Source organism: Choloepus didactylus, chromosome 5, assembly GCF_015220235.1.
Source record: "Choloepus didactylus isolate mChoDid1 chromosome 5, mChoDid1.pri, whole genome shotgun sequence".
Taxonomy (NCBI): Eukaryota; Metazoa; Chordata; class Mammalia; order Pilosa; family Megalonychidae; genus Choloepus; species Choloepus didactylus.
The window spans coordinates 47,093,125-47,165,213 of NC_051311.1; the positions used below are offsets into that span (position 1 = coordinate 47,093,125).

The following is a 72,089-nucleotide window of genomic DNA, read 5'->3' on the forward strand; positions in this document are numbered from 1 at the left end:
AGATATGCCATCTAGTCTCCTCCCCTTCCCCCAGTCCCTGCCAAGAAATTCACGTGTTTTATCCATTCTGACTCTCACACCCACCTAGTCTCAAAATGGGAAGTTCTGCTACCAGGGGCAATTTACTCCACTGCTTCCTGATAGGATGGGGTCCTTGTAGTGGGTACTGCTCTCCTGTTTGTGAGCAGGGGAGGCCCACAGGAGCTGTTCCCCACATGGCAAATGGGCCATTGCAGCTTTGATTAGCTTTTCTCCTAGAGGTGGCTGGGTACACTCCTGGTCACACTCAGCCCACACTATCTGTAGACAGAACTGATCCCCACTGTCTGTATGAAGAGTCTTCTACCTCTTGCCAGCAGTTGCCCAAACACAGGGACTGAGAATGTATGGAGAGCCTGGTTTCCTATTACCTTATACTGAAAACACAATGGGCTTTGGAATCAGAACAGCAGAGTTCAAATAATTTTTACACTATTTACTAGCAGAGTGTCCTCTGCAAGTTATCAAACTTCTCTGACCCTTGGGATCCTCATTTTTCAAATGAAGGTAATAATAATACTTCACAAAGTTGGAAAGCCTAAGCAATTTAATAGAAGCAAAGCACCTGGAACAGAAGCAACAGAGTCGTCACTCAAATTTATTTCTTTTCTTCCTTTTCCAGTCTCTGGATCATTTCTCCACCTCATCTAACTCTGAAAATATTTGGTTCTGTGTAAAGTGACTATTTGAATGTTGCAAGAAGACTCAAACTGTGCCACCCACATCTCAACTGGGAAGGACATAGCATAGCCTGACTCCCCTCTGGGTTCAAGTAGCCGTTTGTGATATCCAGGCAGAAACATAGCTCCTAACACATAATAGTCATTGGGAAATGTTGGTCAAATGAATGAATGGGTCTGATGTGCAGAGATGATATAACTTGGGAGTGTAGTTTAGGAGGGTGTCCAGTTGTTTTCATAGAAAACACTGTCATCATCAGGGTTAGCAAAGCTGACATCGTAGGTGGGGGGTGGAGTAAGAGGCTCGAGTTTGGGGGGCACCCTCAAACTCTGCAGATCAGGAACAGTGGACATGACCCGTAGTCCCCGAAGCCTAAGGCTGATTGGAGCCCTTCCATGGCTTTCTTTCTGGTTTAGGGACCCCTCTGAGCACACTCGTTTCTCCAGTCTGGCTCTCCTGGGCTCCTCTGGATGGCTAGGCTCTCCCTCCTCAAGTCTTGGAGGGATAACACTGCTGTAGGATGGTGGTTCCTCCGACTCTTGGGGGCAGCACTGTGATTCCAGCACCGCAACCTCTGCATAACTTGGCACCTCAAAAGCTTCGTTGTCCCTGAGGGAGGAAAAATAAGGTCACTGGTGGCTTCCCAATAGGAGCCCTTTTCCACCCGTTCCTGTCTGCTATTGGCAAAAGACCCTCTCTGCTGACTCCTGACCCCTCCTCTCACTGATACTAGTTACACAGGAAAGCAGTAACTCTATGCCTGGGAAACTAGAGGGATTCAGGGAGAATGCTGTCAAGGTGTATTCCTCTCATTCTGCTCACCCCTTAACTCACCGTGCATTGTCCGAGGCTCCTGGGTTCTCTATCTGCCTTGATTGGAGCCCATGTTCCAGAAAACAGGCAAGGATGCAGGTAAACAAGAAAAAGCCACCCAAGGTGAGAAATAAATAAGCAACAGCAGCAATGTCCGGCCGTATACCCAGCAAAACCAGCCCCACGATTAAGGAGGCACAGCACAAAAAGAAAATCGGCTTCTCCAGTCGCCCCCACAACTGTCTGAGCAACATGGCCCCCTCCAAGGCTCCTGCAAAAAGACACATAGTTGTGTCTAAAGTAGCAATTGGCATCATGGCTGTTTCAGATACCTGAGTAATCATATTTTACACATTTGTTTGGGTTTCAGTTCTTCAATCTAAAATCAAATAGATGGCCAAAATTGTAGGGTTCCCTCCAGCTCTGTAATTCTCTCTAAGATCATACTGTTGTCCCATGGTATCGGTTTGGATGGAATAGCCAGGAAACCACCCCAGGAGTTCTGGCTCCCAGACCTCATGAGAATTTATGATGAAATGACTCTGTTTTCTTATCTGTTTTCTTTGCCCCAGGAGTCTCCCTTCCAAGTCTAGCTCTCTACGCCATCCAGGATCCAGTCCTGGGCAGACCCTGTCTCGGGCCTCGCCTCATTACACACTGGCATCTGTGGAATCCAGGTGATTGGGCTGGCCCTGCCCTTTATTGTTGCCCCCACTTCCTCAGTCAGAGGCCTTCATCACACTCTGATAGAGAGAGGTGGGGGAGGGAGCTCCACACCCCCTGTCTGAGCACTTGTCTTCCCATTTCCTCCTCTTAGCCTGTGCTCCAGTGGGAGAGAGAAAGTATACATGGACACAGCTACATGAGAAAGGACCTTACAGAAAAAAGACCCAGATAACTCCTTTTCTCTTCTACACCCTGTAACTGCCAGGGTGCCCCCACTCTCTGCCAGCCCTAACTCAGATTTCAAGTTCCTCACCAGGAGTTACCACAAAGGCTGGGAGGCTGGAGGGGAAAGGAAGGCTTTTCTTTCCTTTGAAACAGAGCAAGAATGCCTAGGCAGCCCATAACCCAAACCTAGTCTGTCAGCAGTTCCCTGACTCTGTATACCAAGGAGTTGTAAACTCTACAAAGGGGCCAGAGCCCTCTTTAACCCCAACTCCAATCAAATGACATTCCCACCCCTGACACCGGCCTTAGAAAATTCTCCCTCACCTGTCTCAGCCAGACTCTCCAGAAAGTACGTTGTGGGGGGAGCGGGAGGAGGAGAGAAGGTGGAGCCCATTAGCTCCACCTTCTTTTCCACCCCAATTCCTTAGTTCCTGCCCAGTCTTTCTCCTCCCCTTTCCTCCCTACTGCAGACTTGTGACTGTCCTATCTTAATTTTTCTGCTTCTACTCACTCCACCCACCTACAGTGTCTTAATGAGTGCTGATTTTTCCTGCCCTCCCGCCTCCCCATAATCTTTGCACTTAGGACCAGAGTTAGAACTAACCTTTCCTCTGCTTTATTCTCAGTGCACATTATATTTTAATTACTAGGCAGTTTAACATGTTGTGTTCTTGTTTTCATTTGCCTTGAAATTCCCTTGCAATTTCTTCTTTGACCCACTGATAATGTTTGAGTGTGCTGTTTAAACTCCATATATTTGTGAATTTTCCTGTTCTCCATCTGTTTTTGATTTCCAGCTTCATTCCGTTATGATCAGAGACAGTGCTTTGTATAATCTCAACATTGTAAAATTTATTGAGACCTGTTTTGTGACCCAACATGTTGTCTGTCCTGGAGAATGATCCATGAGCACTTGAGAAGGATGTATATCCCAAAGGGTGGCAGTATTCAGTATATGTCTGTTAAGTCTAGTTCATTTATAATTTTATTCAAATTCTCTGTTTCCTTATTCATCTTCTGTCTAGATGTTCTATCTTTTGATGAAAGAGGTATATTGAAGTCTCCAACTATTTATTGGAAAGATGTCTGTTTCTCCCTTCAGTTTTGCTGGTATTTGCCTCATGTATTTTGGGGCACCCTTGTTAGGTGCATAAATATTATGATTGTTATTTCTTCTTGGTGGATTGCCCCTTTTATTATAATATATAATATATAATGTCCTTCTTTGTCTCTTATAACAATTTTGCATTTAAAGTCTATTTTGTTCACTATAAGTAAAAACTACTCCAGCTCCTTTCTAGTTACTGTTTGTGTGGAATATTTTTTTTCAGCCTTCTACCTTCAACCTATTTGTATTCTTGGGTCTAAGGTGAGTTTCATATAGATAGAATATAGATGGATCATATTTTTTTAATTCATTCTGCCAAACTGTGTCTTTTGATTGGAGAGTTTAATCCACTGATGTTCAATGTTATTACTGTAAAGGCAGTACAGACCTTAACCATCCTATCTTTTGACTTTTATTTGTCAGATCTTACCTTTGTCTCTCTCTTTTTATCCTTTTAGATGATATTACTGATAATCTTCATTTCTACACTCTACTCCAGGCCTCTGTCCCGTCTTTACCTTTCAACCTGCAGAACTCCCCGTAGTACTTCTTATAGGGCAGGTCTCCGGTTACTGAACTCTCTCAGCTTTTGTTTATCTATGAATATTTTAAACTCTTCCTCATTTCTGAAGGACAGTTTTGCCAGATAAAGAATTTTGGGCTGGCAGTTTTTCTCTTTCAGTATTTTAAATATCGCATACCACTGCCTACCCACCTCTGTGGTTTCCAATGAGATCAGTACTGAGTCTTACTGGGCATCCCTTGTATGTGATTGATCACTTCTCTCTTGTTGGTTTCAGAATTCTCTCTTTATCTTTGGCATTTAACCTTCTGACTTATTAGGATTTATTCTGTTTGAAGTATGCTGAGCTTTTTGGACATGTATATTTGTGTCTTTCTTAAGAGTTGGGAAGGTTTTGGTCATTATTTCCCCAAATATTCTTCCTTCCCTTTTCCTTTCTCCTCCTGGAATACCCATAATGTGTATGTTTGTGCTGTCACTCAATTCCCTGAGACTCTGCTTAAATTTTCCCATTCTTTTCTCTGTTTGATTTCAGATACCCTGTCTTCTAGGTCACTGATCCTTTCTTCTGCATGTTCAAATTTGCTGTTGTATGCCTCTACTATATTTTAAAACTTATCTAGTGTACCTTACATTCCCATACCTTCTGTTATTTTTCTTTGCATGCTTTCAAATTTTTTATGCTCACTTAGTGTTTTCCTAATATCCTTTATCTCTTTAGCCATATATTCCTTCATCTCCTTAAATTGGTTTAGGAGATTTATTTGAACATCTTTGATTAGTTGTTCCAAAGTCTTTATCTCCTCTGACTTTTTAGTTTGTTCCTTCAACTTGGCCATATAGTCTTATTTCCTAGTATGGTTTGTAACTTTTTGCTGGTATCTTGGCATCAGATTATCTTGATGAGTTTATTCTGAAGGTCAGTTTCCCACTCTTGTCTAGGATTTTGTGGTTGATTTGGTTCATATTAAAGATATTCTTTGGAAGTTGGTTCACCAGTATTTCTCAGCTAAAACACAGCCAGAGACCCACACAGGGTGTGCAGACCAGTTTTGAAGGGTCCTGGGGGAAGGGTCAGGAAAGCAGCTTCCTAAGACTGCATTTTCCTAGCCTGTCCAGCAGACAGTGCTTTTAGGCAACCTATTTTCCATAGCCCTACAAAGGTAGGGTGTTTTTAGCCCTCTTTCTGCTTCACTTCTGATGTAGCTCAAAACAGTAGTGCAGTGGGTGCATGTCTGGAAAGGGCCAAGGCTGCGGGACCTGATGGTCCAAATTTGCTGGAGAACAGCTGGATCAGAACTGTGCCACGCCCCACCTCTCTTCCTGAGGAGGATGCTTCCCTGGCAGTCTTGGTCCGCCGCAATCCATTAGGCAAGGACCCAACTGACTAGAAAAGCTCTTTGCCTCAAGGGTAGGGGATAGGAGAAAGTTTCTGCGGCCATGCAAGTCACTCAACCTAGTTTCTGCCTCTTCGTCTCGCTCTTCCCTCGATGCTGCACCATACTCCCTTAGTCTCCAGTACCCCAAAACTGCTGCTTTGGACAGCTTCTGCCTTTCCTCTAGGTGTTTTTGGTGGAAGAGTGAGCCCTGCCACTCCCTATTCTGCCATCTTCCATTAGTCCCTCCAATACCATGATATTTTTGATACGTAACTCCACGTTTTACTTTCTACAGGATCTAAAAGGCAAATACGTAACATGTAATGATAAATCAATGATTTGTGACTCAGAATGTATAAATATGTAATTGGTAACAAGAACTACATAAAGTTGGGGGGACTGAGGTGTATAGGAATATTGTTCACATATGCTATTGAAATCACGTTAGTGCCAAAGCAAGTGAGATTATTATAGATTTAGGATGTTAAATTTAAGCCCCATGGTAACCACAAAGAACATATCAGAGAATATGCAAGCTCATTGTTTTAGTCTGCTTGGCTGCTGAAATGCAATATACCAGAAATGGGTTGGCTTTTACAAGGGTGATTTATTAACTTACAAACTTATAGTTCTGAGGTCATGAAAATGTCCAAATCAAGGCATCAATAGGCAATGCTTTTTCATTGAACACAGGCTACTGGCAATCTTCGACTCCTCTGTCACATAGCAAGGTACATGGAAGTGTCTGCTGGTCTCTCCTGGATTTCTTTGCTTTCAGCTTCTGGCTATTCTGTTTGTGGCTTTCTTTCTCAGCTTCTGTGTGTCTCTCTTCCTGTCTTCTATGTCTTTTTTAGTTTTTATGGATTTCTCTGTCTTTCTCTGAATTTCAACCTCTTATAAAGGACTCCAGAAGATGATTAAGACCCACCTTGGGCATGCCTCAACTGAAAAAACCTAATCAAAAGATACCAACCACAATAAGTTTATACCCACAGGAATGGAATAGCTTTAAAACATGATCTTGTGGGAGCCATAAGCCTCCTAATCATCACACTCAGAGAGATTAGAGTACAGGTTGCCAGGGGCGGAAGGCAAGAGGAATGAAGTGGGAGTTAATGCATAATGGGTGTAGGGTTTCTGTTTGGGGATATGGGAAAGTTTTAGTAATGGAAAGTGGTGACAATACCACAACACTGTGAATGTGATTAATCCCACTGAATGGTATGCTTTAGAGTGGTTGAAATGGGAAACTTTATGTTGCATTCATGTTCCCACAATAAAAAAAAAAGAAAGATCAACTAAAGAGACAATGACAATTAAATACAATCCATGATCCTGGATGGGCTCTATCAAGGAAGGAGAAAAGTCTAAAAAGGACATTTGGGGCATATGAAAAATTTGTAATATAGACTGCGAACTTTATTTCAATGCTAAATTTCTTGAACTTGATTCCTGCATTTTAGCTGGTTATGTAAGTGAATATATTTGTTCTTAGGAAATGTACATGGCATTACTGAGTGTCCAAGGAGAATTAAATACACAACCTACACTCTAGTGTTCAGAAAATGGAGTGATAGATAGACTGACAGATAGATAGATAGATAGATGAATTGATGGGTAGATGGCTAAGTAAATAGAATGATATGGCAAGTGTGGCAAAATATTAAAATTGATCTGGGTATCTGGTGGGAATGGAGATAGGGTTATGTTGGAATTCTCTGTATGGGGTTTTATTATTTTTGTAACTGTCTTGTTAAGTTTGAAATGTTTCAAAACAAAAAGTTAAAAAAAAAAAACAAATCTTAGGCATCATGCCATTTGTACCCTAAATATTTCAGAATGCAATTCCAACTGATGAGAACTTTAACTTTTTTTACACAGTCATTTCACTATTATCACACTTAACAATATTAACATTAATTCCTTAATATCACCAATATCTCATCCATTTATTTTTCTCCAATTGTCTCAAAAATATCTTCTTACAGTTTGTTATATTTGGCTAAAATCTATCATTAAGAATACGGAATCCAGTTAGAAAACCAGAAAAAGAGAAGAATAGATATTTAAGTGAAGAAGATATGCAGATGGCAAGTGAACACATGAAAAGATATTCAATCATAGTAGCCATTAGGGAAATGCAATTGAGAACACAATATGATATCATTTCACATTTATCAGAAGGGTTAAAATAAAAAGTAGTGAAAACACCAAATGCTGGTGAGTATGTGGACAAACTGGACCACTCAAACATTGCTGTTGGGAATGTAAAATGGACTAGTCATCCTGGAACAATAAGGCAGTTTCTTGTAATATTAGACATGCAGTTATTATATGACCCAGCAATTGTACTCTTTAAGTCATTCCTCCCAAAGAAATGAAAATTTATGCACAGACAAAAACCTGTACATAAATATTCATAGCAAATTTATCAGTACTAGCCCCAAACAGAAAACAACACTCTCCCTTGATGGTGAATTGTTAAGCAAATTCTGGTACATCCACATCATGGAATTCTATTCAGTAATAAAAAGGAACAAACTGCTGATACAAACAACAACTTAGATGAAGCTCATGGAATTATAATCAGTGAAACAAACATATCTCAGAAGGTTACATGCTGTAGGATTCCATGTATATATCATAATTAAATGATAAAGTTATAGAGATGAGAACAGATTACTGGTTACCAGGGGCTAGGGAAGTGGGAAGAGAGGGAGATGGCTGTGGCTATAAAAGTGTAGCATGAGGGATCCTTGTGATGGAAATGTTCTGTATGTTGATGGTGATGATGGCTGTCACATGAGTCTATCTATATGACAAAACTTCCTAGAACTAAATACACAATTGAGTGCATTAAAACTGGAGAAATCTGAATAAGGTTGACAATGTTATAATTAGGGGGAAATAGATGAAAGATATATAGGATCTCTCTGTATTATTTTTCACAACTGCATGTGAGCCTATAATTATCCTGAAATAAAAAGTTAAAGAATAAGGAAATTTCCGGAAGGATATACAAGAAACTGGAGAGAAGGAATGGGAGTGAGAAATGGGTGGCTTTTTACTTTTCACTTGATGGCTTGCTGTCATTGTTGGAAGTTCTTTTCTTTTTATCGGAGGGGGACCATATGCAAGTATTATTTGTTTTAAAATTACCACTTGTGTTTTGGCCTTGTAAACAATATTTTACTTCAAGGAATCCTACCTAAGAAAATAAATATATAAAATGTTTTAAGTGTTCTGAAGGCACAAAGCTATCTCAAAAGGTTACATGCTGTATGAATAACAATGTAAGAAACTGGTTCTATATTGAATTTTGAGTACCAACATAATTGCCTGTAAATTTTACATTATATTATCACCAGAAAGCTATTAATCAAAAGGTTAGCAGAGGAAGAAACTAACAGTTTCTTTGTTTAAAAAAATACAGTATTTGGATCCTACAGCTCTTTTTAGATCCTACATGGCAGTTCAGAAATTATAGTCTGAATTATGTGTGTAAGTGAAAATACTGATTACCATCTTTATGATTAGTTTAGAATAGTTCTAGTCTCTCTAGAGAAAATTAAAGTCTTCTATTGGATTAGGAAAAGAAGATGCTAAAGTCTTTGAAGGAAGACCACAGAGCTGGGAAATACACATCCACAATAAGAGATCATTCCCCTTAAACCTGGGATAAGACTCAGAATAAAGTTAATCAGTTGATATGTTTAAAAAATAATGGAGGGGAGGGCAGGGCAAGATGGCAGAGTGGTGAGGTGTGGGTTTTAGTTACTCCTCTGGGGCAGTCGGTACATAGCCAGGAACTGCATGGACAGGACACTGCAGAGGATTTTGAGTTTGGACATACTTCATACAACACTCACGAACACAGGAGCAGCTGAAATCAGTGAAATCTCTAAGTTCTCATGGCCAGGGGGCCTGTGCCCCTCCCTGCCAGGCAAAATCCCAAGGGAGGAGGGGCTGTCAGTGCTGAGAACCAGGAGGGAGAACTGCAGTTGCAGCACTGATTAACAAACTCAGACTGCTGAACAAAAACTCCAACCATAGATAATCTGAGACCAGACACCAGAGAATCTGGCAGCAGTCATCCTGGCAGAGAGGAGACAGGGCTAGCAAAAAGATCAAATAAATAAAAAAAATAAATAAACAGATTTTTGGAGTTGGGAGTTAACATAATACAGAGAAGGGCCTGGCTCAAACAGAATCAGGCACATATGCAAACCCAGGGGGCCAGGGCCCTTCTCTGAAAAGCCAGTTTTTCTGGTTTCTTGATTGTTCCTTAATCTCCCTCAAATCCTTGTCTTTTTGCATCTCAGTATATCCCATCAAAACTACAAGGACTGTAAATAGACTATACTGGGTCCTTCTTTTTCTTTTTCTTTTCTTTCTTTCTTTCTTTTTTTTTTTTTTATCTTTCTCTCTTTTTTTTAAAAAAATAACTATTCTAAGAAGCCCATTATAGAAAGCCTCAAAGACTTGCAATTTGGGCCCAGGCAAGAGCAGAGCTAAGATAGCTCTGAGAGACAAAGCAATAAGTCTAGTGGTGGAGAAAATTTGCTAAAGACCATAACTTCCCAAGAAAAGGGGTATGTGGCCCAGGTCCAAGTGGCAGCCCTCCTTTGGGGAACTCAGATCCCAGGGGTTAGAATTCAGAAACCAGCTTCAGTCAGCCATGCCCCTGACAGGGTCAGGGTCACCAGGAGAAGTAAAAGCTCCACACCTCCTTACACTGGTGAGGGAATTGTGGGCTGGCAAGTGCCACCCGCTGGACAGGATAGGAAAAGCACAGAGTCTAAAGGCCTCACAGGACAGTCTCATTATCAAGGAAACTCCATAGCCTCCTCCTGAAACCTGGGCCTCTCTGGACTGGGAAAAGCTGGCTGGGGTTGCTCATATCTGAGGAGACCCTCACAAAAAAAAGGCTACATAGAGGCAGGGCAAGAAAAGGACAAACAAGAGGTGAAAAACTCCAATCAACTAAATAGATCCTAAGTTAGAAGCTTAGAATAAGCTGAACTAAACACCAAAGGTTAGAGAACAAAGCTAAACAATAAGAAAACCCCAGGTAAAAGAGTGAAAATGGGCCCCAGAATAAATTAATCAAGAAAGTCAGATGCCTAGAGAGCTCAAGATAATGAACCATACGAGGACACACAAAAAAATGGACCAGAAAAAGGAACAAACTAATAGTTCAACTGAGATACATGAGTTGAGGCAACTAATGCTAAATCAATTCAATGAACTGAAGGAAGAATTAATTAAACACATTCAAACAAATCTCCTAAATGAATTAAAAAATCAAGTTAATGAACGGAGGGAAGATACAGCAAAAAAAGTTAAGGATACAAGGAAGACACTGGATGACCATAAAGAAGAAGTCATAAACTTGAAAAAACAAATGGCAGAACTTATGAGAATGAAGGGTATAATGGAGGAGACGAAAAAGAAAATGGAGGGATACAACAATAGATTTGAACAGGCAGAAGAAAGGATCAGTGAATTGAAAGAACAGATATTTGAATTCATACACACAAAAGAACAGATGGTGAAAAGAGTGGAAAAATATGAGCAGGGTCTTAGGGAGCTGAGTGACAACATGAAGTGCACAAATATACATGTTATGTGTGTCCCAGAGGAAGAAGAGAGGGGAAAGGGGGCCGAAAGAATAATAGAAGAAATAATCACTGAAAATTTCCCAACTCTTATGAAAAACAGAAAATTAGAGATTCAAGAAGTTCAGCACACCCCAAACAGAATAGACCTCAATAGACCTAATCCAAGACACTTGCTGATCAGATTGTCCAATGTCAAAGACAGAGAGAATTCTGAAAGCAGCAAGAGAAAAACAATCCATCACATATAAGGGAAGCATGATAAGATGATGTACAGATTTCTCTGCAGAAACCAGGGAGGTGAGAAGACAGTGGTATGATATATTTAAGATACTGAAAGAGAAAAACTGCCAACCAAGAATTCTATATCTGGCAAAACTGTCCTTTAAAAATGAGAGAGAGATTATTTTCAGACAAACAGACACTGAGAAAGTTTGTAAATAAGAGACCAGCACTACAAGAAATACTAAAGGGAGTGCTACAGGCAGATAGGGAAAGACAGAAGAAAGAGGTTTGCAGAAGAGTGTAGAAATGAAGATTATCAGGAAGGGTAAAAAGAGAGAGAGGAAAAAATAAGACATGCCATATAAAATCCAAAAGACAAAATGGTAGAAGGAAGTTCTGCCCTTACAGTAATAAAACTAAATGTTAATGGATTAAATTCCCTAATAAAAAGACATAGACTGGCAGAATGGCTTAAAAAACAAGACCTATCTATATGCTGTCTACAAGAAACTCAATTTAGACACAAGGACAGAAATAGGATGAAAGTGAAAGATTGGAAAAAGTTATATCACACAAAAAACTACCAGAAAAAAGCAAAAGTAGCTATTTTAATATCAGACAAATTAGATTTCAATTGCAAAACAATTAATAGAAACAAAGAAGGACACTATATATTAATAAAAGGAACACAGACTGGCAGAATGGATTAAAAAACAGGACCCATCTATATGCTGTCCACAAGAAACTCACTTTAGACACAAGGACAAAAATAGGCTGAAAGTGAAAGGCAGAAAAAAGATATTTCATGCAAACAGCAAACAGAAAAAAGCAGGAGTAGCTATATTAAGATCAGACAAAGTAGACTTCAAAAGTAAAACAATTAAAAGAGACAAAGAAGGACACCATATATTAATAAAAGGATCAATTAATCAAGAAAACATACCAATCATAAATATTTATGTACCAAGCCAGAGTGCCGCAAAATTCATGAGGCAAATACTGAAAACACTGAAAGAAGAAGTAGATACCTCTATAATAATAGTTGGAGGGTTCAATACACCACTCTCATCAATGGATAGTCCATCTAGACAGGGGATCAATAAGGAAACAGAGATGTTGAATTGTATGATAAATGAACTAGACTTGACATTTATAGAATACTACACCTCACAACAACTGGATACATGTTTTTCTTAAGTGCTCATGGAAAATTCTCTAGGATAGGCCACATGTTGGGTCACAAAGCAAGTCTCAACAAATTTAAAAATATTGATATTACAAAAAACACTTTCTCATATCATAACAGAATGCAGTTGGAAATAAATAACAAACAGAGGACTGTAAAATTCACAGATATATGGAGGTTAAACAACACACTCTTAGAAAATCAGTGGGTAAAGGAAGAAATTACAAGAGAAATTAGTAAATACCTTGAGGCAAATGACAATGAAAACACAACATATCAAAACTTATGGGATGCAGCAAAAGTGGTGCTGAGAGGGAAATTTATTGTCTTAAATGCCTATATTAAAAGAGAAGAGAGCGTGAAAATTGAGGAATAACTGTCCACCTGAAGAAACTAGAGAAAAAACAGCAAGCTAACCCCAAAGCAAACAGAAGGAAAAAAAATAACAAGGATTAGAGCAGAAACAAATGAAACTGAGAACAGGAAAACAATAGAATCAACAAAACCAGAAGCTGGCGGCTCTTCAAGAAAATCAACAAAATTGATGGACCCCTAGCTAGGCTAGCAAAGAAAAAAAAAAAAGAGTGGAAGCAAATAAATGCAATCAGAAATGCAAAAAGAAAATAACTACTGACCATGCAGAAATTAAGGAGATAATGAGGAGATACTATGAGCAACTATATGCTAATAAACTAGACAACTTACATGAAATGGACAACTTCCTATAAAAGCATAAACAACCAACAATGACTCCAGAAGAAACAGATGACTTCAACAAACCAATCACAAGTAAAGAGATTGAGTCAGTCATCAAAAACCTTCCCAAAAAGAATACTCTAGGACGAGATGGCTTCACAAGTGAATTCTACCAAGCATTTAAGAAAGAATTAATACCAATCCTGCCCAAAATCTTAAAAAAAAAATTGAAGAGGAGAGAAAGCTACCCAAGTCATTCTATGAAGCCAACATCACCCTAATACAAAAATCACACAAAGATACTACAAAAAAGAAAATTATAGACCAATCCCTTTAATGAATATAGATGCAAAAATTCTCAAAAAACTCATGAATTGAATCCAGCAGCACATTAAAAGAATTATATATCATGACCAGGCGAGTTTATTCCAGGTATGTGAGGCTGGTTGAACACAAGAAAAGCAATTAATGTAATACTCCACATCAATAAATCAAAGCAGAAGAACCACATGATCATCTCGATCAATGCAGAAAAGGCATTTGACAAAATTCAACATCCTTTCTTGATGAAAACACTTCAAAGGATAGGAATAGAAGGAATTTTCTCAATATGGTAAAGGAAATATATGAAAAACCCACAGCTAAGATTGGACTCAATAGGGAGAGAATGAAAGCTTTCCCTCTAAAATCAGGAAAAAGACAGGGATGACCTCTGTCACCATTGTTATTCAACATTGTGCTGGAAGTTCTAGCTGGAGAAATTAGGCAAGAAAAAGAAATAAAAGGCATCCAAATTGGAAAGGAAGTAGTAAACCTTTCACTCTTTGCAGATGACATGATTGTATATGTAGAAAACCCAGAAAAATCTACAGCAAAGCCATTAGAGCTAATCAATGAATAAAGCAAAGTGGCAGACTACAAGTTCAACATGCAAAAATCTGTAGTGTTCTTATACACAAGTAATGTGTGAGAAGAGGAAGAAAGAAATAAAAAAATTCCATTTACAATAGCAACCAAAAGAATCAAGAATAAACTTAACGAAGGCCACAAAAGACCTGTACAAAGAAAACTACAAGAAACTGCTAAAAGAAATCAAACAGGACCTAAAAAAATGGAAGAACATAAAGTGTTCATGGATTTGAAGACTAAATATAATTAAAGATGTCAACTCTACCTAAACGGATTTATAGATTCAAGGCAATACCAATTAAAATCCCAAGTTACTTTGCAGAAATAGAAAAACCAATAACCAAATTTATTTGGAAGGGCAAGGTGCCCCGAATAGCCAAAAATATCTTGAGAAAGAGGAACAAAGTGGGAAGTCTTACACTACCTGACTTTGAAGCATATTACAAAGCCACAGTTCTCAAAACAGCATGGTACTGGCATAAGGACAGAGATACCGACCAATGGAATTGAATTGAGTGTTCAGAAACAGACTCTCACATCTACAAACAATTGATCTTTGACAAGGCAGTCAAGCCAAAGCAACTGGGACAGAGCAGCCTCTTCAATAAATGGTGTTTGGACAACTGGATATCCATTTCCAAAAGAATGAAAGAGGACTCCTACCTTACACCCTATACAAAAATTAACTCCAAGTGCATCAAAGACCTAAACATAAGTGCTAAGACCATAAGACTCTTAGAAGAAAACATACGGCAATTATCTTAAAGATTTTGCTATAGGAATTGGTTTCCTAGACCTTACACCCAAAGCGAGAGCAACCAAAGAACAAATAGACAAATGGGATCTCCTCAAAATCAAACTTTTTTTTTAAATCTTCATTTTATTGAGATATATTCACATACCACGCAATCATACAAAACAAATCGTACATTCGATTGTTCACAGTACCATTACATAGTTGTACATTCATCACCTAAATCAATCCCTGACACCTTCTTTAGCACACACACAAAAATAACAAGAATAATAAAGTGAAAAAGAGCAGTTAAAGTAAAACAGAACATTGGGTATCTTTGTCTGTTTGTTTGTTTGTTTGTTTCCTTTCCCTATTTTTCTACTCATCCATCCATAAACTAGACAAAGGGAGTGTGGTCCTTATGGCTTTCCCAATCCCATTTCAAACACTTTTGTACATCAAAGGACTTTGTTAAAAAAGTAAAAAGCCAGTCTACACAATGGGAGGCAATACTTGGAAACCACATATCAGATAAGGATTTAATATCCCAAATATATAAAGCATTCATACAACTCAACAACAGAAAGAAAAACAGCCCATTTTTAAAAAATGGGCGAAAGACATGGACAGACAATTTTCTGAAGAGGAAATACAAATGGCTCAAAAACATTTGAAAAAATGCTCAACTTCACTGGCTATTAGGGAAATGCAAATCAAAACACAATGAGATATCATTTCACACCTACCAGAATGGCCATTATCCAAAAAAACAAAAAATTACAAGCACTGGAGAGGATGTGGAGAAAGAGACACACTTATTCATTGTTGGTGGGAATGTAGAATGGGGCAACCACTCTGGAAGACAGTGTGGAGGTTCTTCAGTAAGCTAAGTATAGATTTATCATATGACCCAGCTGTTTCATTGCTAGGTATATACTCAAAGGAAATGAAAGTTAAGACACAAATGGGCATCTGTAAGCCAATGTTTACTGTGGCATTATTCATGATTGCCAAGAGACAGAAAGAGGGTAGAGATCAGGCATTTGATGCTGAAGGACTAGAGAATGTTCAGCAGGATTGATTGTACAGATCCAGAAATAGATAGCATAATACTGTGTGATAGTAGCACAATATTGTAAGTACACTGAACAAAGATGTCTCTGAGTAAAGCCGAAAGAGGTGAGGTACAGGAATGTATGACACCTGAGGTAAAGATAGATGATAAAGACTGGGACTGTATAACTTGACAAAATCTGGAGTGGTCAATGACTGTCACTAAATGTGCAAATATAAAAATGTTTTTACATGTGGGAGAACAAACAAATATCAACCATGCAGAGTGTTGAAAAAGGGATGGTATTTGGAAAAAAACATAATCATTCATAATAATCATTATGTTAAAGTGCTGACTATGGTGATAAATGTACAACTATATGATGATACCATGAACAACTGACTGTACACTGTGGGAAACTGTATGGTATTTAAATATATATCTATAAAATTATAGGAAAAAAAATAAAAGTAGGGGTGAGAGATCTAAGATGGCAGCATAGAGAGGTGTGGAAGCCAAGCAGTCCCCCTGGAACAACTGAAAAACCAGAAACATCTAGTAAATAATCTGGAATAACTGCAGGGGAACAAACGTGACCATCCATTCATCATACACCAACCTGAATTGGGAGGAATGCCCAAGATCACAGAATAAATTCTGTAAGTAAAAACTGTGGATCCAGACCTCCAGAAGATGGCAGTTAGGAGAGACAGGGCAAAAAAGCACTTCCAAGAAAAATACTAGATAAAAACCAGAAAGTCACCCAGAACACCAGTTCCAGCTATGCACCAGCTAGACAAGTTCTGCTAAATCCACAGGGACCATGCACTTGGTGAAACCGTGAGTCTGCATTCTGAAATGAGTGAGTAAGCCTCTTAAATATCCAGCAGCCACACTGTGTTGGGGAAACCATGGGTTGGTGTTTGGAGTCAGACTAGTTCTTTTTAAAAACCCAAAAGCGGCTACAGGTACAGCAGCAAGAACCGCACAGGGAAGTGCGGCAGGAACAGTGTCTCCACAACCTGTGAGTACTCCTCAATATCTGGCATGGATGATAGCCTTTTGTGCACCCACTGCTAATTGTCTCAGAGCTAGGAAGGCAGAGGTTAGCCAAGAGGGGAAAAAAACCATGCCCCTTACAGCCATCTTCCCAGCAGGCTGGGAACAATCTGTGGCAAGACTGAAGTGAAGGTTTAGACTCTCGGAATAGCCTTAAATCTCCAGGAACACCTGGGAGGTTTGATTGTTAAAGCCGCTCTCACTCCCTAACCACTCAGACACACACCGCACATTCAGGGTGGACAGCACCAACTACACATGCAAAACTGGTGCACCAATTGGACCTCACAAGAATCAGACCCCCACACACCACAAAGACAAAGTTGGGAAGAACTGGCTTGAGGGGAATAGGTGGCTTGCAGATGCCACCTGCTGGTTAGTTAGAGAATGTGTACACCACCAAGTTGTAGATCTGACAAATTAGAGTCATCTTTGAATTAGCATACATACCCTAAAAGAATCCTATCAAGTTAAGCAAATGCCAAGAGGCCAAAAACAACAGAAAATTTTAAAGCATATGAAAAAAACAGATGATATGGATAACCCAAACCCAAACACCCAAATCAAAAGATCAGAAGAGACGCAGTACTTGGAGCAATTAATCAAAGAGCTAAAGACAAACAATGAGACCATGGCACAGGATATAAAGGACATGAAGAAGAGCATGGCACAGGATATAAAAGACATGAAGAAGAACCTAGAAGAGCATAAAGAAGAAACTGCAAGAGTAAATAAAAAAAAAATAGATGATCTTACAGAAATAAAAGAAACTGTCAACAAAATTAGAAAGATTCTGGATACTCATAGTACAAGACTAGAGGAAGCTGAACAATGAATCAGTGCCCGGGAGTATGACAAAATGGAAAATGAAAGAACAAAAGAAAGAATGGGGAAAAAAATTGAAAAAATCGAAATGAACCTCAGGGATATGATAGATAATATAAAATGTCCAAATATAAGACTCATTGGTGTCCCAGAAGGGGAAGAGAAGGGTAAAGGTCTAGAAAGACTATTCAAAGAAATTGTTGGGGAAAATTTCCTAAACCTTCTATGTAACATAAATACACAAAGATAAATGCCCAGTGAACTCCAAATAGAATAATCCAAATAAACCCAATCCAAAAGATATTCTGATCAGACTGTCAAATACTGAAGAGAAGGAGAAAGTTCTGAAAGCAGGAAGAGAAAAGCAATTTACCACACACAAAGGAAACAACATAAGACTAAGTAGTGACTACTCTGCAGCCACCATGGAGGTGAGAAGGCAGTGGCCTGACATATTTAAAATTCTGAGAAAGAAAAATTACCAACCAAGAATTCTTTATCCAGCAAAGCTCTCCTTAAAATTTGAGGGGGAGCTTAAATTTTTCACAGACAAACAAATGCTGAGAGATTTTGCTAATAAAAGGCCTGCCCTAGTTGAGATACTAAAGGGAGCCCTACTGACAGAGAAACAAAGAAAGGACAGAGAGAGAGAGATGGAGAAAGGTTCTGTAATATTAGATCAAGAAGCATTTTTTTACACCATATAGTGACCACTGAATGTAAGTTTGGCTTTATTATCATCATAGCCATCATAAGACACAACCCTATATTAAACTTTTTAATTCCATATTTCAGAGATGAATAAACAGACATTGCAGAATGGTGACATTATGAAGGAGAAAACATACTTGGTATCACATCCTATTCCATACTACCATTTCTGTCACTCTATTTCAAATAGATAACTCAGGTTTATGGTATGGCATTCTTTCTGAAACACTGGAAGTCAGAAGATGAAGATACTTGCCTCACTTTTCTGACTTGCTGATTGTAAATGTGGTCATCTCACTTAACTTATAAGATGACTCTTAGTTTCCTAATTGATAAAACAGGAATTAGACTAAGAATAATTAAAAACTATTAAGTCTTAAAATATAAACTTCTTTTGAAAATCCAAAGGAATACTCTTATACTTTTTGAGAGCATTGAAAAATGTGTATTCTCAATTACGTTTTATTGGTTGGTGTAGATTACATGCCATTGTCTAGAGATAGGCATGGGATATATAGAGCAAAGACATATAGGGAGCAGTGTTGGTGAAAATGTCTATTTATATATGGAGAGACATCTGTTATTGTAGTCACCGAGCCACTAAATTTAAGTGGCAATTATTAACTTCTATTTCATACACTGAAACAAAAGAACATTAATCGTGGACCCAAGATTTGTTATTTATTGCATAGTTAATGGAAAATATGGAACCATTTTAGCTTCTGAGTTCAGATAGAGGGTTTGGCAAAAAAAAAAAAAAAAAAAAAAAAATCCATTTACTCTCTGATCCCTAAGCTTGTATAGTTTACAGTGAGAATTCCTATAAACAAAACAAAATTATCTCAATGCATTTAGTTCCTTGGTTCAGATAAGAGTAATTTGAATAGCAAGGGTTATGTGTAGACATGTCTACAAAAATACAAAGGAGAAAGAAGGGGAAGTATTGATCTGTATCAGATTTATTCTGCAACCTATGTATGGTGAGAATAGCGGAACAATATCCTCATCTGTAAAATTTATAACACGGCCACTATTTTGTGATATCAAATAAGATGACTATAAATATCTGAAAATTAAATACCATCCTGAAACTTAAAAAAAAAAATAAAGGGGCATATAGGGAAAAATATGCCTATTGGAAACTATTTACAGTTAGCAGTATTTTAATGCTCTTTCATCAACAGTAACAAATGTACTATACCAATACTATGAGTCAACAATGAAGGGGGTTAGTTAGGGGTATAGGAAGATTTTAGTTTCCTTTTTTTTGTCTGTATTTCTTTTCTGGAGTAATGAAAATATTCTAAAAATTGAAAAAAAAATTGTGGTGATGGATGCACAGCTGTATGATGGTACCGGAGGCAACTGATTGTACACTTTGGATCTTTGGGTAATTGTATGGTATGTGAAAAATCTCAATAAATAAAAAATTAAAAAAAAAGCAGGGGTAAAAGTGCTGAAGAAAACATGGAGAGAGGGATGTACCTAGTTACTGTTGATGAGGAGGCAGAATGGTGTAGCTTTTTTGTAGGTCAGTGTGGTGGTTCCACAAGAAGCTAAGTTTGTGGGGGCCATAAGGTCCTGCAACCTCATGATGGGGTATGTACTTGGAAGATCCAGAGAGCAGAGACATGAATGGACATTTGCACACTGCTGTTTATGGAGGTAGTATTCATGATTTGCAATGGGTGGAGGTGGCCTAAGGGTACATTGACTGAGGAACAAAATGGTGAACTGTGGTGTATGCATACAATGTAATAGAGCAACAATGAGAAGGAATGAAGCTGTGAGACACCCAACAAAGTGAATGGATCCTGTAGACAGCATTTTGAGTGATGTATGTCAGAAACCAAGGCAAACACTATAATGTCTCAGCAATACGGACTAACTACAATGTGTAAACTCAGAAATGAATCTTAGAGCACAGCGTAATAGGGAAATGATTATTGCAATGGTCCCTGTATTGTAAGCTCTTATAGCAGTCAAATCTATTCCTGAATTGTAATGGCTGTCTCCAAACTCTGAGATGCTGATCCCTTTGTGTATAACCTTATTGATCTCTAGAACACTGGGTATCTCTGTGACATCTGAAACTCAGAACTAGAGCTCAGAAGATATGAATGTCAGTATTAACACATATAGCAACTGTTTAAAAAAAAAAAAAAAAGCTGAAAAAGAGCCCAGACTTAAATTAGAGATATGAATGAAGCAAATCTGGTTAAGACTAAGGCAAATAGGGCCAAAGGGTAAAGGTTGAAACTGACTGTGTTAAAATTTCAACTTCCATGTGAGACCAAGTGAAGAGAGATTTATTTGGTGCAGGATCTATATTTTCTAAACAATGTAACTTCTATAGTCAGTTTGTTCAAACACCATAATTACATGGAACTTTGAATAGGAAGTGAGATATGGTAGGTTTGTATAGATTACAGTGAAATAGCAACACATCCCAAAGTAATTTGGGCAGGGAATAAAATATATATGCAGGACCCCCCTAAGGAGCTGGGGGGAAATGCAGAAGTGGTGAACTTCCTCACCTGGATTGTTGCTGGTGTTCTCACAAACACTGAGGCACGACGGCTTGGTATGCAGAGCCCTCTATCTTGGGGCCTGCATTTATGAAGCTCATTACTGCAAAGGAGAGGCTAAAGCTGCTTATTATTTTGACTAAGTGTCTCCCCCTGAGTGCCTCTTTGTTGCTCAGATGTGGCCCTCTCTTTCTCTCTAGCTAAGCCACCTTGGCAGGTGAACACACGGCCCTCCCCCCTACTTGGGACCTGCCTCCCAGGGGTGTAAATCTCCCTGGCAATGCATGACATGATTTGCAGGGATGAGTCTGAATCCAACATCATGGGATTGAGAACATCTTCTTGACCAAATGGGGGATGCAAGATGAAATGAAGTGAAGCTTCAGTGGCTGAGAGATTTCAAATGGAGTCGAGAAGTCACACTGGTGGACATTCTTACACACTATATAGATAACCCTCTTTAGGTTTTAATGTATTGGAATAGCTAGAAGTAAATACCTGAAACTATCAAACTCCAACCCCGTAGCCTTGACTCTTGAAGATGATTGTATTATGATGTAGTTTACAAGGGATGACAGTGTGATTGAGAAAACCTTGTGGATCACACTCTTTATCCAGCATATAGATGGATGAGTAGAGAAATGGGACAAAAACTAACTGAAAAATAGGGTGGGATGGGGGGATGATTTGGGTGTTCTTTTTTACTTTTATTTTTTATTCTTATTCAGATTCTTTCTGGTGTAAGGAAAATGTTCAAAAAATAGATTGGGGTGATGCACAACAATATAATGGTACTGTGAACAGTTGATTGTACACCATGGATTATTGTATGGTATGTGACTATATCTCAATAAAATTGAATTTAACTAAGAAAAAAAAAATAATGGGAAGGTTGTTCAATTGTACCCAAATGTGAATCTTTAAAATCCTGTTGTATCTTTGCATTTTTTTTCTGTTCAACAGAATAATTATTTTAAAAATGGAAATCAGAAAGGTGTACAAGTGTTCCAGTTTTCTAAAGCTGCTGAAATGCAATATAGCAGAAATGGATGGCTTTTTCAGTAGAGGTCTGTTTATGTATGTATGTATATGTGTATGTATGTATGTATTTAGGCATTGCAAATACTGTTTATTCTTTGCCCAAATTACTCTGGGATGTATCGGGGCTTCACACTAACCCATACAAACCAACCGATCTCATTCCCTATTCAAGGTTCTATGTAATTATGGTGTTTGTGTAAACTGACCAAGCAAGTTAAATTATATAGTGTGCTACAGAAAATACAGATTTTGCAACAAATAAACATCTCTTCCTTTGGACCCACACAGGAGCTGAAGTTTTAAAACACAGTTAATATTATTCTCTACCATTTAGTCTGACCTTCCCCATTCTCAACCAAGTACATTTCATTCATATCTCTAATCAAAGTCTGATCTCCTTTTCACCCTCTTTAACAGTTGTTGTATGGGGCAATGCCAACACTTGCAGTTGCCAAACTCTGGCTCTGAGACCCAGGTGCCACAGAGACACCAAAAGCTCCAGAGACTGACCAGGTCACACAGAAACAGCTCAGCATCTCAGAATTTAGAAATAACTATTAGAACTCATGAATAGATGTAACTGCTGTTCTTACAATCCCAGATTCAATTTTCAGAGTTTGCACATTATTGTTAGCCCATATTAGTGTGGTGTTATGTTTGTCTCTTCATTTCTGGCTTATTTCACTCAACATACTCTCCTTAAGGTCCATTCACCTAGTTGCATACCTCAACTTCATTCCCTCTTGCTGCCACTCAATGTTCCATTATATGTATACACCAGAGTTCACAATTTGGTTTTTCAGTCAATGTACCCTTAGGCCACCTCCATCCATTGCAAATCATAAACACTGCCAATACAAATACCAGTGTGCAAATGTCTACTCAAGTCCCACTCTCAGTTCTTCCCAGTATATAACCAATAACAGGGTTGCAGGACCATATGGCAACCCCATACTTAGCTTCCTGTGGAACCACCACACTGCCCTTCAGATTGGCTGCACCATTCTACTTTCCTACCAACAGTGAATAGGTACATCCCTCTCTCCACATTTTCTTCAGCACTTGTAACTCTCTATTTTTTAAGCAGTTTTATTCACACCTCATACAATCCATCTTAAGCAGTCAATGATTCCCAGTATAATCACATATGCATTTACCACCACAATCTAGATGAGGACATTTCCATTTCTTCCAAAATGAAAGAGGAAAAAGAGAAAAAAAATGAATAAAATAGAAGAAAAAAATAAAATAAAATACAATGAAAAAGTCATAGAACACCACCACCACCAAGAATCCCATGCCACTCCCTTACATCCCCCTCTTATAGACCTTCAGCTTTGGCATATTGCCTTTGTTACAATTAATGGAAGCTAATTACAATGTTACTGTTAACTATAGATTCTAGTTTGCATTGACTGTATTTTTTTCCCTATATAATCCAGTTTTCAACACCTTGCAATGTTAACATTCATTTGTTCTTCCTCCTGTAAAAACATGCTTATGTTAGTACACTTAATCACCATCACTGACCACCCTAGACTTCCCTAAATTATACAATCCCAGTCTTTATCTTCTTTCTTTCTGGTGTCATACATGCCCCTAGCCTTATTCTGTCACCCATACTCACACTCATCTTTGTTCAGGTATTTACAATATTGTGCTACCATCACACAGTATTGCACTATTTCTGGATATATATAATCAATTATTTTGAACATTCTGTACTCCTTCAGTATCAGATACCTGATCTCTTCCCTCTTTCTATCTCCTGATAACCTGTGTTCTCAAGCTAAACTTTCAAGGTATAGTCATTAATTTTATTTCATATTAGTGAGACCATACAGTATTTGTCCTTTTGTTTCTGGCTAATTGCACTCAATGTGATGTGAATTGTCTAGCATTTTCTTTTGGATTTTATATGTCATATCTTTTTAAAAAATTTTTTTTCTATCTTTTTATCCTTTACCATAAGACTTACTGATAGTCTTCATTTCTACACTCTACTCTAAACCTCTCTCTCCTGGCTTTTCCTATCTGCCCATAGTGCTCCCTCTAGTATTTCTTGCAGAGCAGGCATCTTCTTCACAAACTCTCTCAGTGTCTGTTTTTCTGAGAATATTTAAAACTATTGCTCATTTTTGAAGGACAGTTTTGCCAGATACAGAATTCTTGGTTGGCAGTTTTTCTCTTTCAGTATCTTAAATGTATCATGCCACTGCCTTCTCACTGCCATGATTTCTACTGAGAAATCTGCACATAGTCTTATTGAGCTTCCCTTATATGTGATGGATCGCTTTTCTCTTACTGCTTTCAGAATGCTCTCTTCGTCTTTGACATTTGATAATTTGATTATTAAGTGTCTTCGCACAGGTCTATTAGGATCTATTCTGTTTGGGATAATGCTGCACTTCTTGGATCTGTAATTTTATGTGTTTCATAAGAGATGGGAAATTTTTAGTGATTATTTCCTCTATTATTGTTTCTGCCCCCTTTCCCTTCTTTTCTCCTTCTGGGACACCAATGACATCTATATTCATGTGCTTCGTGTTGTCATTCAATTCCCTAAGATGGTGCTCATATTTTTCCATTCTTTTCCCTATCTATTCTTTTGTGTGTAGGATTTCAGATGTCCTGTCCTCCAGTTCATGAATCCTTTCTTCTGCTTCTTCAAACCTGCTGTTGTTTGTCTCCACTGTGTTTTTCATCTCTTCTATTGTGCTTTTCATTCTTATAAGTTCTGCCATTTGTTTTTTCAAACTTATGAATTCTTTTTTATGGTCACCCAATGTTTTCTTTATATTCTTCATCTCTTTTGCCAGATTTTCCTTCACCTCATTGATTTGATTTAGAAGATTTGCTTGAATATCTTTAATTAGTTGTTTCAGCTCCTGTATCTTACTTTCTTTCTCCTTTAATCATATCTTATCATAGAATATAACATATATCTATATAAGTAATAACTTTTCAACTGCAATTTCACAAGTAGTTAGCAAACTGCAAAGAATATTATGGATTACAGTTCCACAGTTTCAGTTATTTCCTTATTGTGAAATATAACGTATATACAAAAAGATATTTTTCTAAGTTATTACTGAACAAGCAGTAATAGAGAGAATTTCCAAAGTTGTTATGAGTTACAATTCCATAGTAGCAATTATTTCCTTATTGTGGAATATAACATATATACAAAAAGGTGATAGCTTTCAAATTACAATTTAACAAGTAGCTATAGAACAAATTTCAAAGGATGCTATGGGTTAATGTTCCACCATTTCACTTCTATCGTTTTAGCTACTCCAATACGCTGGCATCTAAAAAAAAGAAAATTATATAGAGATTCAGCATTCATAATCCTTTGTTGAGTATTATGTATCTCATTCGAAGTGTAAGTTTGTTCCTTTGGGCCATATCTTGGTTTTTCCTAATGTGACTTGTAATTTTTTGTTGTCTAGGCATCTGGTTTCCTTGATTATCCCAATTAGATTTTCCCAGGCCAGACAGGCCCGGGTCTCAGGAGGAAGGTGTAATCAGTATCAAGTTTCCCTGAGGATGAGACCCAGTAGGCTGTCCGACTTTCCTGTGAGGCCTCTAGAGTCTGTGCTTTTCCTATCCTGTCCAGCAGGTGGCACTTGTCAGCCCACAGCTCCCTGCTAGTGTAAAGATTCCCTGTCCTGGCCAGGGACTGAGCATGTCAGAAGTCAAGCTTAAGTTGTTCCTGTTTTGTTTTGTTTTTTTCCCACCCCCATGCCCCGGGATCTGAAAACTCTGAGGGAGGGCAGCCACTTGAGATGGGCCCCACCCCTCTCTTCTTAAGGAAAAATACACACTTTAGGGAAATATCTCCTACACTTTCTTTAGCTCATAGCTACTTAGAATGGGAGAGAAAAACAAGGAAAAAGAAAGCCCTTTTACAGAGCCAGTCCCCAGCTCCCACGTTTGCTGGTTCACCGGAGTTGGTACCCAGTTCTCTGTGCCCCTTTTCTTGGGACACAGCCATTTTCCAGTATTCTGAGCTCAGCTGTCTCCAAAAGCCTCTGTTTTTATCCATTTTTTTTTCTGTCAGCTCCACCTCCTCTCTGCTGGGTGAGACCTCAGGGTTCCTTTCCTGCTTGCTCTGGGTTTATCTGCAGTTGTAACTTGTATTCATAGTCCAAATTTGTTAATTAAAACCACAATTGGAACTTGGTTACTTTCCCTTGCTCCTAGTAGTCTGCTTCTTTTTTCCACAGGGAAGTGTTCCAGCTCAGAGTTATGTGCCAGTGGGGGAGGGATGCCAGCTCCACAGTTTCAGGTGCTTTATTTACAATTCTATGTTGTGTTTCAGCCTTTCCACCTATTCCAGGTTGGTGTATGATATGTCTAGTCATCGACGTAACCCGACAGTTGTTCCAGACTATTCACTAGTAGTTCTTGGCTATTTACTAGTTACTCTAGAGGACTAACTAAATTCCACACCTCTTTATGCCACCGTCTTCTACAATGAGGGTTTACTCAAAAATTTACAGTTCTAAGCTAAGGCCATGAAAATGTCCTAATTAAGGTGCCAACAGGATGTTACCTTCTCTGAAGAAAGGCCAATGGCATCTGGGGTTCCTCTGTCACATGGGAAGGCACATGGCTGGCCCTGCCAATCCTTCTCTCCTGGGTTTATCTTCTGGTTTCAGAGGGTTTCTCCAAAATATTCCTGGGCTTTTGTCTCTTAGCTTCTCCAGGGGGCAAATTCTGGATTACACATCTTAGCTTCTCTCAGCTCTCTCCAAAATGTGTCTGCCTTTTATTTCCCCATAGAGGCCTCCAGCAAGGTGATTAAGACTCACCTTAAATGGGTGGGGTCACAGCTCCATGGAAACAACCTAATCAAAAGATCCCACCCACAACAGGTCTGCCCCCACAAGATTGGATTAAAACAACATAGCCTTTTCTAGGGTACATACAAATTCAACAGCACAAGTAAAAGTGAAAATATTTTGAAATATTGTATTCCAGGATCAACATAATACTGTAATGAAATCTAATTTTATATACCATGATAAAGACATAATTGCAATCATATTTGTGGTGTGCTAAATAATGGCCCTTCAAAGATGCCCATGTCCTAATCTCCAGAACCTACAAATACTACCTTATAAGGCAAAAGGAACCTTCTAGATGTGATTAAAGTTAAGATCTTGAGATGGAAAGATTATCCTGTATTATCTAGGAGCAAACCTTGTAATCATAAGGTTACTTAAAAGAGGGAGGCAGGAGATCACAGTGGATAGTAGGAGGTATGAGGACAAACAAGAAGACTGACGCAAGGAAGGGGCCAAGCCAAGGAATGCAGGTAGCCTCTACATGCTGGAAAAGGCAAGAAAAATGGATTCTTCCTGTGGTAGAGACATGTTCGAGTCCTAACTCCTGGTCCTGTGTGTGTGAACCCATTTGTAGATGGGATCTTTGAAGATCCTATTAAGATGAGGCCACACTGAAGCAGGGTGGGCCTTAACCTAATATGACTGGAGTCCTGATAAGCAAAGGAATTTTGGATGTGGAAACAAAAGCCACAGGAGGAGATTAAAAGAGGCAGGGATTAATTGTCAGGAAGCCAATACCTGAATGCCACAGAATTTGGAGAAGGCATTGCCTGCTGATATCTTGATTTTAGACTTCTAGCCTCCAAACTCTGAGCCAATAAACTCCTGTTGATTAAGCTGATCTGTCTGTGGTGTTTCTCATAGCAGCTCTGACAAACCCTCCCCTAGAGCCTCTAGAAAGAAACCAACAGACACCTTGATTTTGGCCTACTGAGATTAGCTTTAGACTTTTGATCACCAGTGCTGTAAGAGAATAAATTTGTGTTGGTTTCAGCCACTACATTTTTGACAACTTCTTATAGTGGCAATAAGAAATTAATACAATACTATACAGTTTCATCTTTTTTTTTCCAATCAATAGTTTGTGGTGGTTTAGAGCTATGCACCCCAGAAAAACATGTTCTTAAACTTAACCCATTCCTGTGGGTGTGAACCCACTACAAATAAGATCTTTTCATGATGTTACTTTAAAGTGTGGCCCAGATGAAATCAGTTTGGGCTTTAATCTGGGTAACTGGAGTCCTTTTTTAGCAGAGTGAAAATCAGACAGAAAAAAAGCCATAGGAAGCAGCCAGAAACTGATTCAGTGAGACCAGGGAAAGACAGGAGAAACCAGGAGACGTCACCAGGTGTACTGCCATGTGATAGTAAAGCCAAGGACCAAGGATCATGGGCAGCCAGACCCAGAATTCTACAGTCTTCTAGGAGAAACCACCACCTTGATGGTACCATGATTTTAGATTTCTCCTAGCCTCAAAATTGTGAGCCAATAAATTCCCATGTTTAAAGCGACCTATCGCATGGTATTTGATTTAGAAGCCAGGAAACTAAAACAATTAAATCCTAAGAATTTCCGATGTTTTTAAAAATTCTTCACAAATACTATGTTTGATGGCTATGAAACATTATACCCTGGATGTGCCATAATTTATTTAAGGATCCCCCTGGTGTTAGATATTCAAGTTGTTGACAATTTTTTATATCACAAATATCACTAAGCCAAGCATCTTTTACTCATAAAATATTGTCTCCATCTCACCATGTGTTCTGGTTTGCCAATGCTGCCGTTTGCAAAACATCAGAGAAGGGTTGGCTTTTATAAAAGGGGGTTTATTTGGTTACACAGTTACAGTCTTAAGGCCATAAAGTGTCCAAGGTAAGTCATCAACAATTGGGTACCTTCACTGGAGAATGGCCAATGGTGTCCGGAAAACCTCTATTAGCTGGGAAGGCCTGTGGCTGGCGTCTGCTCCAGAGTTCTAGTTTCAAAATGGCTTCCTCCCAGGATATTCCTCTGTAGGCTGCAGCTCCTCAAAATGTCACTCTTGGTTGCTCTTGGGGCATTTCTCCTATCTTAGCTTGTCCAGAGCAAAAGTCTGCTTTCAAAACCTGTCTCCAAAATGTCTCTGTAAGCTGCAGCTCCTCTCTAAGCTCCTGTGCACTCTTCAAAGTCTCCCTCTTGGCTTAGCAAGCTGGTTCCTTCTGTCTGAGCTTACATACTGCTCTAGTAAACCAATCAAGGCCCATACTGAATGAGCAGGGCCACAACTCCATGGAAATTATCTAATCAGAGTTATCACCTACAGTTGGGTGGGTCACATCTCCACAGAAACACTCAAAAGAATTACAATCTAATCAACACCAATACTCTGCCCACACAAGATTGCATCAAAGATAATGGCGTTTTGGGGGACATAATACATTAAAACTGGCACACCATGCTTTCAGCAGCTTGGATATACAGGCATACCTCATTTTATTATGCTTTGCTTTTCTGTGACTTGCAGATAGTGAGTTTTTTACAAACTGATGGTTTCTGGCAAACCTGTGTTGAGCAAGTCTATAGGTGCTATTTTTCCAAGAGCATGTGTTCACTTCGTGTCTCTGTCACGTTTTAATTAAGGTATGTATATGGATTTCATTCTAAGACATAATGCTACTGCAGAGTTAACAGACTACAGTATAAAGATAACTTTTCTATGCACAGGGAAACCTACAAATTTGTGGGACTTGCTTTATTGCGATGGGTCTGAAACAGAACCTGCAATATTTCCAAGGTATGCCTGTACAGCAAGTTATATTTTGTTTTAATTTACCTTTATGTTTTTAAAGACTGGGCATTTTCCTATATTTTCAGTTATAGTATATTAGCTATGAATATCAAGAAATCTTATCTCAATGAAGGAATATTCATTTGGAGACGTACTTCCCAGACAAGCTTGGTAAAGATGATTTTAAATCTTGCAGTATTTTGGAATAATGGAAAAGGAGAGAGAGGAAGAAGATAGAAAGCGATGGGAGATAAAAAGGATAATGGGATACTAGATGAGAAAGCACCAGAAGAAGAGAGTAAGGGGAAAATGCTATAGCTCCGCAAGCCCCTCAGGCTTGCACCTGGTTCTCTGCACTTGGTTCTCAATAAGCATCCAAACATGAGGTTAGCTTCTGAGTAAAGCATTCTCAAAAAATAAAAATATTTAAACATAAGGTATTCTGACTAACGCACAGTGGGCTCAGGTAGAGGAAGGGGCTTTGGATAAATAATCAGGTGAACGGAAAAGTGGGGGTTATTTATCACATGAGGCCAGGGAGAGAAGCAGAGAGGTTTCCTTATGATCTGCATTGTAGGCGAGGTAGGGAACTATGAAAGATAAGCCACTTCTCCAAGCCGTGGTAACTCCAGCTGTAACAGTAACTTTTTTTTTTAAAATTCAGTTTTATTGAGATATATTCACAAACCATACAATCATCCATGGTGTACAATCAACTGTTCACAGTATCATCATATAGTTGTGCATTCATCAACCCAATCTATTTTTGAAGATCTTCCTTATACCAGAAAGAATCAGAATAAAAATAAAAAATAAAAATAAAAAAGAACACCCAAACCATCACCCTCATCCCACCCTATTTTTCAGTTAGTTTTTGTCCCCATTTATCTACTCATCCATCCGTACACTGGATAAAGGGAGTATGATCCACAAGGTTTTCACAATCACACTGTCACCCCTTGTAATCTACATTGTTATACAATTATCTTCAAGAGTCAAGGTTACTGAGTTGGAGTTTGGTAGTTTCAGGTATTTACTTCTAGCTATTCCAATACATTAAAACCTAAAAAGTATTATCTATATAGTGTGTAAGAATGTCCACCAGAGTGACCTCTCAACTCCATCTGAAATCTCCCAGCCACTGAAGCTTTATTTCATGTAACAGTAACTTGTAAAATATAATCTTAAAACTGCAAGCAAGCAGGAAATTGTAATGTAACCTTCAAAGCTGGAAAGTGGCTACAATGGAAGTTCTTACTCTCACAAAGAAGCAATCTGTAAATGTAAAGTCTGAAGCAGTATATAAATGTGAAGTCTGCACCCAGATATGAAAAAAGCCTTTTCATCTATTTCCCTAAACACCTGGAGACACCTTTCCTAGATGTCACCTAGAAAACAGGAAATAACAAATTACTGAAGTTCTCCAAACCTGTTACATGTTAACTAAAATGATTAACTCTCTTTGTCTCTAATGGGTTTAGCCAATTAAAGAATCACTGGGAGATTGCCCCAAACCTCCCAGATACAGATACCCTTTATCTATATATGTAAATGTAAAGTTTGCACCTTTCACAGATGTCACCTAGCTCCTGAAGAAAACAGGAAAAGAGGAAATAACTAAATTAATTGACTCCCTCTGTCTCAAATGGGTTTAGCTAATTAAAGAATCACTGGGAGGTTGCCCCAAACCTCCCAGATATAGATGGGCCTTTTGTCTATCACTCTTGTTGCATGTTGATTAAATGATTATCTCTCTTTGTCTCTGAACCTGGGAATAAAACCCAACTGGAGAAATACGTCAGAAAGGCAGATTTGGGAAAGCTTCCCCTTCCTTCTGCTGGCATAATAAACCCTTTTTTCCTCTTCAGCCTGGTTCGGTGTGACTTTTACTGGCTGCGCGGAGCAACGAACCCACATTTGGGAAGTGCTCCTTCTTCACAGCCAGTTTCCCTGTACTTCCCGGCCCTAGTTCTTGCTGTCATTGTAGCTGGACTCAGGTTTTAAATACCTGGGTACCGTTAGATCCCAGAAAGAAAGGAACAAACATGTAGAAGGAGTTTCTAACCCAGAGGCCCCCACAGCTTATCTTACAGAAAACAGGCGCCTCATAAACTAAAGAATGACGGCTGTTTAAGGCTGTCTCAGCCACTGTGGCGCCCCAACCCCAAAAGGTGGGTAAAAACAAGATCAGATATGCCCAAAAGACAAATAACCGAAAAGGCCTGCTCTCCCTAGATAGATAACGCAGCTGCTTTTCTGATAAGAATAATGGGCTACAATCCTAACAACCTATCAGCCTAGAAATTGATAGACCCTCACCCAATCGAAGCACAGGATGCACTCAGCGGACACCCTTCTCCCCGACACTCCCCTCAACCCAACGTGGGTTTTTTCCTTTAAAAACTGCTGCTCTTAGCTAGAGAGGGAGCCATTTTCTTTCTTTCCCTCTCGCCGGCTCCCACCCGCTTTCTTTCTCTAAATGAACTCTGTACTTTGACTCGCTGCCTTGTGTGGATTCCTGAACGGCTCCGGACCTAACAGGTACAAGCTCAGCCATACTCTGGCTCCCTATACTGTTCAAGCCCACTGAGTCCTGGGTACCACAGTCACTGTGCCGGTCAGAAGACACTAATTGCCAAATTGGTTAGTTGCAAAGTCCACCTGGCTTAGTTTTCTGTCTCTGACAGAAAGAACAAGGGAGTTTCATATAAGGGAAGCAGGAACTGCTTCCTGCTCCGTCCACACAACTTCCCCTGAGGCAAGACTGGGTGGCTAGGCTGGCTAGGAGTACTGAAAGATCTTCTTCATGAAACCCTGAAGTAGACAGGATGTGACCTGAGAAACAAGACCACACCAACAATACCAGGACAGACACAGACCAGGAAACACTCTGCCTAATGGCATGAGGTTTATTTTATGGGAAATTAGAGTTTGGGGCTCTGAAAAGGCACTTCTGAGGCCCGGAAGTAAAGGCAGAGAGAAGACTAATGGTAAGTCCCCTCCCTGGCACCTCTGAGGATTAGGAGGAAGGGAGACAGACCCCAGAGTCACAGAGGATACCTCAAATCAGACAGGGAAATCAGAGTCCCAGGGCCTGTTGGTGGAAGACGAATGGAGCAGAAAGTCTTGCTTTTTTTTCTAGTTTTGCTTCCTCTGGACATTCTTAAAGTCTGGCATTCACTGCTGGTGGTGTAGGCCCCATCCACTTCTCTCCTGGATGAAGACAATCACATCCCATCTACACTTTGTCCTCAAGCATGTATGTTAGGAGCAGAGGCTGGCCGCTCAAGGGCCCCAGGGGTTTTCTAGGAAGAGCTCTGTTTGACTTCAAGGTACAAAAAGTTTCCTTCTCTCCCATAGGGGTGAGAGCTGCCTCTCCCCATTCAACCAGGAGCAGCACCATGTCTACAAGACTTGTTGCTGGAGTGCTAAGAACATTTTTTTGCTTTGAAACCCTAAATGATGCACTGGGGGTGGGGCTGGGGATAGGGTCAAGGGCAGCTGGGTGTTGAGCATTTAACTTACCCAGCAGGTGTGCCAGCAGCTCCATCCGGTCAGAGCCAAATATCATGTGGGTTTGACCATCCACATGGGCCACTGTGATGGGCAGCCCAAAGGCCTAGAGGAAGCAGTTTCAGTGCAGAGAGGATGATGATGGAACAGGTGTTCATTAGAGTAGGGTTGAAGGCCTGGAGTCAATACTTGTTTGGGTTCAGAGAAGCAAAGAAGCTAAAGCAGCTTAGAGGTATTTGGTAAGAGGCTCCATGGCTCCAAAGCAACTTTTCTGTTTCTAACTTTCAGATGTCCAATCTTTTCTCTCACCATCTACCTTCTACCCTTCCTTTTCTTGGGCTTAGGTAAAGGAAGGGAGAGGATGAGGTTTGGCTGGGGAAGCTGGGAGGAATCACATGGGGAGTGGGCTCTGGGACAGAAGCATGGGAACCCAGCAGAGATTCTGTCTCTATTTTTGGATGGGGTCTGGAAACAAACCTAAAACATTCCTCACCCCATATTTGCAGGCTTTCTCCGTGGTTTCCCTGAGCAGGTTCTTCACTGTTGGTGTTGAGATCTTTCCTAGAAGCTCCTGTGCTTGTTCTGCAGACATCCCAGCCTTTACTGCAGCCTAGGTGATGGGGTAAGGGACACAATTAGGTATGTGTTTGTGTGTGAATCTTAGGAGGAAACTCTAGCCTTTTTAGTTTCTGTCCCTAAGTTTTCCTTGCAATGTCTTCACTCATCCGTGATGTGGAGGTCTATCCTTGAGACTGGTGGAGAGAGCAAGTGGCACATGAGTCACAGTCAGAGAAATTTAGTGTCAGAAGGCATCTAAAAGGTCAACTAGCCCAACTCCTACATCTTTTTATAAGGAGACTCAAGGTCAGAGGTGATACATTACTTGCTCAGAGTTAAAGAGCTCATTAGTAGCCGAGTTAACACTAGAATCCAAGTCCTGTGAATTCAAGTCCAGGGCTCTTTCCTTTATATTTCTCAGAATGCTTGACTATCCCATGCTTTTTTAAAAACAAGAGCCAGACTCAAATCCCTGCGGAATTTCCTAAGGATTTCCAAGGAGGGAATGTGGCTGCAACCACCTGCCTTGCTTCAAAAGAATGATTAACAGGTCTGTTGTAGTTTGGGATCTTACTCTTTCAATTAAGTCAATGGTTCTCAACCGTGGCAGTACATTAGAATCTCCCAGGGAGCTTTTAAAAATCCCAAATGCCCACGTCATACAATACAACAATCACATCAGAATTTCCGGAGAGGGCACCCAGTTGCTTTGGGTGATTTTAATGTATAGCCAAGGTTGAAAACCACTGCAACCTGACATCCCAAACCTGGATGGGGACAAGAGAAGTTATGTGGTCAATTTTAATGGGACAATGTCTTTGACTTGATTAAATCAGAGAACTGTTTCCCAGATCAGATGTTCAACAGTAGGGGAAAGATTAAGTAAGGGAAAAAAGTCCACTGAATGGAATGCTACATAGTAACTGTGAATTATGTGTTCAAAGGTATTAACATATAAAATGGCATGGAAAATGACTGTCAAGTATTAAGAGAAAAGGAAAGCTAAAATTAAAAAAAAAAACCCAACAACCTCTGACATATATATTGGTTAGTCTTTAATTTACAAATCTAACTTTTGTGTAATTTGCCATTTTATATTTCACTTGAATATGTCTCTTCTGTAAACTGAAGAAAAAATAGCTTTGAATTTTGTGATTTTATTCCTAAGAAAAACTTTTACTTCTCATATCCCCATCTGTGACTGGCACAAATTTCAATGTTATGAGCTATTTCCATTTGTTCTCACTCAGGCTTCTGAATAATTCTGGCTTTGGTCAGTACTGACTTTTTGTTTTTTTAAAGCCTCCTTCCTGCCGTCTCCTGCTTTCTACTCTGGATGTGTCAGTGAGGTTTGTGTTGGAGTCTCTGGAGCCAAGATTTGTTAAAACTTCATCCCTTCCTTCTGGGGGTTCTAACATTTATCATCTCTCTCCAAATGACTTATTTCATCAAATAAATTCTGTTTACTTCTTCCTTTTGTACTCTCCCTTTCAACTATCAGATATTCTTTTGATAGTCCTTTTAGTTCCAACTTTTCATTAATTTGTACTCTCAATCATAGACATCGTTTCTCCCCAAATAACTTTGACTTAGTCTAACCAATAATAATAATAAAACAACCAAATTGTCCTCGCTCCCAAATGCCAACTGCTCTCGAGAGAGGAGTGGGGTCAGACCTGGGATACTCACAGACATGATGCTCTGGGGCTCTGTGATGTCTTCATCCTGGGAAGGAGAGAACACGCAGCAGGAAGGGAAGACAAGGAAAGTGGTGTGGGTGGAGGACTGAAGGTTAGTGACCCACATGGGTAGGGCCAGATTATGACTCTGGAAATGGGCCCACAATAGGTTGAGAAAGTCGTCGAGGGTGACCCAAGCCAGGCCATTGCCTAGGCAGGGAAACAAGTAGGTTCCCAGAGCCCTGCCCTCACCCGTGACCAGACACGCATCCATAGCTCCCTTGACACTTTCTCCAGCATCTCTGGGTGCTCCAAATTCACAGCCGTGAGGAATCGCATGGCAGACAGACTTCCTGTGGGGCAGAGGCACTCAGAGATAGGGCCCCCCACCCACACCTCATTTCCTTGTGTCAAATCAGCTCTTTCCTGCGCCTGACATTGCCCAGAGTTCATTCACCCTTAACCTCTCACCAAGTTTTGTACAACAAATTTGTACTGCCCTCCTACTCCTTTATTTCCACACAATCTTCTGCTCACTCAACTCTGATCCTGAGGTTTCCCAGATTTATGTGTCAGATAATTTTGTCTCCCCGGCACCTTCTTCCTGGCCCTGCATCCTTAGACTTTTCCACTCTCCACCAGATAATCCTATGCACATCCTACTCTTTTCACCTTTGTCAAGGAGCACAGAGAAGAAATCCTTAGGTAAACAGATGGGGACCCCAACATGCTGTCTCAGAAGTTGAATGTCATTATTCATGTATTTGGCTTTCCGGGGAAGCAGAGCTGGTGGCTTGTTTCCTGCAAGTGGAACAGTGGCACACTGGTGAGAAAAGACTTAAGAAGGGTTGGGGGACCCTACCTGGGTTTCAAGCAAAAGACAAATTACTAGGTACTGATGCATAAAGAACCAGTTGAGAGCAGCTCCCTTGAGCCTCTGAAGCCACTCTTCCTCCACCTGTCCCCTGACCCAAATGCAGCTCTCTTCATACCACTGTCTTTCATGATCCCTGCAATGAGGCTGGGGCGCAATTGCAGGTTGATGTTCCAGATGTTCTGATATCGGCACAGGATCTGCAGAAGAGGTGAAGAATGAGCAAGTGTGTCTGTGTCTGAGAAGTCAAATGGCCAAGGGAAGGAGCAGAGGTGTTTCAGGACAATGGGTTACCTGGAGGCTCTAAAACCCAAGTACGGATTATGAGGACGCTCTAAATTGTTTGGTTTGAAATGACAAAACTCCCTCCGCTCCTAGAAATATATTTCAGGGTAGGGACAAGTCTCTTTGCTCCTGTGGGCTGTTTCTATGCTGTCGTGAACCCCATTTTCAAAAATTCACATTGGAGAACTAAGACGGGTGGCCGTGTCATGCATTTCTCCTTGATTCTTAGGAACTGCCTCTCTTCTTCCAAAGAGCTGTGAGAAAGCTGCTGCCTAGGATATAAGGTCTCGGCCTGAGACCAGCTACTCTATCCCATTTAAAAACACAAAGCGACCTACAGCCGTCTCTGCTTGTCTTAACCCGGGGTTGCAAGAATGTCGGCAAAGGGGCAGTGCCAAGAGTTTCACGAGATCTCTGTCCCTGCGCCCTTCCTCTGCTCTTGCCCCCCAAATCCCAGCCAACACGGCTCCCCTGGCCTTACCTCGAAACCTAGCCAGGAGTAGGGGGACAGCACATCGTAGAAGAGCTCCAGAGTTCGCGGCACGGGCCCCATACCGCAGCCTCGGAGACAAGCAACAGCGGCCCGAGCGCAGGTCCGGAAGCGCCGAGGCGCGAGTCTCTTTCCTCGGGAACGCGCAGGGACCAGCCCGCTTCCAGGCTTGCCCTGCTGGAGGCGCGGCCTCGGCGAAGAAGACCCGCCCCGGGGCAGGAGGTACCAGACGGAAGGTCGGGCCAGAGAGGCCGGGCGGGACGGGGCGGGGCGCGGGAGGACGGGGGCTGCTCGTGGGAGGGCTCCGGTGTGGGAGCGTGGGGCGCCGCCGGGGTGGCTTCGTGCGTCTTTTGGTCACTGCCCTGAGCTGGGTTTGGTGGATTGAGATGCTTGCTGTGCCTCTTAGCTGTGTGCCTTCGGCAAGTCACTTGACCGCTCTGAACTTCAGTTTCCTCGTCCCTCGAAAAAATGGGGGATAAATAGTGATAACACCTACCTCATGGAATAGTTGTCGGGATTAAATGTGATATCGAATGAAAGGATTTCAGTAAATGTTAGTTATTCTCCACGTTTAGCCCAATGTCTGGAACGTATTAGACGCGCAATACATATTTTTAGAGCAAGTGAAAAAGAGAAGAGCTGGGAGGAAATGGGGAGGCCTCGCTGCAACATGTTGGAGGGATAAGGGGGCACGGTCTGCCTTATTTATATTTGAAAGTATGTCATATTGTTTTATATGAGGATTACAGTAAGAATCACAGAATGAAAAAAAAACCACTTAAATTTTGTTAAAATTATTTTTAATATTAATTTTATAAATTCGAAAACACATCGTAAAGATTCCACTTCTCACTTTTATTTCTTAGAAAAACGAATCCATGCTATCAGAATACAAAGACACAATGTAAAGCTCTACATAGAGTAGAACATACCATATGTTACCGTTACCTACTTGCAGATTAAGCTAACTGGTTGACAATCCTGAAACTGAAAAATTACACTTTGTTTTTCTCTAGTAATATTAATTTTTAAGTACCCAAGAGCTAATTCTATGTGATAGTATACAATTTTATTTTAAAGTGGATTACATTTGTAAAACTGTTATATTTGGAAATAATTTTAGACTTGAAGAAGAGTTTTAAAGATAGTGCAAAGAATTTCCCTATACCCTTCACCAATCTTCCCCTAATGTTAATGCCTTACATAACCATGGTACAATGATCAAAACTAACATTCGTACATTAATGTTAATTAAATTACAGATTTTATTCGGTTTTCTCTAGTTTTTCGACTAATGTCATTTTTCTGTTTTGAGATCCAGTCCAGGACACCACATTAAATTTAGTATGCTCTAACCTATGAAAGTTTCCTGGCCTCCTTTTGTCTTTCAAGTCCTTAATAACACTTTTGAATAGTGTTGGTCAGGTATTTGGTAGAGTGTCCCTCAATTTGGGTTTATCTGATGTTTTCTCATAATTACACTGGGATTATGGACTTGGGGGAAGTTAACACAGTAGGACATACCCCTCTCCTCAAAACATGTCAGGGGGTACATGATATCAACATGACCTATTGATGATGTTAACCTTGATGGCTTGGTTAAAGTGGTGTCTGTCAGGTTTTTCCTCTGTAAAGTCACTATATCCCCTTTACATACTCTGTTGTTTGGAAGGGATTCACTAAGTGCAGCCCACACTGGAGGTAGGGGTGGGGTGAGGAGAGTAGAACTGGTCCACCTCCTGGGGGGATGAATGTCAAAGAATTTGTGGACATATGTTAACACTGCCATGGTAATTAATAAATATTTTTGGAGAGACTTTGAGTTTATACAATATTCTGTTGCTCCTTAAACATTCACTCACCAATTTTATCATTCATCAGTGGCTCTTACCTTCAGCAACTATTACTGTGGGGTTCTAATGGTGATTTTCCATTTCCCTCATTTTTTCTACATTTTTTTATGGGAATTTTTCTGAAAGGAGAATTGTCCCTTCTCCCCACTTATTTATTTATTCAGTCATTTAATTATATCATTATGAACTCATGGGTATTTATTTTAAGAATCACAGGATTGTAAAACACAGATTTGAGTCTCTGTACCCTGCCTCCGTACACTTTGTCATCACTTTCATCATTATTATTATTTGCTGGGTTCTGTTGTGGATAATATGTAGTGGGGACAACAATAAAAAAAAGATAAACACTTCTATGTGCTATTTTTTTTTAATTTTGAAATAAATTCAAAGTTACATGAATAGTTGCAAAAACAATACTAGCCCCATACACAGAATTCCATCATACTCTGACCCCCCTCCCCGGATAGCTCAATCCACCAACTTTAACATGCTGTCACATCACTATTTCTTTCCCTCCCTCCCTCCCTATCATCCATCATATATTTCTCTGTCTTCTGAATATATGAGTTAGCTGCACACAACCTTGAACATACACTATAATTCACGTATGTACTTCCCATGAACAAGAACATTCTTTTATGTAATTCCATTAAGCACAGCTAAGAAGTATAAGAGATTCAACAATGATACAATGCTTACATTCTATATTTCCTTTTCCTTATGTCTCAACTGTGTCCCTTCGAGCCACCTGTCCTCCACCCTCCAATCCCATCCAAGTTCATCCTTAGCATTCAATTGTCGTCTAGTTAGACTGTCTTTTTTTGTTGTTGTTGTTCTTTTTTCAATTGTGGAAACATATATACAGCCTAAATCTTCCCATTCCACCCCTTTCCTAGCCTTCCATTAGTGGGATTAATCACATTTAGAATGATGTTATGCTCTTTCCCACCATCCATTACTAGAAATTTCCCTTCGCCTCTAACAACAACCCTACACTCCTATCTTAACTTCCCATTGCCCCTTCCCCCATTTCTCTTAACCCAAACTCTACTTTTCATCTCTATGGTTATATTCTCTGATAATTTCTTTGTGTTTACTGTGGGGCTTAAAATTAACCTCTTAAATACCTATCAATCTTGTTTTTCTTTGATACCACCTTCACTTCAATAGGGCACATAAACTATGTTCCTATACTCCTTCATTCCCCCGCCTTTATATAGTTGTCTAAAATTACATATTTTACATTGAGTTCAAAACGATTGATTTGTCCTTAGAGTTTGTGTATTTTTTATCATGTAGGAAGTAAATAGTGGAGTTATAGTTCAAAAATTATTGACTTCTATTTGTATTCCATTGTGTTTGGAGAATGTTCTTTGAGTATATTCAATTTTTTCTTTTTTTAATTTCTTGAGGCTTGTTTTATGTCCCAGTTTATGGTCCCTTCTGGGGAAAGATCTGTGATCACTAGAGAAAAATGGGTGTCCTGGTGATTTGGGAAGTAAGGTACTATATATGCCTGTTAAAATTCTCTATATCTCTTTCTCCTTTCTTTGTCTTTCTGTTGGTAGGGCTTCCTTTAGAATCTGAGGTAGGGCAGGTCTTTTATTGGCAAAGTCTCTCAGCATTTGTTTGTCTGTGAAAAATTTAAGTTCTCCCTCAGATTTGAAGGAGAGTTTTGCTGGATAAAGTAGTCTTGGCTGGAAATTTTTCTCTGTCAGAATTTTAAATATGTCATGCCACTGCCTTCTCGCCTCCACAGTGGCCACTGAGTAGTCACTACTTAGTCTTATATTGTTTCCTTTGTATGTGGTGAATTGCTTTTCTCTTGCTGCTTTCAGAACTTGCTCCTTCTCTTCAGTATTTGAGAGTCTGATCAGAATATGTCTTGGGGTGGGTTTATTTGGATTTATTCTATTTGGAGTTCGCTGGGCATTTATGCTTTGTGTCTTTATATTGTGTAGAAGGTTGGGGAAGTTTTCCCCAACAATTTCTTTGAATACTCTTTCTAGACCTTTACCCTTCTCTTCCCCTTCTGGGACACCAATGAGTCTTAAGTTTGGACGTTTTATTTTATCTATCGTATCCCTGAGATCCATTTCGATTTTTTCAATTTTTTTCTCCATTCTTTCTTTTGTTCTTTCATTTTCTGTTCTGTGGATTTCTAGGACACTGAGATGTTGTTCAGCTTCCTCTAGTCTTGTATTGTGAATATCCAGAGTCTTTTTAATTTGGCCAACAGTTTCTTTGATTTCCATAAGATCTTCTAATTTTTTATTTACTCTTGCAATGTCTTCTTTATGCTCTTCCAGGGTCTTTTTTATGGCGCTTATATCCTGGGCCATAGTCCTCTTGATGTCCTTTAAATCCTTTGCCATGTTTTCGTTCTTTGATTATAGTTCTTTAATTAATTTTGCGATGTATAATGTTTCTTCCAAAATCTTGATTTGTGTGTTTGGAGCTGGATTCTCCATATCATCTGATTTTATTATATGCATTAAGATTTTCTGTTGTTTTTGGCCTCTTGGCATTTGTTTTGCTTGGTAGGGTTCTTTCAAGTTGTATCAAAAAAAAAAAGGGATATCGATCTAATTTTTCAGAGACACAGTTTGGTGACGTACACTTTCTCTAAGTAACCAGCAGATGGTGTCTGTGAACCACCTATATCCCTCCAGTCAGTTCTCAACCTTTTTTCTTGCGTAGTGTGGGGAAATGATTCTTGTGTGTTCAGCTGGAGGGCTCAGCCTGGGCGCACTGCTGGAGTCGCCCGCCCTGAATGTGGGGCGTGCGCACGGGTGGCCAGGGAGGAAGGGCAGCTCTCTCTCAGTGTCCCATAAACCACTGGACTTGGCGTAGTGCCCCTGGATTCTCTGAGCGGATCCCCTCTCCCAGCCGCGATCCTCCCTCAGCCAGGGGGGATGCCATGCTATGTCATCAGTGTGCGCCATCCCTCTAGGAAGCCCTGGGCCGCTTGGCTGTGCTGTGGGGCTCTCAGCTCATTTCAGAATGCAGAATGTGTGAGGCTGTCTTTACTGCAACGCCTTGTGGGCTGAGAGCAGCTGAGGTTTTCTCCACAGAGAGCGAGCGAGAGACAGAATATTTCCCCCGATTCTCCCAAGGTCAGTTGTCACCAAAAGCCTCTGTCTGCTTGTTGAGGATTCGCTGTCTGTATTGAGCAGTTAATATTAAAACTTCACTTGGAGCTAGTCTGAGACAGTGCACGGCGCGGCTTCCGTGAGGGAGGGGCTCCCGGCTCTAGTTTCTCGGCTCTCAGCGTGGGTCCGCAATTTTACTTACGGATTTTATGCTGTGATCTCAGGCATTCCTCCCAATTCATGTCGGTGGATGTTGAGTGTACTGTCACGTTTGTCTCCTTGCTACCATTCCAGGTTATTTACTGGTTTTTTGTTCATTTATGAATTGTTCTGGGGGAGACTAAGTCTTCCACTTCTTTCTATGCCGCCATCTTCCCAGAATCCTTCTATGTGCTATTATCTTCATATTGCCAAGGAGTTATCTAGATACTGATTAGAGTTTTAAGAACAAGAAATAGTGATGTAAATAATTTATTTGGAGTGGCAAGAGTAAGCAATAGAGAAATTAAACATAATATAATTACAGTGGAGGGAGATAAGGGGTGTTGTAAGTCAGCCAACTTTTCATCTTAGAAGACAGTCTATGGATATTGTCTGTATTTGAAATATCAACAAATAGAGCTGTAATCATATAACTTGGAATTAAAGAATTAAAACCAGAAATGCTTTAAATTTGTTGCCTTTTCAAATTTGTAAAAGATGGATTATTCACTAGATGGAATTGGGACAACTGGGTAGTTTTAAAAAAATGTAGTTGAACCCATACCTCAAACCTTACCCCAGGAGCATCTCCAGGTGGATCAAATATTTAACTTTTACAAAAAAGAAACCAATAAAGTACCCAAAGAAATTATGGAAAAGACTTTAAAAAAATGTGGTAGTGTAGACAACCTTGCTAACTGAAACACCAAATGCAGAAGCCTCAAAAGAAAAGATTGATACATTCAGTTACATAAACTGAAACAAAAATGTTTGACAAAATCTAATAAACCAAAAAACAATAACTGGGAAAAATATTTGTAGCTATGTCACAGTCAAAAAGCTAATTATACTAATGTGAAAAGAGCTAAAACTCAATGAGGAAAAAGAACATATGCCCTATGGAAAAATATGCAAATGATATGAATAAAACAGTTCACAGAAATGGCCATGTAGATGGGTCTCAAACATCAAAAACTGCTTGTCCACATATATGAAAATTATGAGTTAAAACTAGACTATGTCTGTCAAGTTGACAAAGATCGGAAGGTTTGATGACTCATTGTGTTGGCAGGGATATGTGGAAAGTCATTCTTTTATGTAACTGATGAGAGTGCAACTCTCTGGAGGGTGATTTAGCAATAGCTTTCTGCTTTCCAAGTGCATATACCCTTTAACCCAGATATTCCATTTTTAAGATATACTCTAAATATACTTATCCACAAACAATATAAGAGGTTATACATTACAGCACTATTTTAAACTCCAAAAGATTGGAAACTACTTAAATGTTCATTCATAGGGGACTAATTCAACACATCAATATTTGAAATATTCTGTAACTTTAAAAAGAATTTAGAAGTTCTTTAGAAATTAATATTGAATGATATCTTATATATTAAGTGAAAAAAGTAAGGGGTAAAAGAGTATATATTGTTTGCTATCTGTTTTTTTTTTTTTTAAATTGAAACACTCTGTAAGTGTTTGTGTCTACACATACACAGATATGCTTGTTGGTATTGCTGGATGGAGAGAGAAAAAAATATGATAAAATTGGTTGCTTTTAAGGAAGGGAGTTAGGTGATTGGGGAACAGGGTGGGAGGGATAGTTTTCATTATATATATATTCCTTATTGTACTTTAAAAAAAATTCTTGAAAGGTTGAAAATGAGAAAGAGAAAAATGGAAGAAAGGGAAAGAAAGAAAAAGGAAGAAAGACAGGATGGAAGGAAGAAGGAAAGAAGGAAGAAGGGAGGAAAGGAAGAGAGGGAGGAAAGGAGGGAGGAAGAAATAAAGACGAAAGTAAGGAAGAAAGAAAATTGCCTTTAGGAACTTGTACTGGAAGAAGGGGATGTGGATTTCAAGAAGACTGTTATTATTTATATGATTTATTACCATCTGTATATTTTACTTTGACTTAGTGAAAAATGTCAGTGATGAGGCCATGTAGCAACTTGTGTCACAATGTTAAGATATAATATTTGCCAAGACACAACAGTGCATTTACATCACTGGTTCTCAAGGCTTGAAATTTTCCTAAGGATTTACCAAGGATTCTGTGAAATTCTTAGTGTGCTAGCTTTCTCAGTTAAGAAACCATACTAAAATGTACAAACTGAAATCGACATTATTATAGTTTTAATTTTGAAGATGTAATATATTAAAAGAGGTAAACCTTTGCAAACTGAGATACTTTAAAAATGATTAATAACAAATTTAATTGGAATATCTCACATTTCATGAGGACATACAAATGTGATAAGACATGGCAGCTGAAAATAGCTAATATATGCTGTAATTATACTTTTATAAAGTACGTATGCATATGGACAAAAACAAAAGAAGATGGAAAAATGAAAATAGCCATATTAGGGATTATGTACAAATTTTCTGAATTTCTCAGACTCTCTTTAAGACTTTAATAATGTCTTTCTTTTCTTTTTTTATAAAACAGCTTTATTGATGTATAATTGACCTACAATACTACTTATATTTAAAGAATATACAATGACAAGTTTTAGCATATGTATAACTTGTGAAACCATTGCCACAGTCAATATAGTGAACCCATCCATCACTCCAAAGTTTCCTCATTACCCTTGGCAATCTCTGTCTCCCACACCTCCCTGCACTCATCTCCAATCATTTATTTGTATTCTGTCACTGTACATTAATTTGTAGATGATATCTTGAAGAAACATTAAAATCTTCATGTTTTACAATAAATTTTAGAAGGCAGAGTCATCGTTTCAGACTGCCCAGTTGGGAAGCAGACTTGGAGGTTAGGGCGGGAGTGCAGGGAGTGTTTTTATGATCACCACCTGTTATGGTTTGCTAAGGCTGCCATTATGCAAAATATCAGAAATGGATTGGCTTTTATAAAGGGGATTGAGTAGGTTACAAATTTACAGTTCTAAGGCCATGTAAGTGTCCAAACTAAGGCATCAACAAGAGGATACCTTCACTGAAGAAAGGCTGATGGTGTCTGGAACACCTCTGTTAGCTGGGAAGGCATGTGGCTGGCATGTGCCGGCCCTTTGCTCCTGGGTTCTGGTTTCAAAATGGCTTTCTCTAAAATATCTCTGGTCTTCTGTCTCTCTTTGCTTCTCTCTCTCAGCTCCTGTGCATCCTTGCTTGTTCTCCCAGGGCATTTCTGTCTAAGCATCTGGGAGTCCTCTCTTAGCTTCTCTGGGGCAAACTCTGGGCTTCATCTCTTAGTTTAGCATCTCCAAATGTCTTTCTTTCTGCATCTCCAAGTGTTTGTGTCTGTGTCGACTCTGAGCTCTCTCTCTCCCCTGAGTTCTCATAAGGACTCCAGTAAACTAATCAAGATCCATCTTGAATGAGTGGGGTCATATCTCCATGGAAATAATCTAATCAAAAAGTCTCACCCACAGTTGGGTGGTTTACATCTCCATGGAAACTACCTAATCCAAAGATCCCACCCATGATAAGTCTGCTCCCACAAGACTGCATTAAAGAATATAGTCTTTCCTGGGGTACATAAGAGTTTCAAACCAACACACCACCTGTGGAAGGAAAGGGAAGGAGGGAGGGGAGAGAAGAGGATGGGGAAGAGGGGAAGGGAAGGACAGGGAGGGGAGGGGAGGGAAGAACAGGATCAGGCTGAGGGGGAAGTTGGGCTGTGATGCTGTCTTAACAAAGGCCTCAGCTGACCCTGCCAGGAATTCTGAAAGAGGCATGACTTTTACATCCCTTCCTAAGTTAGTCATAGAATGTGGGCTGCCTGACCTTGGTTGAGATGCCTCTTCAGCTGAGTGCTGACAGCTGAGGACTGCCTTCTGGAAGCACTTCACCAGCTGGGCGCTATGTTTAGGGGGATCTCTGCAGAGCACCCGTTTCCTGATACAATAATCATCCAGCTGATATTTCTCCCATCCTGGGGAGTTCTTTGAAAATAATATTATTAGAGAAACAAAGTTCAAGCTGTGGGAAAGGAAGGGATTTTAAAATATTTTTAGAGACTTTGTAGTGAGAATAATCCCCTTTAATTCAGGTCTAAAAAAGGATTCATTTGTTCATTAAGTCACACTTTGATTCCACTAGCCCAGGGTTTCTTACCCTTTGTACTGTTACTCAACTGGATGATTCTTTGTTATGAGGAGCTTTTCTGTGTATTGAGGGATGTTTAGCAGTATCCCCAGCCTCTGCCCATTGGATGCCAATGACACGCCTCCTCTCCCCAGTTGTGACAGACAAATACTATGCGAAGTGAAGAAAGCAGACACAAAGGACTATACACTGTATGATTCCATTTATAGGAAATTTCCAGAGGAGACAGAAAGCAGATCAGTGGTTTCTCCTGAGGCAGGGATTGATTGAAAGTTGACCTGAGGGAACTTTTTTGAGGTGATGGAATTGCCTAACGTCTTCTGGAGGGTTAAAATCAACCCTGGTTGATTGATTTATTAGTGTTTATTGAGTGCTTCTTATGTCCACCTTACTGTTCTTAGTGTCTGGGGACACAAATGCTCGGTTTACCCTCTGATTATGGAATCAAAAAGCAAAAAGTTGGTTGGCAGATTCAATATATAATATGCAGGTATGTGTGTGTATGTGTGTGTGTGCACATGTGATGGGGGTGGATGCAATAAAAAGGAATCAGAGAAAGCTTCTCAGGGGAAGTGACCCTAAATGAGGACCTGAAGGATATGTAGGAGTTAGGCCCTTGCAAGGGGGAGCGGGCAGATACTTCACACAGAGCCAGCAACATGTGTGAAAGCCCATTGCATGGGTTCTCTAGGAATTGCAAGAAGTTCTCTTTATTTGGAAGATTTGGGAAGAGGGAAATGGAAAAAGATGAAGCTGAAGAGGTGGCAGGTAGAGGCCAGGTCCTGTGACAAGTTCCACTGGAAGCTCTGCTTGATTGACCTCAAGCTTAATATGATCTTAGAGAAATATTTTATGGAAGATAATTAGTTCCATTGCTTAAGTAACTCAAAAGTACCTCCTGTAGTACAGACAAACAGACAGGAACTGTTAGAAATGTACTCATGTGATGAATGACGTAGCCACAAATATTTATTTTTATTCCCCAACAAACACACAGAGAACTTACTACAGGTCAGACACTGTTCTAAGTGCTTTATAGCTATTAACTCATGTGATCACCATTACTAACCTACAAGGTAGGTACGGTTTTTTTTTTTTTTAAACTTTGTTGTTACATCCCATAAAATTCATCTATTGTAAGAATACCATTCAGTAATTTTTTATTAATTTACAGAGTTGTATGATAGCTATACATCATCACAATCCAGGCTTAGAATGTTTCTGTTACCTCAAAAAATTTCCTCATGTCCATTTGCATCAATCCATTCCTAACCCCAGCCCTAGGATACTACTGATCTCCATAGATTTGCCTTTTTTTTTTTTTTTGAAAATTTCATATGAATGGAATCATACAATTTGTAGTCCTTTTCATCTAGCTTCTTTCACTTAGCATAGTATTTTTAAGGTTCATCCATGTTGTAGCATATGTTTTTATTTCTGAATAGTATTCCATTGTATGGATGTACCACATTCTGTTTATCCATTCCCTAGTTGATGGACATTTGTATTGTTTCCAGTTTGGGCTATTATGAACAATGCTGCTATGAATATTTCCATACTGGTTTTGGTGTGGACATATGTTTTTATTTCTCTTGGGTGGATACGTAGGAGTGGAATTGCTGGCTCTGTGGTAAGTTTATTTTAACTTTTTAGGGAACTGGCAAATTGTTCTCCAAAGTAGCTGTTCGATAAGTACGATTATCATCATCATCATCCCCATTTTATTAATGGGGAAATTGAATCATGGAGAGATTAGGAAATTTGCGCAAGGTCATAAAGTGATGGAGGTGGAAATTGAACCCTTTCAATCTGGTGCTGGCATCTGTGGATTTAGCACTAAACGTCACTTCCTTTGTCTCAATTCCAGAGTGAAACTTGTCTACTTTCCCTTACATAATTTTAGTTTCAAAACTGCTGAAAATGTTTGATTTAGTTCTGGTCATGGGAATTGTGCTTTAAGGAATTTCTGTGATATTCTTTTCCTTCTTTATTTGTAAGGTCACTCCCTAAGCAAATTTCAGGTCACTCAAGTATTTTTATCTTCATGCTCCTTCCGTGAGAAAAATGGACAAACCTAGTGAGTGCTTTGCAGCTGGGATATGTGAACTGGGATTTGTGAACTCTCCTATGACCAAGTTCCCTTTCTTGCGTCAAGAACGTTGCCTTAGGATAAAATAACATTCTAGCTACTAATTTAATGTGTGTAGCTAGAGGATTTCTTTTAACACAACAGTTGGTAGCCTACAGTGCACGTACTAATGAGAACATGTGGGATGGCTTTCAGGAGTTCATCAACCAATTGCTCAAAAGACCCTTTGCTTCAGACTGGTGATTACTTCTTCCTGATTTTAAAAGTTAGCACAGTCAACACCCCCTTCCGCTTTCCACTTTTGGTATGATCACCATCCTCTGCATCCTTACCTTGCCCAGGATTGGAAGAGAAAGGGACAACTCATCTCCAATATGTTCTAAACAAGCAAACCAGTAAGAAGATGTATTTCTAGACGTTTAGGTTAACAACATATAAATGACTGGTGATATTCAGGGGGGATTTTTCTTGAAGAGATATGATAGCGAGATTCTGCTAGGTCCTTGAGTTCTACAAATATCCATAGGGAATGGATGTTTTCTAGGTGCTGTTACTCTTGGAGGCATAACATGTCGAAAATCACAGACTAGTAAGAGGCAGAACTATTACCCTAGCCCAGATCCCAAATCTTAGGCCCTAAACCATACTGTTCCCAAACACTGCTATTCTCCAGAATCCCTTTGTGGATCTCCAGGTTAGGTTAATTGTCCCTCTTCTTGCTCTTGTATGTGCATTCCTTCATCACATTATATTGTTATTATCGGTGTCTTCCACCATATTGTAAACTTCTGCAGAGAGCAGGCTCTGAGTGTACATGTGTGTGTATGTGTGTGTTTTAACAACAGATACAGAGTTAATCATTCCCTTCAATTCATAGCTCATCATTATCAAACATACAAGCCCTCTCCCTTCTTTTCTTTTTAAATCTTATTTTTCTTTTCCAACTTTGATCCTCCCACCTGTATTATTATTGATCTGCCATATATTATGATTAGCAATAAAAACAACTTACTAAGTGCCAAGCACTGCTTTAAGTACTTTAAGTACGTTAACTCAAGTAATCCTCACAGCAACCCCTTTACTACTTCTCATTTAAATGATCATTATCCATTAATAGTTAATATAACCATTCATTAACAATTATTAATAAAAGATTAAATACCACATTAAACATTATAACAGATACACTATATAATATATTATAGTAAATAATAACAAGTAATAATTAACGTAATGGTCAGCTCCCATTTTTCAGATGAAGAAACTGATTTACAGAGAGGTTAAGTGACGGGACCAAGGTGACAAAGCAAGTAAGTGGCAGAGGTAGGATTTGAACTCAAATGGACTGGCTCCAGAAGCCATGCTCTTAATTGCCATGTTATATGCCTCTCCTAGACACTAGCACTACTGTGGTTGTTCATGTCCCTGTACATAAATGTCACCTCCTAAAATGCATGGTGTTGTTTTGTGTGTTTTTGAGGTTCTTTTTATATATAGAAATGGCATTTGGCTACAGATCTAATTCTGTTTCTTAAACTTTTCATTCAACATTCTCTCCATGTTGCTATTTGTAATCCAGTTCACTGCTTCTGACTGCCATATAATATTCTGTACTGTGCATCCACATTTTACTGCTCCATTCTCCTAGTTTGAGGTGACTTCAACTCCTACTGCCACAAATAATGCTGTAAGGAATATCCTTATTAAGGTCCTCTTTTGAATGTGTGCTTGAGCTCTCTTTGGAGATGTACCCAGGGTGGCTCTCTGAGTTGCAGGGTATGTGAATATTTTATTTCACCAGGTACTGACAGATTGCTCTCCAGAATGACGGTATGCTTCTACACTTCTGCCAGCAACACCAAGGTCCTTGTTTCTTCACATCTTTGCCAGTACTTGGTAATTTTTGGCTATTCTGATGAGCATGAAATAGTATCTTGTTGTTTTAATCTGCGTATTTCTAATTACAAGTGAGGATGAGCACCTCTTCTTCTGTTTTTTGGCCATATGAGTTTTCTCCGTTTATTTGTGTGTGTGTGTGTGTGTGTGTGTGTACACACACACACACACATACATATATATATCTATATATAGATATATATATGTTTTGCTCATTTTCCTTGTATAGTCTAGATAGTGGTCTTTTGTAGCTTTTAGAAGTAAATGTTTTCTCCCTGTCACCTGAACCTTTCATTGAACAGAAATCCAATTTTTGTCTTATGATTTGAACTTTTGGGGTCTTAATATTTAATAAGCCATTCCCCATCCTTTGGTCACAAAGTTATTCTACATTTTCATTGACTAGTTTTATAACTTCACCTTCTACATTTAGATCTTTTACCCATTTGGATTTGCCTTTGTATAAAGTAAAAGGAAAGGATGCTACTTTGTTTTTCTCCAAACAGTGAACCTTTTCCCCAGTGTCATTTAATAAAAAAATCTATGCTTTGCCTACTTATATATGGTTTATTTTGATCATATTTTAATTTTTCATAGATAATTGAGTACATTTTTATGCTTGTTTTCCTGTTATATCAGTATATTAATATATTAAGTAATATACTATTGTTATAATAATTATAATAAAATTATGTAATAGTTAAAATATTAAGAGAACAAAGATATTAGCTATTTGAGAACTATTATTAGTCTATATAAATTTTAGAATAAGTTGTTCAATTCATAAAAAATTAATATTTTATGTCTAGAAAGACTAGTGGATTTGTTGATAGGAAAATTCCTTTCTTCTATATGATTTTTTTTAGCCTTTATATCCTTATTACCTAGAAAAATATCTGACATATATACAGCTGCTCAATAAATGTTTATTGAACTGAACTGTTGTTGAACTGATTTATGATTTCCTATCAGTGACTGGGCAGGAAAGCAAGTTATATGATAATGGTAAGACTTGAAACCATCTTTTCTTCTTTTGAGCAAGAGGAGACAGATTTGGAGAGCAAAGATCAGAGAGATAAACATTCCATAATAGGGACAATGTGGCTTTGGTTTTAATTTTTATAATAACAAAATAAGATAGGCAACTCTTAATTGAAAATAGCTTCTGCATAGAACTTTAGACATGGCTACCAACAAGGATCACTAGCTAAGTTCCCAAAGGAATCTCAAAGGAAACTATGTATCTTAAATTGGGGGATGAAAGAGCAGTTTCAGTTAATTCGTATAGGGAAATTAGAGATTTGCTGGAAATGGAGTTGCAAATACCCCTGCAGAAAAGGTTTGCACTACAAACACCAGGATGTAATCTAGTGGCAATAAATCCAAAGAACACAATCTGATTTTCAGTCCTAAGTGCTTACTACATTTCAGGCACCACTCTTAATAATTTTGCAGATTTCAACAATGATCCCTTGAGGCAGAGATTATTATTATCCCTGTTTTATAGAATAGGAGATTGAGGCTCAGAGAAGTTAAGCAAATTGCCCGAGGTCGCAAAGCTAATACTTGGATTGGCCCGTTTTGCAATCTAGGCTGTCTGACTCTAGAATCATATAAGTATTATCACTACCAACCTATATTTATATTATAATTTGTAAGAAGAACACCTCTGAGATTTATTCTTCACAGAATTTGTGGTAGGAAAGATATGTTTGGAATCCCAGCCCATGTTCCATTTTATTGAAATGCCTCCACAGCCCCTTCTGAAGGAACAGATGCAACAGGTTACATGAGCCGGCCTCCTAGTTATATAATTCCTTAGCCCAGGGGCAAACCCCTAATTTAAGATGGACTAGTTAGATTATCTTCTGAGAATTTCAACTAAAAGACACAGAAACCGTAGGCAATATTGCACACTGGAGTTGTAAAATCACTTAGCTTTGGGACCATGGCAACCTCAAACTACAAGCCAGTTGGAATTATAAGGGAACATGGAATGAATGACTAATATCATGGTTGTAGATGAAAGGTAATATAGCCTTAATCATTTGGGCTGTGCTCTAGTGACCAACTGCCCTGGTTTGTCCAGGACTGAGAGGTTTTGTGGGTTGCTGTGGGTTGCAGGACTTTCAATTTTAAAACCTGGATGATTGGTTACCTTAAAGGTGGCAGCTAATAAAATGTACAAATTATGACTGACCACTATGTTTGAAGGGTGTTTGATGGATTAGCTGTCAAAGAAATAGGAGAGAAACTAGGCAGATGAACTCCCCACACACTAAAAGAATGTAGAGAAAATGCTTCCCTCCATTTCCATTTCCTGATCCCATTGCTTGTTAGGACACTCTTCAAGTGGAACGGGGAATAGAAGCCAAGAGTGGAGTGTTTCAAGGCAGAAGGTTTTATCGAGGGCCCCAGGCCACAAAGGGTAGACAGGATGATGACTCAGGCCATAGGATTTGACTTTTTCAAATAACCTCCTCATATAAGGATTTGCCAGACATAGTCTTCATTTACTGTGCCTTCAGAAAACAAAAGCAAAAACAAAAGCTTCTGTCAGCGAGTAGAATTAATATGATCAGTGCACAAAATGATCATATTAGTATTCTTAGCTAATACAGACACAGGAATTAATTCATTAAATAACTCATATAAAGGTAAAAAGGCAAAGGCATTTAAAATCATTTAACAATTTTATTTGTTAACAAAAAAGTTAAAGCAATCTCCAACTTAGTATTTTATAATATTTAATTTTTATTATATTAAGATACATAAAGTTGAACACAGGCTCAAATTGTTAATGAGAAATGACAAAGTGAGTTGAAAATAGAAATATAAAATATAAACATATAGGTAACAATAAACTCCAACACTAATAATTTGTCCCTACTTGCTCATCTTGCTTTTTTAAATTAATTGATTGACAGATTCAACTTGGCATTTGTTCCATTGCACTATGGATGAGGTCCTGGCTAAGGATTTCAGGGGAATAGAAAGATGAGTTAGAGTCTTCCACTGTGATAATGAATATTTTTCTTTTGTGAAATGCAGGCAAAGGCGACTTAGAGAGCAGATCCCAGTGTGTATATTGCCTTTCTCTCAGGTTTGCACTTTGGACTTCGGGGCTTATTCACTGAGTCGTCTGGGCACTGATTAGCTGTAGCTGTGCCCTGACTGCTCAAAAACACCTAAATCAGAGCTCTGCAAAGTCATGTGGCCTTTCCTTTCTCACACCTTAATCATTTTAAGGCCCATGCTTACCCTTGCTTTTATCTATTCCTTGTTGAACTCTCCACCCACTAAAAGAATGCAGAGAAAATGCTTCCCTCCATTTCTATTTCCTGACCCCATTGCTTGTTAGGACACTCCTCAAGTGGAACGGGGAATCTAGGATAGGCCTACTGCTGGAGCAGGGAATCTGGGAATTTATGTCATAGCTCCTCCTATCTCCAAATTCAGCATATTAAAAATCCAGCTTTCTCATCTCCTTCCCATAGAACAATTCCAGCAGATACTTCATTTTGCCTTGTGGAGCCAGATTATGGCTATGATGAAATATGGGAGTGTGACTGCAGGGCCCTGTATAGGCAAGGCATCCAAGGGGGCTAGTTTGAGTTTTCCAAGGCATTTTCTCAGAATCCAAAGGCAAACAAATTTTTCTCACTGACTTTATAAATAGGGTGTAAATATGTGGTCATATTCCACTGAGAATAGAGGTAAGAGAAGAAACCAGACTGGGGTCCTTTGAGGTCTCCTCTCGTCCTGAGAGTCAGGAGACTCTCTGCTAAGCTTTTCTATCACTCATGGTCCCACTGCACTCAGGGCTGCCAGCCATAATCTGTTATCCAGCATCTGGTTTGAATAAGCCATGGATTTGTTTGCAGTCTCTGAGGGTTCTAGGCAGGAGATGCAAACAGCAGATTTCCCTGGTGAGGGCTGAATGTAATGGAACCCTTTTCTGTTTTGCATCCTCAGGTTCTGGTTGGGATCTCTTAAGGATGCTCAGTGGAAAACCTCTCTTTCTCAGTCCTGGTTTTTCATAACTAGTTCAGTCAGACTAACCCTCAGAGAGAGTTTTTGCTTTTGTTTTTGTTTTCCCAGAGGAGATAAAGGAGGAAGATCAAATTTCATTTTTGAGGGGAGGAGTTTTAATTGTGAAAATTTGCATAATACACAGACTTCACTGAAGTGTTTCCCACATTGTAATTTTAATAAGTTGTTCCTTCTGAGTGTACAAGTTCTGAAGGGTGAAAATTTTATTGCTTTAATATTTGAGTTCTCAGTTCTTAACACCTGGTTCAGTGCTTAGTTACCCTCAATAAATTTTTGCTGAATGAATAAATGCACTAATATTTCTATGGTGTGTTTATAGTTTATTACAGATGTACATTTTATTTCCAATAAACCTCATAATGACACTGTGAAGTAGACATTATGATTATCTCTGTTTTTCAGATAGAGAAACCCAGGCTGATCTTTCCCAAGATCACCCAGAGTAGGGACTCAAATCTATATCTTTGACACCAAAGCTTAGGTTCTTTCCATGTGTCATATAGACTCTAGGCCTTTTCCATCACCATACAATAAAACAGCCTGTTACTTCATCATTTAAAAAGAACACAGAAATATAAATATTCCCATGCCAGATCAGATCCACGAGGAGAACCCACAGCCTCGTGTTTTGCTTCTGCCAGTCATGGTTTACGGGGGCATGATTATTTCCAAGCCAGAGACGTAGCTTTCAAAACATTCCTAAGGACCCTAGAGGAATCTGTTTACCACTTTTTACTCATTGCTATTTTGAATAGCTTCAGAGTAGGACCTTTCAAGAGTTTAGATAAAAACAAATTTTGGGCCCTGTGTCTGTCCTTGTCCTTGGCATCATGGTGGTGGTGGATGGGGCACTAGGGCATTAGTTTTTTGTTGTTACAAAGAACTAAAGGATTGTGCTTTAGGGATTGCAAGGGGATGAGGGAAGCTGGGGGAAACTGATTAAAAGTGAAATACTGGGAAAGAAATATTTCCCAGAAATATTGGGCAAGTTGCAATATTCAAACATGTGAAATGTCCTCGTAAGTATTCCTCATCCACAGTGAAATGTAACTGGGGTTTGGTGGCATAGTCTGCCTAGGATTGAAGAGCGTATGGATTGCAGTCAGTACATTGCAGTTTGTGGGCCAAATCTGGCCTGTCATTTGTTTTTTGTTTTTTTTTTTTTCTTTCTCATTTCAAGTTTATTAAAACTTTAGCAGTACAAATTATTCAGGTTGCAGATTATCAAAAGATCAACTCAGTGAAGTCCACGTTAAAAAAAAAAAAAAAAAAAAAAAAAGACAAACATTAAACAACCCAAAACAACAAAAAGAGGAAACAATATAAAGGAGATTCATCAGCAAGTATCTAAAACTTAAAATTTGAGACAGAATGGAAATAAGTTTATATAACTCACTCATCCACTTTTGTCTTCATCTGTGCCAGGGCTTGATTCATGATCAAATTTTTTTATTTTTATCATGTACATGGTCATTTTCTTGACTCTTTGATATTCAGTTTATTTCTTTTTCCACTGAGGATCTAGTCTTCTCATCCTCCTTATTTTTCAATGTGTCACTGTCCTTACTGCTTTGTTTTATTTTTGAGAATGGACTTTGATCTCTATCAGCCTATTTTTCCCTGTTATTACTTGAGCTATTATGATCACGATTTTTAGAGTACATTCTTTTCTCACCCTCAGAATTTTCTTTTCTGTGTGAACTCTTACTTTCTTGGTTTCTATATTTTTCTTTGTTTCTGCCTTGACTTTCTTCTCTCTCTGAGCTCCGTGAATCTCTCCTCCTTCTCCTCCGATCTTTACTTCTTGATCTTCCTGGTGTTGCTCTTCTCTCTCTGCTCCGTGACCTTCCTCTTCTCCTGTACTCCCGGTTTCTGTACCTGTGGTACTCTTTGCTTCAGCTGTGATCCCGGTCTTGGCTTCTAGATCGCACTCTTCTGCTCCTGTCCCTACTTCTGCTTCGTTCCCTTGTTCTACTGTTGTAACTGTGTTTGCCTTTAGTAATAGCACGTTCTCTACTCCTAGACTGTGCATGTCTATCCTTATCCTTACTTTTATTATGATCATGCTCATTACTTTTTGATTCAACCTGTTTAGATTTCTCTTTACTCCTACTCCTTTCCTGATCTTTCCCTTTAGAATCAGACTGCTTTTCTTTTTCTTTAACATTCTCATGATCTCTTTCTTTACTTCTTGACCTCATCCTCTTTTCTTCATGTCTACTATGCTTTGAATCTCTTTCCTTACTCTTTGATTTCTCTTTGCTCTTACTCCTACTTTTAGATTTGGTCCTTTTCTTCACTTTGTTTTTATTATATTTATCATCTTTATCTGAATTTCTGCTGATCTCTGTCTTTGCTGTTAGATTTATGGTCTTTAACTTTCTTTTCCTTTTCGCTTTTTCTGTTGGGACTTTCTGATACATGCCTGTGATCAGTTATTTTTCTCTCTTTTACTCTAACTGGGCTTCTTTCATTTTCTGTTATTTCATTTAACTCACTCTTATCCCCTTTGATCCATCTTTCACCACTTGATACCCTCATTCTTTGAGCTCTCTGCATCTCTTGCCTCCAATGTGGAGGAGTCTCACTACGCCTGAAACGATCCCTTGATGTGGATCTGGAAGGAGTTCGATATCGCCTTGGTCCTCTTCCTTTAATTTTCCTGCCAGACCTGGTAACCAAAAGTCACCTCTGGTATGAAGCAGGCTGGGAGTTAGGTGGATTACACTCTCTTTCTCTCTCTCTCTGTTTTTCCTTTCTTTTTCATCAGGTTTAGGAGGACTTTTTCTCATTAGGAACCTATTTTCAGGTATAGGAGGGATCTCTTCTGGACGGACTGTAGACTGGGGTTGTGCGTCAAGATTTTCAGCCTCACTTTCACTAGATGCGCTTTTCTTGCTTTTCTTTCGCTTCTTCTTTTCTTTCTTGTGTTTTCGGGAGTTCTTTCTGTGTTTCTTTTTTCTTTTTTTTTTGATTTTTCTTCAGAAGCACTTTCAGAATCAGAAGAATCAGAAGAGGACTGAGAATCGCTTGAAGTTTCTGAGTCACTGGATGATGATGATGAGGATGATGATGACTTATGCCTTTTCTTTTCTTCTTTCTTGGCAAGACCATATACAGGTGGGCCCAGACAGTCAGATTTCTTCAGAAGTCTTTTTGTGTTCTTTCGATTTGGGAATTAGCTCTCCACAACTGAGTATCCGTACCTCAGCAAATGGTTTGCTAGCTGCATCAGTTTTCTGATTTTCTATCTCTCTCACAACTTCTTGACCAGAGATCACTTGCCCAAAAACAACATGATGCCCATCTAAATGAGGCATTGGTTTAATTGTTATGAAGAACTGTGAACTGTTTGTATCTTTCCCTCTGTTGGCCATTGACAAGAGAAATTCTTTATTGTGTTTAACAGCAAAACTCTCATCTTCAAAAAACCCTCCATAAATAGATTCTCCTCCTCGTCCATTTCCTTCACTGAAGTCACCACCTTGAACCATAAAATCCTTGACAACTCTGTGAAAGAGACAACTTTTGTAATGTAACGGCTTCTGAGTTGATTTCCCTGTACCTTTTTCACCTGTACAAAGACAATGAAAGTTCTCGCATGTTTTGGGGCACACATCAGAAAATAATTCAAAGACTACTCTTCCAGCAGGTTGATTGTTAATGGCAATGTCAAAAAAACATCGAGGACGCTGAACCTTTATTCCCATGACTCCAATCTATTCAATCTTTAAGTAGAAAAAGACAAAAATTGAGAACTGATCCAATCCTTTAGATCCTGCACCGGTACAGTTTCTTCTTCCCAGGGTCCAGTCCTTTAAAGCGCTTCAAATCTACCGCTGCCAGAAAAGGTGCTAAAGCCCTCTAACCGCCTCCCTCCCCCCCGTCATTTGTTTTTGTATGTCCAAAAGCTAAGAATGATTTCTATGTTTTTAAATGGTTGAAAAAAATCAAGAGAATGATATTTCATGACACATGAAAATGATATGAAATTGAAATTTCGGTGCCCATGAATAAAATTTTATTGGAACAACAGCCATGCCCACTCATTTACATATTGTGTATGGCAACTTCTGCCCTACAACAGAAGAGTTGAGAACTTGCCATGGAGACAACTTATGATCTGCTATGCCTAAAAATACCTACTCCTTGACCCTTTACAGAAAAAGTTTGCTCACTCCTGGCATAGTGCCCTGCTTTGTTCAAACTAGATACTTAATTGCCAGCGGTTAAACTGTGGAATACTAGATGTCTTTCTGACACTGCCAGGAGTGGGTGCAGGAGCCAAATGCTGCAGGGCACCTCTACTTTCCCCTGCCACTCACATTACTGAACTGCTACTGAACCGGAAGCCGTGTTCTGCCCCTGAGTCAACTGGACTGTAAAGGCTTAGCCTTCTGGATGCTTCTAACTCAATCTGGCCTCTGGCATTTTCACACCTGGCCGACTTTGGATATCCTTATCCCAGATACCCACCTCTCAGCTTCCTTTCCATTACTTTTTTTTTTTTTTAATGTTTAGTGAATTATTTATTTATCAGAGAGATAGTACATACACAGTTTTTAAAACTAAAATAATACAAAGGAGTAAAATATAGGCTTTTCTCACATTGCTGTTCTCCAGCTGATTTCCTTTCCACAATCAACCTGTTACCAGTTTTGTTTTGTTTTTTTAACTTTTTATTGTTAAATAATTTCAAACTTACAGGACAGTTGCAAAAAATAATAAAAAAAAACCCATACAGGGAATTCCAACATGCCCCCACCCAGATACCCAGATCCACCAACTTTTAACATTTTGCCACATTTGCCATATCATTCTACTGTTTGTTTATCTATCTATCTATCTATCTATCTATCCATCTATTATCTATTTATTTATTTTCTAAACCTTTGGGAGTAAGTCCATTACCTTTTGAATCCTACGAGCTAACATTTATTGAGAAATTACTCTGTGCCAGACACTGATCTGAATAGTTTATCTCACTTATTTCCTAAAACAAGATAATCCTGGGAGACAGGTAATATTATTATTATTCCCATGTTACAGATACAGAAATTAACCTTGAGAGAGTCAGTAAAATGCTCATGTGCCATAACCAACCAGTAAGTAGCAGAGCCAGAGTCCAAAGCCTAGTCTCTCTTTCTTTTTAATAATAGTTTTATTGAGGTATAGTTCACATACCATAAAATTTACCCTTTTAAAATTTATGATTCAGAGATTTATAGTATATTCACAGTTTGCAACTATCACTACTAAGTAATTCCAAAATATTTTTATTACCCCATAACCATTAGCAGTCACTCTCCATTTCCCCCTTCTCCCAGCCCCTGGCAACCACTAACTGAGTTTCTGTCTCAATTATTTCCCTATTCTGGACATTCATATAAGTGGACTCATACACTATGTGCCCTTTGTTTCTGTTTATCCAGGTTGTAGCATGTATCAGAACTTCATTCCTTTTTATGATCGGATAATATTCCATTGAAGGGATCTACCACATTTTTTTCATCCATTGATCAGGTGATGGATATTTGGGGTGTTTCCACTTTTAGACTGTAATGAACGAAGCTTCTCTAAGCATTTGTGTGCAAGATTTTTGTGTAGACATATATTTTCAATTCTCTTGGGTATACACCTAAGAGTGGAATTGGTGGCTTATATTGGTAATTCTACGTTTAACATTTTGAGCAATACCAAACTATTTTCCAAAGTGGCTGCACCATTTTACAATCACGCTAGCAATGTTCTAATTCTCCACATCCTTACCAATACTTCTTATTGTTTGTCTGTTTCACTTTAGCTGTCTTAGCAGGGGGTGAAGTGGTCTTTCATTGTGGTTTCAATTGGCAGTTCCTTAATGACTAATGATGTTGAGCATCTTTTTGTGTGCTTATTTGGTCATTTATATATCATCTTTGGAGAAATGTCTAACCCATGTCTCTTACCTCCAGAGACTTTGAGGGAGGGGAGAAGTAGCCTGATCAGCCCTGAGGTTTTTCCATTAACGTTCCACCTTGGAGTTCTTTCTTTTGGACCCCTCTCATTGTCACTGCCACACCCAAGTTCAGGGGCTCACTGATTCTTTTTCTCTTTGTACTATTTTCTAAACGACTTTTCTCTTGTCTTCTCCTAATGCTGCTGAGGTGGAATGTTCACAAGACACTGTACTAAAAAACAAGGAAAACCAAATAAGAGACATCAGAAAATCACAGAAGAAATCATTTTTACCCCCATTGAGGTTGGTTGACAGACTGGCTTCACAGACACCCTTTTTAATGCCACAACCTGAACTGTGAATGGTCCCACCCAGAAATGTTCCTCTCAAAAGCTCTTGGAAGACTTTTTGTTTTGCTTCTTTCAAGGGTAATCCCCAAAGGCCTAGGCCGGCACTTTAAGTAGAGGACTTCTCCCACTCTGTCAAGTTTGCCTTTAGCACTCAACACTTTCACACCTTCCCTTTCACAGTTCCTTCTCCTCCTGCCTTTTCCCCCAGACTGCTGGTGTATCTACTGATGTTTTCTGTCCAGGCCTGCTTTCCTGGGTCTGTCCCAGGCTCCAAAATGCTCACGTCCTCCTCCCACCAAGAAAAACCAAGAGAAACTTTTAACAGTGTAATATGTTACCTCTCTCCAGGACACCTGAGGTGAGCATTTCCCCACTTTACCCCTTCTATGTTGGGCAAGACCTCCCCATTTTAGAAGAGGGATACAGAGAGCTCCTTCATTTTTCAGGCATTGAAGAGATGCTCCTTAGCCTTTCTATCCTTCCTCCTTCTCCTACAAACCAATATTTCTGACTATGTAAGGAATTTCCAACCCTTTCACCTCTCCCATAAGGATTTCATTTCTCTCCAGAGTGGAAGGTGGAAGACAAATTGAATGGGAGGTTTCCATCTCTCTGTTTCTCTTTCTTCCCATTCTTCCATTATTGCTTCTCATTTTCTGCCCTTGACTTCTTCTCCCCTTCCACAACTTGAGACTTGTTTTAGGTTGATTGGCCTTATTGTTGTCTACTACCATATTAAATGGATGTTTCTGCTCTAGGATCCCAAAATAAAGATTACCTGAGAGAATAATAAAATAGGATTCACGGAGAGTAAACTCAAAGAAAAGTAGGAATCACGGTGGAGTTTTAACAGACTCTTAGGTGTTTGGAAGGGGATGATCATGTCGGACTGTGGGACAATCTGGTGCCCCTCAAATCACAGCCCTTAGATTGGACCTGGCTGCTGGTCTTGTCTTCATGTGAGAGGACTTGATTAATTATTAGGAAAAAAGGCACACCCTGCCCCTGGGCTGGACCTTCCACATTGGAATCCCTTGGCAATCAAAGTCCTCTTAGCTGCTCCACATGGTAGATGAGTGTCTAGAGTGATTTTGTGGATAAAGGAATCCTTTGTGCTATAACTTTCAACCTCTCTTGGGGGGACAGGGTAATTGTCATAGAGCCTTCATGGAGAGTCCCAGCAAAGAGACTGGCACAACAGCCAGCCAGGCATTGCATTTGATTACTGACTTTAGTCCAGGAGAGTCTAGTTTTTGACTTCATTTCAGACTTCTGATTTCTGTCTAAAGACAACCAATTTAATGACAGTGTCTTCTGGCCTGTTCTAGATGCTTAGGTGGATTTTACCTGAAGAATGAGAGAGAAGAATTGGAGAGACTTCATCAGGTTGAAAGTATGGCATTGATAGGGATGTTGTCCTTGAAGTTCTTGTTAACTTTCTGCAGCCTTTGACTCATGCGAACAATAAGATTTTTCTTCATACTTATCACAGAGATTATCCAGTTTGTTATCTTGGCATGGTTCATATTAAGGGAATGGTGATTTTAAACTAGTTTTCTGTTTTTCTCTGTGATGTTACCTTTAGTGGGTATGTGTGCCCTTTGGTCAGTGTATATTATTTGGAAAACAGTTTATTATTCTCTTTTCTTTCCAAATAGGAATACAACTTTAAAATCTAATTTACCTTGTTATTACAACTATATCACCCTTTAATAGATGTGTAAATAAATATTGCTTAAGAAAACTATCAACAATATATGCTTTCCTAAATATTTTATTTTCCAGTTCAAGTCCCAAGCTGCCTGAACTATAAAGGAATGCATGTGTGTGTGTGTGTGTGTGTGTGTGTGTGTGTGTGTGTGTGTGATTTTTTGCAGTTTACAGAAGTAAGGAACTCTGTCTGAAATATGTACTTAAGAGCCCAGCAGCTCAGAATTTGACCTTTGCTACTGACCTTACATTTTTATTTGGAAATTATTTAAGTTCAGTATGATCAATAATACCTTTTACACATTTTCCTCAGTAATTATGATTTTAAAATTACTTGAACAAGAAAATCCCAAATCCCCAATTTCCTACTTTTAAAATATCAGGGGTGGGGTGTCTTATTTTGTAAATAATCCTTTGAGATAATGTTTACTGTATCATTCTGAGCAACAGAGAATAGTAATGTTTTCCTTCTTCCCAAACAGCCACTCCCAGGAAAACTGTCCTTGCCCTACTAATTACTTCAAGATTACCCAGACCTGGTAAAGCTGGAGGCCCAGGTGCCACATGTATTGATTGTCACAGAGTCAGGAGCTAAGCAAAGTACAGATTTAGTCCCTCTGGCCTCTTTCCTTTTTGTTCCTGCTTCCTGCTCATTTCAGTCTTTTTCCTTCATTCTTTTTTTCCTCTTTTCTCACTTTATCCCTTCCCATTTGGAAAAATAAGCACACAATTGACCTTGTTGCTCCATCCATCTATCCACCCCCCATCCTATATTGCTTGTTTATAGATCTCCATACAAACTCCCCAAATTACAAATACTCTTGACTTTTTCATCACCTTCTCTGTTTGGGAGTTCCTGCAGTTTGGATGCCACCCCCCTCACTCCACTAATAGTGTGCATGGCCTCTTTTTAGTCAAATACAAAGCCCTTCTCTTTGGTCTTCATATTCCTGGAAACATCTGCAGCCCTTGATAATTTTGACCAGCCCTTCTTTCCTTAATCCCTTTTCTCCTTAGTCCTCCTGGTTGTCCTTCTCCTTCTTGAACTGCATGCTGTGCTCTTCACTAGCTTTGCTCCTCCTTTTGCCTAAATGTGGATGGTCCTAAACTAAGGTGAACGTATAATTTATCATCCAAACCAGGATATCCTTAAGCATTAAAGGGTGATCAACTGAAAATAATGCCAGACAACAGGCATAAATTGAGTCCCAGGAAAATTGAGATGCCTGGTTACCTTCTCCTTAAGGCTCAGGAAGATGGAAAGTGGAGAGGACTTCTGGGAAGGATGTGAATGAGCATGGGACAAGAAGCTTTCATAAATCCATCCTTGAGTTGTGTAGCTTCTTATGCATAAAATCTCAAGTTAGAAATTCAACTTCACCTTCATAATAGGATCCAGTTACCTGAGGAGAAGGTTCACATCAGGTTTGGTGGCGAAAAGATGAGTGAAAAGATGAGTGAAAAGATGAGGTTTGGTGGCGAAAAGATGGAGAAAAGGCACAGCTGGTTGGACCTGGTCCTGTGGTACTCTCTGGGTTCCAGTCACAGTCTGCCCTTTTAGGTAAAGATGAACTTTGTGCTGAAGCCACTTCCAGGCTCTTCTTAGCCCAGGGTTGCTCAAGATGAGCAGCACTGAGTGACCGGCAAGGGAGGCAACCATGATGATTTTGCACAAAATATTCCAGGAACTGTTGGTGTCAAAGATGTTGTACATGGAAAGAAATAGAGCAACTGCATTGAAAATGTAGGAAATGAGAAAGTGGCTTATAGCTTTGTTGACCCCCACACAAGCCTCCATGCTGGAGTCCCTGGAGCCAGTGGCATTGCTTTTCATGTGCAGGGTGTGTCTCCTGAGGGAGACGATCAGCAGGGTGGCTGAGAGGATCAGCAAGATGAGAGGAATGAGGATCCCCAGATTACAGAGAAGAACCAGGTTGACCATGTTGGTCTCAGAAGTACCTACCTCTCAGTGGAGTTGGAGGAGGGGATAGGAGTGAAACTATTGAATATGTCTTTAAAGAGAAAAATCTGAAGCATAAGGAAATGAGCACTGACAGCCTCTGAAGCCAAAGTATCCATCCCATGATTTTCCTCTTTATCTTGAGGAACAAAGGGTGAGCAAAATTTGTGATTCTAAGTCAATCGAAGACATTGAGCCAGGCAGCCAGCCAGAGGGTGGTATAGTTCAGAAACATAATGATGAGTTTGAAAAGAATATACACTATATTTTGGTTGTAAGAGACTCAGAATAGTAGACTATAAATATTCTCTAGCACCATCTAAATCTATAACAAGAGCCTGAAAAAGCTTAGTCTCAACAGAATGTCATTGCCAACAGAGTCTTTTGCCCCTGGCCCACTCAAGCCCATGAATGACCATGATGAAACCATTCCCAATGATGCCAGTGATGCACTCTATTCTGGAGACCACCAAGGTGAAGATGACTTTAAACCTAGCTGTGTCTTCATCCGTGGTGTCAGTGTCATAGTTGCCATCCTCTTTGGCCCCTACTTTCAGGTTTCCACAGCAAGAACTGGTTCCTGCTCTTCAATCTTCTGACCCTCACTCAATGTTATTGTAATTTTTTCTCAGTTAATGGCTATTTCCAATTTTTCTTCATTTGCTTGTCACATGACTATAAGTTAGAGGTTTGAAATACAAATGCTAAGAGGATCTGGTTACTGGCTCTATCTCCATTTTTTTCATAAAGACCCATCTATCTTGGGCTTTCAGGAGCTCATTGGAAAGAATTTAAAACAGGTTTCTCCCACACTACCTTCCTACCTTATTTAGTTTGAGTCCATATTCATCTAACAGGGTAAGAATCCCAGGTTAGGAATCTTAGTGTCCCCATGGCCTTTTTACTTGTCTTATAATGCCTCTGTTCCCTGCTATATTATCTGTAAAAACCTAGACAGTTTGTTTCATCTGCTTTTTCCTGCTTCCTTTTTTGCCTCCCTGATTTAGGGGCAGAAGTTTATATCCTTATGATCAACATATTTGTGAATGAGAAATTCCCATCAGCTCCTATATAAAAAACTTTTACTTAAAATGAAGTTTCTTTCAAAACGATCAGCTATTATAGTGTCCTCAAGCCATATACAGAAAGGCCCAAATTGGATGCCATTTGGGTTAATCCAGGACAAGAAAGTTTTCATTGTCTGTACAAGTACCATCAGTTACAACTTAGTGGGATCCACATGGCTATTTGAGGCTCAGGGAAAACGCTGGTGAGGGGTAGCCTGGGAAAGCTTCAGAGTATTCTGAACATCGTGTTGAAGTTGGGAAATGCGACCAAATGCTTTAACTTGAAATTAAATTTCCATATTTAGATGCATGTTTCCTAACCCTGGCCAGAAAACAGAATTGACTCTGGCACATAAAAAAATATATATTGGTGCCTAGGATCCAGCCCAGACCTACTGAATCAGAATCTGGGAGATTCTGTCATATGGATCATAGCCGGGATTAAGAATCAATCTTAGCTAGAGACTGATGACCACTGGGCCAAATTTGGCCTGCAGTTGTGTTTTATTTTGTACCGTCTAATGCTAGACAGCATTAGTCCGCCTAGTGCTTAGCATTTTTTGTTTTATTGGCCAACATTTAAAATTTAGGAGATTGCAAACATGCACAAAAAATCTGTCTTCTCTTCAAAAATTAGAAAATTTGACAATATTGGGTCTGCATTTCTGCACAGTGAATTGGCTGAGGCTGAGTAGTGGCTACCCATTTTACACAAGGTATTCACTTTTCAGTTTGATTTGGTCTCCATCAATTCCTAGTGTCTTCCTAACACTGAGGCCTAGTGCCAGTCGCCATTTACCAGCATGCTTGTCCTATTATATTTTTTATAATATTCATGGAGTGATGATAAAAATGGATTCCTCCACCTCAGTTTCATTTTATTTAAAATAAAGACGTCAGAGATTTATTATTATTATTCTTATAGAATAGTGTGTACTATTAAATCATATTTGTATAAAACTAGCACCAGACAAAGCAGTCTATTGCAAAATTCAGAGAAGTGAAAACTCATGTTGACACAAAAGCCTGCACAAGAACATGCACAGCAGTTTTATTCATAACAGCCAGAAACTGGAAACAACAGGATTTGTTGATAAGTTCTACATCTTCCGTAAGAGACTTATTAACTTCTGTTACTTCTAACAGAGGAGGGTAGTATTTGTCAGCAGCTTTCACATATTCCAAAACACAAAATTCTTTGTTCATTTTGTCCCAACTTAGCAGGTTTGCAATACATAACATCTTCCCAAGTTTCTTGCACATAATTGTTGATTTTCACTGTTCTGTTACAGTTTTCTGTTGTTTTTCATTAATGTTATTTTGTGATTTTAAGAGGTGAGAGCAGAGGGGGCTGATGGGCAGAGTCTGCTGCAGTAGCTCCCAGAGGCATGGGCAGGAAGGGGTGGGAGGGGAGCAGTTGACGGGGGTGGGAATGGACTCTGAGGCCCTGCACAGGCTGGCAGTTTCAGTTGCCACCTCTGAGCCACTCACAGCGCCATATTTGTAGAGGTGGGGAGCCAATTCACCTGGGAAGCTAGAAGGGAGGCTGTACTTTACAGAAGTTCTCATGGGGGAGCCAAAGATCAAAGATTTCAAATTCTTAGCTTTCAAGCTTAAAAGTTTTGGTCCAAGTATAGGACGGACGGAAGAGATTTGGAAGAATATGAGATTAGGGGAACCATTTTTCTTTTGCTTCCCTCTTACCCCTCAACCCCACAAACTAGTAATGCTTTTCCAAGAAGGAGAGGAATGAGAAACGAGGAAGCAGGGAAGAGTTAGAACAGGTTAGGGCTCTGCATCTTGTCTCTGTACTCCTGGCTTCATGGGGAGAGCTTCTAAATCTTACTTGTGCCACAAAATTGGTTGGAAGTTTGCCGAGTGTCTTCGTTTCCTAGGGCTGCCCTTACAAAGTACCACACACTGGATGTCTTAAAACAACAGAACTTTATTGTCTTACAGTTCTGGAAGCTCAATGTCTGAAATTAAGTGGCAGAAGGGACATGCTCCCTATTAAGTGTGTGGGGAAGAATCTGTTCCATGTCTTTCTCCAGGCTTCTGGCATTCACAGGCAACCCTTGGTGCTCCTTGGGTTGTGGCATAACCCAGCCTGGGCCTCTATCATCACATAGATTTCTTCTCTCTCCATCTGTCTCCTCTCCCCTTCTCTTTCAGGACAGCAGTCATATTGGATTAGGGCCTTACCCTACTCCGGTATGGCATTGTTTTAAGTTTAATTCCATCCATAACAACCCCATTTCCAAATAAGGTCACATTCTGAGGAACTAGGGATTAGGACTTCAGCATATCTTTTTTGGGGACACAATTCATGTCATGGATTCTGAAGAGCTCTAGTGGTCACATCAATGAGATCTCACAAGCGTGGGTTCAGCTAAAAGTGTGGACACCTCAGTGGAAGCCAGTGAAGGAAGATGTATGGCCACAAAGAGACTCCCCCACTTCACCCCCCATGCCAACTCTGCATGATCCCAAGGGACATGGATATCACCTCAGGCAGGAGAGATCCTGAGAAAACCTTGTAGTGACTGTTTCAGCCTGATACAACTGAGAAAATGCTAAAGAATAAGTAGTTTATGGAGCAGTGTCAACTCAGTGAGAGGATAAACATAAATAAGTTTTTTTTCTTCAATTGTAGTATTCAACTCTGTGCTGCCGACTCTCCTTTCCCATGCCATAGTGACACCTTGGGCAGGTTTCATAATTTCCACCCTTTCTTGATTATTAATACTCAGTGAGGTTTAGTCTTATATTTGATTTAAATCTTATCTGCTGCCTTCTCCCAGGCACAGGTTTGGGCCGAGACCCCATCTGTTTGAATTGGAGGGGGACAGGATGGGTCTGGAGACATCTGTCTCTCCTTCTTCAACACTGAGCTCCTCCAGTGTGCTGGAGTGGGGAGAGAGATAAACGATGGAGTCCCTTATTTCATGCCTGCTGTTGTAAATGCAATTTCCTGTGATTGCTGCTGCTTCCCTGGCCAATGCCATCTGGCCATCGACACTGTCTCGGTGCCAGGCAGGCACGTGTGGGCTCTCTTGTGAGGACAATTTGAGTTCTTGGGAGGGCTCTGTGAGAACACTCCACTCAGTTGCCCATTCCAGCAACCTTTCCTTTCTCCCTACTCTCCCTCCCCTAATTTATATATGCACTTAGGTGGGGGGTTGCTGTTGGGATGGTGGCTGCTTGCAGAAGGGCTGGCACTGCTGCCTCTTAGTAAGCTTTGCAGCTAGGTATCTGGCCTCAATTCTTAACTGCTTTCTTTAGATCATGCTTCTTAAAACTTTCTATACATTAGAATTACCTAAATTACCTGAAGGGCTTTAAAAAATGCCTATACCCATGTCCCACCTCCAAAGATTCTGAATAATTCATCTGAGGAGGAGCTCAAGCATTAGCATGTTTTGGAGTTGCCCACTATAATTCTACTATGCAGGGGGGAAGGGCTGACAAACACCACCCTTTGGAGCTACTTACCTTTATGTTTTCTAGTCTGGCTCTGGGGTCAATTCTGGGGCAACAGAAAAGATACTGCTCAACATCCTTGTAGAAGTGATTGAATGACTTTCTGGGGGAAGAATAAGAGGACATGTTCTTCCAGCAGGTAGAAGGAGACCAATCTAGAGGTTGAATTTTGGAAGCAATTACAATATTTTGCACAGCTGAGTTTTTGACCGGTGGAAATCACATCCACTATGAAGTGTTAGAAAAGCAATATGTTTCTTGTACCCATATTTTTATGAGAAGTAGGGAAAAGAAGATAGACTGAGAGGTACAGATATTCCCCTTTGTGAAAGTGAAGGCCATTCCTGTGTGCTTATTTGGCAAAGGGCATCAGTAATTTAAGCAAATGTTTTGGATGCCATTATAAAATAAACCATTGTAAGAACAAAGACTAGTGGAAATGATGTCTGAGAAATGCCTGAAAACAGAATTGAAATGCTGATAGTGTTTGGTTTAGTTGTTCATAAAATAAGCAGTTGTGTATTTAAGTGCAAAAATCTGCCTGGTACATCAAATCCTTCACAGATAGCAAGTTGTAAAAGAAAGTCTATTGAATGTAGCGGAAATTGTACATCCTGAAAAGATATAACCATGTGAAAAATGTGAGTGGAACCAGAAATACTGTTGCTCAGTGTACTGAAAAAAATGGCTATGAAATTTAAAAAGATGTTATGTTGAAAAATGTTTAAAAACTGGGACATTTGCTATTACAGCTGATGAGGGTACATATTTCATAATATGATTGAAAATCTTTCAGACAGAGCACCTATGACAGGCACAACACCGGGAAGTAATTTATTTTTTTTGTGAATAGAGGAAACTTTTAAACAGTCTGATGTAAGAGATTCGTGAGCCTCTAGATGCTGCTTTCGGGATAGAGGCTGCAAAAAAACTCAAGTACCATGGGCAAATAATACAAATCTATCCATTTGTATTATTCAGCAGGAATTGCTTTCTGCTAGAGGTTAAAAATGGAACACATCGCAGACATGATGCTCACCTCTGTGAACTGGGTCTCCTCTAGGGCTTGAGCCACAGAGTATTTGGTGCGACTGTTTGACGTATTGTTCATATAACACAGTAGTCCACTTGCTACCTGCAGGGTAGTTAGTTTAGTCATGGCACAGTGCTTAGGAGAATTGTTCAAGGGTGAAAGAAATGAACTTATTCACATCATCTGAGGAAAACGATCTTTATCAATGTTAACCAGCAATTGGTCTTTTGTGTTGACAGCCACTTTGAATATTTCAATGCGAAGGCATCCACAAGTAGTTATAAAAACATTGTGGGGAAACCAATCTGGCATGGAATTATTTCTTTATGTTAGAATTAGTTTCCTGAAATATAACTGATGTCTTGAACAACGTAATAAATTTGTGACACACTGTAATCTGACTTCTCATAATGGTCTATTGATTCTAAATTGTGAAGATAAACTCCTATTGTACAGTGTACCTTTATCAATTTTTACCTGAAGCGTGAAGGATGATCTACAGTGTGATTTAAGACCAAAAATTAAGTACAGTGACACTGGAACACCAAACACCTACAAATACCTTAATGATTGTGCAAAGATTCTATCCCTGTTTGAACTATGTTTTTTGAACTGCACTTTTCCATTATTAAACTAAATAAAATTGAATTTCACTCCTAGTTAATGGTTCCTAGTCAAGGCTGAATTCTGTGTTCCTTGAAATATAAGCTTTAACAAGGACATATTGGTACAGAAGAAAAAGTGACAGATTCCTGGTTCTGAAAAAAAAGTTGACAAATTGTGAAATAAAGTGTTATAAATAAAATATTTCTATTTTTCATTTGCATATTTTTCAGTTTTGAATTTAAGATATAATCTTCAATATCAAAAATGTATACATTTTACGGTATGTTAACAATTGTAGTTCAGAAAAGTAATGTTTGATTGCTTTCCTGGCAGTTGGTTTGTTTTTATTTACATCTGCTAAATTCACCCACAGACCTTTGTGTCCCTGGTTCTGTAGTTCCTGGAGTTTTCAATGACCTCTTAAATGCATGTGTTGTGCTGGCTCTAAAGCTTAGTTAACAGTTTTCACCACAAGATGGAGCTTATGAATTTCTCTCAGAAACGAGAGCAATTAGTTAATGGTTCCACAAGTGGGCGCTCATGCTCTTTCTATCTGCTTAGGAGGCCTTTGAAAACCTGTCCTATTTTAGGCAGTTGATTAAGAGTTTTACTTACCCAATTTTAGGAAGTGCTCTGAGTCTTTGCACTCATGGTCAGATTTACTTCCGACAGTTTTCATAAGAAAACTCATATTGTCTCTTAAGAAAGCATCTTTTATTAAAATTAACAGTGGTTGATATTTATTTTTGAAATCAAAATTGCAAATGAAAACAATGTTCCTTAAATAGCCTAACATTAGTTGACTACAGACCCTGTTTCTGAAGAATCCAATACATCAGAATAATAGAATATTAGTATTGCAAATGACCTGAGAGCTGGTGTAATAAATGAGCTCACCATTTGGAGGTGTGTGAACTAAAGAGTGGAGTGAATTGTGTAAGGTCATTATTTCTAAACAAAACTGGAGTCTCCTATATTCATTGATGCAACAAATATTTATTGAGTCCCTTATGTCTCAAGCACTGGAGGTAATTAGTAAATAAGACTAGTTCCTGTCTTTATAAAATTTACAGTTTAGTTTGTGTGTGCATGTAGAGTGTGGGGGAAAGGGATGAGGGAGTTTGAAAGGATGTATAATAAATAAGCAAAAAAATGATGTAATTTCATCTGGAGTTAAGGAATAAAGTAGTGATTTCAACAATAGTGCCAAGAAAATTCAATGGAGGCAAAGAATAGGTTTTTCAACAAATGGTGTTGAATTAAGTGTATATCCACATGCAAAAGAATGAACTCGGACACTTACCTCATGCCATGTACAAAAATTAACTAAAAATGTATGAAAGACCTGGATGAAAGAGCTAAAACTATAAAGCTCTTAGAAAAAAAACAGGTGTAAATTTTGTGATGTTGGATAAATTGGACATATCAAAATTAAATATTTTTGTGCTTCAAAAGAAAGTATTAAAAAAGTGATAAGACAACCAATAGAATGGGGGAAAATATTTGCAAATCATATACCTGATAAGGGACTTGTATCCAGAATATATCAAGAGCCCTTACAACTCAACAATGAAAAGACAACCCAATTTAAAAAGTGGGCAAAGAATTTGAATACATATTTCTCCAGTGAAAAGATACAAAT

The 72,089-nt window shown here is 39.2% G+C and overlaps 2 protein-coding genes and 2 pseudogenes across 3 annotated transcripts; all 4 read right to left on the reverse strand.

Moving 5' to 3' along the window:
- Positions 1–568: 568 nt before the first annotated feature.
- Positions 569–33,757, reverse strand: TMEM139 (transmembrane protein 139). 2 transcript variants are annotated; one of them, XM_037835969.1, is made up of 3 exons: positions 33,653–33,757; positions 1,555–1,804; positions 569–1,329 (listed from the first exon to the last, which is right to left on the reverse strand). In XM_037835969.1, the coding sequence occupies exons 2-3, from the start codon at positions 1,785–1,787 to the stop codon at positions 933–935; spliced, it is 630 nt and encodes a 209-aa protein (XP_037691897.1). In that variant the 5' UTR covers positions 1,788–1,804; positions 33,653–33,757; the 3' UTR covers positions 569–932. The 2 variants fall into 2 exon arrangements, with proteins under 2 accessions (XP_037691897.1, XP_037691898.1); XM_037835970.1 differs by lacking the exon at positions 33,653–33,757 and adding an exon at positions 2,749–2,757.
- GSTK1 (glutathione S-transferase kappa 1) lies at positions 32,526–37,237 on the reverse strand. Its single transcript, XM_037835968.1, has 8 exons — positions 37,037–37,237; positions 36,389–36,470; positions 36,069–36,197; positions 35,649–35,749; positions 35,407–35,442; positions 33,653–33,769; positions 33,172–33,265; positions 32,526–32,859 (listed from the first exon to the last, which is right to left on the reverse strand). The coding sequence occupies exons 1-8, from the start codon at positions 37,106–37,108 to the stop codon at positions 32,810–32,812; spliced, it is 681 nt and encodes a 226-aa protein (XP_037691896.1). The 5' UTR covers positions 37,109–37,237; the 3' UTR covers positions 32,526–32,809.
- Positions 37,238–55,699: 18,462 nt separating this feature from the next.
- LOC119534862 lies at positions 55,700–58,126 on the reverse strand (annotated as a pseudogene).
- A 5,574-nt stretch (positions 58,127–63,700) lies between these two features.
- The window catches only part of LOC119535272, a 19,215-nt pseudogene continuing 10,826 nt past the window's right edge, over positions 63,701–72,089 (reverse strand).

Bases quoted from the DNA above. Each gene is read 5' to 3' on its own strand.
- TMEM139 (XM_037835969.1), bottom strand. From the start codon at position 1,787: ATGTTGCTCAGACAGTTGTGGGGGCGACTGGAGAAGCCGATTTTCTTT. The intron at 1,330-1,554 runs GTGAGTTAAGGG...TTCCTCCCTCAG, and splicing joins GGAGCCTCGGACAATGCACG to GGACAACGAAGCTTTTGAGG.
- GSTK1 (XM_037835968.1), bottom strand. From the start codon at position 37,108: ATGGGGCCCGTGCCGCGAACTCTGGAGCTCTTCTACGATGTGCTGTCC. The intron at 36,471-37,036 runs GTAAGGCCAGGG...CCTCTTCTGCAG, and splicing joins ACTCCTGGCTAGGTTTCGAG to ATCCTGTGCCGATATCAGAA. The intron at 33,770-35,406 runs GTGAGTATCCCA...CCCATCACCTAG, and splicing joins AGCCCCAGAGCATCATGTCT to GCTGCAGTAAAGGCTGGGAT.